Source organism: Phacochoerus africanus, chromosome 8 (genome assembly GCF_016906955.1).
Source record: "Phacochoerus africanus isolate WHEZ1 chromosome 8, ROS_Pafr_v1, whole genome shotgun sequence".
Classification (NCBI taxonomy): Eukaryota; Metazoa; Chordata; class Mammalia; order Artiodactyla; family Suidae; genus Phacochoerus; species Phacochoerus africanus.
In genome coordinates, this window is record NC_062551.1 from 59,662,462 (window position 1) to 59,734,211 (window position 71,750).

At 42.6% G+C, this 71,750-nt stretch overlaps 3 protein-coding genes across 3 annotated transcripts in view; all 3 read left to right on the forward strand.

Moving 5' to 3' along the window:
• HELZ2 (helicase with zinc finger 2) overlaps positions 1 to 753 on the forward strand; it is an 11,699-nt gene extending 10,946 nt beyond the window's left edge. The window contains exons 17-19 of the mRNA XM_047791386.1: positions 1 to 94; positions 219 to 386; positions 473 to 753. The exon at positions 1 to 94 is cut by the window's left edge and continues 60 nt beyond it. Coding sequence (XP_047647342.1) covers positions 1 to 94; positions 219 to 386; positions 473 to 753 — 543 coding nt within the window. The remainder of the gene's footprint in view (positions 95 to 218; positions 387 to 472) is intronic.
• A 17,227-nt stretch (positions 754 to 17,980) lies between these two features.
• On the forward strand, positions 17,981 to 42,062 carry NLRP9 (NLR family pyrin domain containing 9). Its single transcript, XM_047791891.1, has 9 exons — positions 17,981 to 18,277; positions 20,794 to 22,357; positions 24,996 to 25,157; positions 29,294 to 29,461; positions 32,135 to 32,305; positions 37,054 to 37,224; positions 39,776 to 39,946; positions 40,391 to 40,561; positions 41,694 to 42,062. The coding sequence occupies exons 1-9, from the start codon at positions 17,998 to 18,000 to the stop codon at positions 41,824 to 41,826; spliced, it is 2,991 nt and encodes a 996-aa protein (XP_047647847.1). The 5' UTR covers positions 17,981 to 17,997; the 3' UTR covers positions 41,827 to 42,062.
• A 14,875-nt stretch (positions 42,063 to 56,937) lies between these two features.
• LOC125132439 (vomeronasal type-1 receptor 4-like) lies at positions 56,938 to 57,804 on the forward strand. Its single transcript, XM_047789671.1, has one exon. It carries the CDS (start codon positions 56,965 to 56,967, stop codon positions 57,802 to 57,804), a length of 840 nt encoding a protein of 279 aa, XP_047645627.1. The 5' UTR covers positions 56,938 to 56,964.
• The last annotated feature ends 13,946 nt before the right edge of the window (positions 57,805 to 71,750 follow it).

Sequence of the window (71,750 nt, forward strand, 5' to 3'; positions counted from 1 at the left end):
ACGCCCTACCATGCCCAGGTGCTGGAGATCAGCAAGAGGCTTGAGGAGGCACGCGTCGCCGGGGTGACCGTGTGCTCCATCACCAAGAGCCAGGGTGAGGTTTTGCGCTGGGGCAGGGGGCAGGGGGCAGGGGGCATCTGGCGGGGGCGGATGGGCGGGTGGCGCGTGCGTGAGTGCGTAGCTGGGGCCTCACCACGCGCCCCCCCTCCCCCCCCCAGGGAGCCAGTGGCGCTACGTGCTGGTGAGCACCGTCCGCAGCTGCCAGGAGAACGACCTGGATCTGCGGCCGACGAAGAGCTGGCTGCAAAAATCCCTGGGCTTCCTCGTGGACCCCAACCAAGTGAACATGGCCCTCACCCGGGCGCAGAATGGGCTCTGGGTCGTCGGTGAGGGCCGCTGGGTCTGGGAGGCCTGGGACCACGCCCCTGGCGGGTGGGAGGGGCTACCACTGACTCCTCCCCTCCCCTTGCAGGAGACCGACTGCTCCTACGCTGCTGCCCTCTCTGGAGCCGGTTCCTGGATTTCTGTGAGGCCCAGAAGAGCGTCGTACCCGCCTGCCATGTGCAGGTCCAGAGGGAGGTCGTGGCTTCTTCAACCCTCACGCACGCACCGCTCTCAAGGTGCCAGGACGACGAGGAAGAGCCCTTCCAGACGCCGCCTTGGCGGTCGCCCCCTGAGTGGGATTCCACGTGCCTTCAGAGGTCACTGCGGGCCACCACCTCCCAGCAACCCCCATCCCCTGCGCCTGCCTGAGTGAGCTGGGGTCGCGGGCTGGCCGGCGCCACGCCCAGGGACTACCTTGCTGAATCTAAGCTTTGCGGAGGGGGTGGAGCAGGCCAGGCCTCACCCACTGTGCAAATCTGGGAGAAGAGAGGAATGGTCTAGATCCCCACCCTCATACTGTGCTGCTGTGCTGGGACATTTGGTGACAGAGAGCATCTTGGGGGTGGAGGCGACCTGGACCAGCAGGACACCTGGCCTCACTGAGAAGGGGATCCTGTAGGGCTACTCTGTGGTCTCTTGGCCCGCCCTGCTCTTACTGCGTGTTGTCTGTGGGCTTCCTTTCATTTATTTATCTATTTATTCATGTTTGGTTGCACCAGTGGCACATGGACGTTCCTGGGCCAGGGATGGAACCTCAGCCACAGCAGTCACAACATAGGATCCTTAACCTGCTGAGCCCCCAGGGAACTCCCATTTAAAAACTTAAAAAAAAAATTAAAAAGTTTAAATACACCAGATGCCAGTGTCTTTTACCGAAACACTTTCCTCAGCTCCAACTCAAGGCAAGGAGGCCTCCCTGTAAGAGAGGGCTGTTTCTCTGCCACCACTGCCCCAGGAGGCTGTCCTGTGGTCCACCCTGAGCTCTGCAGCCGCCTTGCAAACTCAGGCCATCTGGATGAATGTGCACTTGTTTGCGGGTTTGAGGGCCTTCACCTGCCCCTCAGGGTGCATTTGTGTCTTGTCTTTTCCGGAAACCTCTGTCCTGACCCCTGCCTCTCCTTTGAGGCAGCTCTGACCCTGGAAAACTGCTCTAAGGGCAACTCCACTGTGCCTGAGTGTGTGGCGGCGGAGGGGGGGTGGTTGCTGTGAACAAGCCTGGGTGGGTGGCCTGGCGATAGACCTCTCTGGGTGGGTGGGGAGGGATGTGTCTATGTCTGCCCGATTCTGGTGTTTTTTCCTACAAATGTACATTCCAGTTTTTGTCTTGGAATGTGATATGATTGAGTATTAATTTTATGATAAAGACCGTTCTGCATGATTTGGCACTTGTGGATGTTTTGAGATCTGACTGGGGGGCAAGAGGGACTAGCCCTTCTTTTTTTTTTTTTTTTCTCTTTTTTCTTTTTTCTTTTTAGGGCGGCACCTGTGGCATATGGAGGTTCCCAGGCTAGGGGTCCAATCAGAGCTACAGCTGCCAGCCTATGCCAGAGCTGAGCCGTGTCTGCGACCTACACCACAGGTCATGGCAACACTGGATCCTTAGCCCACTGAGTGAGGCCAGGGATTGAACCCTCAACCTCATGGTTCCTAGTCAGATTTGTTTCCGCTGCGCCACAACAGGAACTCTGGACTAGCCCTTCTGGCTTTGGATTGTGAAGTTGTTGGCTGGGCTGTCGGGAGCCAAGAGTCCATTGAAGCTACCAGATGCTGGATGGGCTGGGGTGGGGTGGGCGGGGGGAGTGTAGGTAAAGGCAGCGGCTTCAGGCTTTTTATGGCTCAGGGCCTCATTTTACAGCTGAGGGTGTCACCTGGAGGCTGAGGGCAATAGCAGAACACATCTTTGTTGAGTAAACGTTAGGAATAGCTTGCAGATACACTTGTATGCTTTAATGACAGTGATAAAGCAAATGGGTAAATTTTTTTTTTTGTTGGAGGGACACAATGTAGTCACTTGGACAAGAATGTAGCAGTTGTGTTATAGCCACACTGGTTTACTAAGTTGAAGGGCAATGCATCTGTTCTGTGGGAGGCAGTCTTTGTGAGAACATCACGCTAGAGAATGTAGGGATGGGATGAAGTTTGTCAGGCAATTGCTCTCTCAGGTGGGTCAGGAAAAAATTGAGTGATGATGAGATAAAATATAGAAAGTGGTTGATAAAACCACATGTGGTCAGGTGTAAACGGTTGAGGATACCTGGGTAAGTGATAAAAGTTATTGGTATTTGAAGTCAATTCATATCAATTAAAAAATAACTTTCAGGAGTTCTTGTGGCCCAGTGGGTTAAGGATCTGGCATTGTCACTGCAGCAGCTTGGGTTACTGTTGTGTTGTGGGTTCAATCCCTGGCCCGGAAACTGGGTGTGGCCAAAAAAGAAAAAAAAATTTCATTCAATGCAATCCACATCAAAATTCCAAAGTTATTTTCCACAGAAGGATACATAAACCTCAAATTTGTAAGGAACCAGAAAAGACCCAAAATAGCCAAAGAATCCTTGAGAAATTAAGAGCAAGCTGGAGGCATTACCTTTTCTGATTTCCAACTGTATTAGAAAGCTACAGTATTTACTAAGTTTTAATTATGATTGATTTACAACATTCTGTCAATTTCTGCTGTACAGCAAAGTGACCCAGTCATACACACACACACACATATATATACATTCTACATACATAATGTATAGAATATAATTATATATGATACGAATATATATATATACACATATAAATGTACATATATATATTTCTTTTTCTCATATTATCCTCCATCACGTTCCATCACAAGTGGTTAGATGTATAGTTCCCTGTGCTGTACAGCAGGATCTCATTACCTGTGCACTCCAAATGCAATGGTTTGCATCTACTAACCCCAGATTCCCACTCCATCCCACTCCCTCCCCTTCACCCCTGGCGAACACAAGTCTGTCCTCCAGGTCCATGATCTTTCCTATTTTGTAGGAAGATCATTTGTGCCATATTTTAGACTCCACATAGAAGTGATACCATATGGTGTCTGTCTTTCTCTTTCTGACTTCACTCAGTATGAGAGTCTCTAGTTTCATCAATGTTGCTGCAAATGGCATTATTTGGTCCATTTTTATGGCTGAGTAGTATTCCATTGTATATATGTACCACATCCTCCTAATCCATTCATCCATTGATGGACATTTAGGTTGTTTCCATGTCTTGGCCATTGTGAATAGTGCTGTGATGAACATAGGGGTGCATGTATCTTTTTCAATGAAAATTTTGTCCAGATATATGCCCAGGAGTGGGATGGCTGGGTCATATGATAGTTCTATATTTAGTTTTCAGAGGAACCTTAATAACGTTTTCCACAGTGGTTGTACTAATTTACATTCCCACCAACAGTGTAGGAGGGTTCCCTTTTCTCCACATCTTCTCCAGCCTTTGTTATTTGTTGACTTTTAATGATGGCCACTCTAACTGGTGTGAGGTGGTAACTCATTGTAGTTTTGATTTTCACTTCTCTAATAATTATGATGTTGAGCATTTTTTCATGTGCCTCCTGGCCATCTGTTTGTCTTCTTGGAGAAATGTGTATTTAGGTATTTTGCCTATTTTTCAATTGGGTTGTTTCTTTTTTTGTTGTTGAGTTGTATGAGTTGTTTGTATATTTTGGAGATTAAACCTTTGTCAGTTGAATCATTTGCAAAATTTTCTCCCATTCTGTGGGTTGTCTTTTCATTTTTTTAATGGTTTCCTTTGCTGTGCATAAGCATTTGAGTTTAATTAGTTCCCATTGGTTTATTTGTATCTTTATTGTCTTTATTCTAGGAGGTGGGCCAAACAAGATGTTGCTGTGATTTATGTCAAAGAGTGTTCTGCCTATGTTTTCCTTAGGATTTTTATTGTGTCTGGCCTTACATTTAGGATTTTAATCCATTTTGAGTTTATTTTTGTGTATGGTGTTAGACAAGGTTGTAATTTCATTCTCTAATATGCAGTTAGTTGTCCAGTTTTCCCAGGACCATTTATTGAAGAGACTATCTTTCCTCCATTGTATGTTCTTGCCTCCTTTGTCATAGATTAACTGACCATAGGTGTTGGGTTTATTTCTGGGCTTTCTATCCTATTCTATTGAGCTATATTTCTGTTTTTGTGTCAGTACCATACTGTTTTGATGACAGTAGCTTTGTAGTAGAGTCTGAAGTCAGGGAGCCTGGTTCCTCCAGTTCTGTTTTTTTCTTTTCAATATTGCTTTGGCTATTCAGGGTTCCATACCCATTTTAAAATATTTTGTTCTAGTTCTGCAGAGAATGTCATTGGTAATTTGATAGGGATGCATTGAATCTGTAGATTGCCTTAGGTAGCATTGTCATTTTGACAATATTGATTCCTCCAGTCAAAGAGTATATTTTCCATCTATTTGTGTCTTCTTTGATTTTTTTTTATCAGTGTCTTATAGTTTTCAGAGTACAGGTCTTTTGTCTCTTTAGGTGGGTTTATTCCTGGTCTTTTATTCTTTTTGATACAATGGTAAATGGGATTGTTTCCCTAATTTCTCTTCCTATACTAATCTTTCATTGTTAGTATATAGCAATGCAGTTGATTTCTGTGTATTAATTTTGTATCCTGTAACTTTACCAAATTCGTTGATGAGATCTACTAGTTTTCTGGTAATGTCTTTAGGATTTTCTAGGTAGAGAATCATGTCAGCTACAAACAGTGATAGATTTACTTCTTCTTTTCCAATTTGGATTCCTTTTATTTCTTTTTATTTTCTGATTGCCATGACTAGGACTTCCAAGACTGTGTGGAATAACACTGGCAAAAGAGGACATCCTTGTCTTGTTCCTGAACTTAGTGGAAATGCTCTCACATTTTCACCATTGAGAATGATATTAGCTGTGGTTTGTCATAAATGACTTTTATTATATCCAGGTAGTTCCCCTCTATGCCAAGTCAAACATGGTAAGCAAATTGCAAGAAAAGACAACAAAATGAGGAAGGGGGGAAAAAAGACCCAAAACAGAAATCCCTCAAAATAGTTTTAAGTAAATGACAATAAATACATATCCATAATTACATTGAATGTAAATGGATTAAATGCTCCAACTAAAAGAAGAAGACTAGCTGAATGGATTCAAAAGCAAGACCCAGGAGTTTCCGCTGTGGTGCAGTGGTTAACGACTCCGACTAGGAACCATGAGGTTGCGGGTTCAATCCCTGGCCTTGCTCAGTGGGTTGAGGATCTGGTGTTGCCATGAGCTGTGGTGTAGGTCGCAGATGCAGCTCTGATCCGTGTTGCTGTGGCTCTGGCATAGGCCAGTGGCTACAGCTCCAATTGGACCCCTAGCCTGCGAACCTCCATATGCTGCAGGAGCGGCCCTAGAAAAGACAAAAAGACCAAAAAAAAAAAAAAAAAGCACAAGACCCATATATATGCTGTCTACAGGAGACCCAATTCAGATATAAGGATACATACAGACTTAAAGTGAGGGGACGGAATAAAATATTACATGCAAATGGAAATTATAGAAAAGCAGGAGTAGCAATACTCATAGCAGATAAAACAGATTTTAAAATAAAGAAGGTCACAAGACATTACATAATGATCAAATGATCCATACAAGAAGAAATAACAATTTTAAATATATATGCATCCAACATGGGAGCACAATATATTAGACAACTACTAACAGCCATAAAAGTGGAAATTGACAGTAACACAATAATAGTGGGGGACTTTAACACTTCACTTACAGCAATGGACAGATCATCCGACAGAAAATCAGCAAGGAAACACAGGCCTTAAATGATACACTAGACCAAACAAACCTGATATCTATAGAACTTTTCACCCCAAAGCAGCAGAATACACTTTCCCCTTAACTACATATGGAACATTGTCCAGGAGAGATCACTTCTTGGGCCATAGATCAAGCCTTGATAAATTAAAAAAATTGAAATTATTTCAAGTATTTTCTCCAATCATAATGCTATGAGACTAGGAGTTCCAGTCGTGGCATAGTGGAAACAAATCTGTCTAGGAACTATGAGGTTGTGGGTTTGATCCCTGGCCTCGCTCAGTGGGTTAAGGATCCGGTGTTGCCTTGAGCTGTGGTGTAGGTCTCAGACATGGCTTGAATCTGGTGTTGCTGTGGCTGATTTGATCCCAGGCTGCAGCGCCGATTCGACCTCTAGCCTGGGAATCTCTGTATGCTGTGGGTGTGGCCCTAAAAAGACAAAAGACAAGAAAAAAGGCTATGGGACTAGAAATAAACTACAAGAAAAGAAATAGCAAAAAACTACAAACTCTTGGAAGCTAAACAATATGCTACTAAACAACCAATGGATCATTGAAGAAATCAAAGAGGAAATTAAAAGAGACATAGAGACAAATGACAATAAAGATAAAACAATCCAAAATCTATGGGACACAGTAAAAGCAGTTCTGAGAGGGAAGTTTATCCTATCTCAGGAAAGAAGAAAAAATGCAAAGAAACAAGCTAAGCTTACACCTTAAACATCTAGAGAAGGAAGAACAGACAAAGCCCAAAATTAGTAGAAGGAAATAAATCATAAAGATTAGAGCAGAAATTAATAACATTGAGACAAAGAAAACAATTGCGAAGATCACTGAAACCGAAAGTTAGTCCTTTGAAAGCCGCAGTATTTAGAAGAATGTAATATTAACATAAAAACAGAAACATAGATTAGTGGAATAGAATAGGCAGCCAAGAAATAAACTTACAAGTATATCAATACATTTGCAATGAATGAGCCAAGGATACATAATGGGAAAAGGATGGTGCCATCAATAAGTTGTGCTGGATAAACTGGATAGCCACATGCAAGAGAATGAGACTCCATCACTATTACACCAACACACAAACTAATTCAAAATGGACTAAAGAAACTCCTAGAAGAAAACATAGGTGGCTATCTCCTTGACATAGAGATTCAAACCCAGTTGCGAAGACCTGACCAAAAGCAAAAGCAACAGAAGAAAAACTGAACAGGTGGGACCCCACCAAACTGAAAATCTTGTGCAAAGTGAAGGAAACTACCAATGAAAGGGAAAGGCAGCCTCCAGAGTGGGAGAAAATAATCACCAATCGTGTATCTGACAAGGGGCTAAGAGCCAACATATATAAAGAACTCACAGAACTGCATAACAACAAAAACAACAACACAAAACAAGACAGTTAAAACAGGGGAGGAGGAACTGAAGACATTTTTACAAAGAAGACTATCAATTGGCCAAATGGGTGTATAAATATCTCACACTTAGAATTGTTATCATCAGGAAGAAAGAGGTAAGCGTTGGTGAGAATGTGAAGAAAGTGGAACGCTCGCACACTGCTGCTGGGAATGTGAACTGGAAAACCGTACGGAGGTTCCTCAGAAAATTAAAAATAGAACTGCCGTCGGATCCAGAAACTTCCACATCTGGTTATGTACCTAAAGGAAATGAAAACAGAATCTTGAAGGGACATCTTCCCTCCCATGTGTCCTGCAGCATCATTAACAAGAGTCAAAATACGGAAACAATCTAAGTGTCTATTGATGGATAAAAACGTCGTGGAATACAAGCTGGAATAGTATTCAGCCTTGAGAAGGGAGGGAATCCTGCCTTTTGGGACCAAATACACAAACCTGGAGAACATTCAGCGAAGTGAAATAAATCAGACGGATCAGACAAGTTTGTGTGCTATCAACTCATAAAAGCAGAGAGGAGAATGGTGGTTCCCGGAGGCTGGGACGTGGTGAGATGTGGGTGATGTGTCTTAAGCGTATAAACTGGGAATGAGTAGGTACATCATGATGATACTCAACAGCACTCTGGGGTGCATTTCAAAGTGGCTAGGGCCTTGTTCCCACCACACGCACCCAAGCAGTACATGGGGAGAGAGAGGTGGTAGCTAATGCTCTAGCGGCAAACCTATTGGGACAAATAAATGTGTCAAATCAACACGCTGTCTGCCTGAAATGTGCCCATTATTTTATTTCCCTCAAAAAGGTGAAAAAGATAATTGTGGGGTTCCTATAAAAAGCTGGTGTTCGGAGAAGGTCTGTTGGTCCGTGGAGTCACAACTACCACGGAAGCTGATCCTCTCTATGCTTTTAGATTCTCAACCGTCCTCTCCACCACTGTCATCATCACCACCATTTCCGTTTTGAAGAGGAGGGAAATACACAGAGAGCCTGGGAGAAAGCCTGGATGAATTTCTGTTGGAGTTCAAGTACTTTACTTTTGAACTTTAATTTTTTTTTTCTGGGCTAGGGGTCAACTTGGAGCTGCAGCTGCTGGCCTACACCACAGCCACAGCCACATCAGATCCGAGCTGCGTCTGTGACCTACTCCTCAGCTCATGGCAACCCCGGATCCTTGACCCACTGAGTGAGGTCAGGGATCGAAACTGCAACCTTGCGGTTCCTAGTCAGATTTGTTTCTGCTGAGCCATAACGGGAACTCCTACTTTTATCCTTCAAATGAGAGTTCCTGAAAAGGGAGTAATAGCCAAGATATACAAAGACAACCATCAGGGAACTTAAAAAAAAATTAAGGAAATTGAGATACAGTTCTCTAATGTGTGAGCTGTGGCTCAGCTGAAGATAGTTTAGAAAGTCTGTGTGAAGATGTCACATCAGAATTTTTGTGGAGGGCCTCTGGGTTAACCAAATTTAGGATGTTGGAGAGAAAATATGCAGAGAGCCTCTTAGCCTGGTCTCACAAGGCAGCACTCAGCCACATCTGCCCACGGATCCAACCTAGATCTCTCCCAACCCCAGTGAGATCAGGGCTCCCTGGGAGGCAGCACAGAAGTGTTAAAATCAGGGCCGACCAAGTAGGACTGTTCTCTGCTCTGGTGACCTCCAGTATCCTTGGAAAGGGGATACTAGTACCTCCTAGGTCAGAGGGCTGAAGTCAATCAGATCTTGAATGACATGCCCTTACCTGTAGGGCTATTTGATCATTAGCCTCTAATTAATATTAGGGACGGTGGAGACAATTATGACGGTCAAGGTGGGTGATGGCGATTAGGGTGGTGGCGGGGCAGGGTTCTCGCAGAGTTCAATGAGGAGAGTGATGGGGCGATAAGAGACACCTGTGGTGAACATGAGCCTTTGAAAAGAAGAAAATCCTGCCTTGTGCAACAATGGGGATGAGCCAGAGGACAGGCTGTTCAGTGAACTAGATCAGCCAGAGGATTCCACTCCTCGAAAGTATCAAAGATGTCACATTCATAGAACCAGCGTTGAGCGGTGGCTTCCAAGGGCTATGGTCGGGGGAAGCCAGGGGTGATTGCTCAGTGCATCAACTTTTGATTAGGCACGATGATTAAGTCCTAGGGTTCCGTGCAATATCATGCCTATAATTAATAATACTGTGCTGAACACCTAGGAATTTGAGAGTAGAGCTCGCATGGGCAGTATTCTCATCACAATGAAAAACAGACATTTGCAACTTCCATTGCTCTTTCTATCTGGATCCAGTTATTCAGGAATATTCATTGGTTTGCCAGGACGTGAATGTTGCATTTTAGGGGCTGCTGTGAAAGTCGAGAAGACACACAAGGTTGCCTCCCTTAGGAAGCTTATACTATTGAAGTCAGATATTCAGAGTATGAGCAGAAGGTTCCCGCTACCAGTCTCCAAATTATCCCTTAGTGGCAGAGGGAGGGACTGCATTGTATGGGGAGGGCTTTGCAGTCCCCTCTGTAATACAATCACCATGGAATTATCCAGGAGCCAGCAACTCCTGAAGGAAGTCATCCCTGATGCCTGAAGGAAGATCATTCACACCTGAGGTGGGAGAACAAGCCTAAACAGCTTCACATCACCTGCTGAGTCTGGCAAGCAAGGGTCATGCCAGCCAATGGGAAGAGAGAGTCCATGGCCAATCAAGGGGCAGGCATAGCCTTTTAGGCTCCGTTTCTACAGCTGTGCTTTGATGGGTACCAGCCAGGATGATCAGGGACCCGCTTGGGTGAGGAAGTCATGTCGCTGACCTGTCTTTGTCTTCCTTTGCCTTTCTCTCTCAGGGCTTCCTACAGGTTGGAATGCATAAGCGGCAAGGTAGAGGGGTCCCAGAAAAGATCAGGTTTCCTCTTTGTTTTGGCCAAGCTGGGGTCAAGGGAAAAGGCTTTACACTCACAGAGGTGGTGGATCCAGCACTTTCTCTCCTTGGGGTTCGGGTTTCTCTGCGTTAAGAGAGAGAACGGGGTTTTTGCAGGCTGTCTTGAGGCTACCTATTTTTATGACATTGAATTGGAGGTGTATAGAATTGGGAGACCTTGGATATGGGAGACCTCAGGAGAAATAATGAGAATACCCAGCACCAAAGAGCTGTTTCTGACTTGGCTGTCTGTGGGTTCTGATTGTGAGATTCACGTAACCTGGGGAGACAAGTGAAAAACAGAACTTTGGCAAGGGGCAACCATGAACCCAAGAAGGCAAAGAGCAGGCAGACGGAAGACTTTGGTTTGGGACCTGTTGCCATGGTAATTAGATGGATGAGTTTTGAGCGATTACCATCTTAATTTTACGCTAACTTGTATGTAAATTCTTTGCCCCTCATGATTGTTTCATACGACCACAGAAGTTCTGTGAGGGTGGGAGTGAGCCACGTGATACAGTGTGTGAGGCAGAAGGCAGGTCATGCCAGGGACCACGAGTAACTGCGCCATGAAAACAGAATGCGTGATGTGAGCCTAAAGTCTGCCTGACTGAAGTCTCTGAGGTGTTAGTGAGTGTCCACGAGGCTACCAACCTCACACCTGGCCCCTGTCGATAGGGAGAAGGGGCAATTAAGCAGCCAGTGTTTCAAACGGCTTTAGGAATTGCCAGCTTCAGGAGGTTTCAGCTGGAAAGGAATGAGGACGGAAAGTTGAGAGAAAAAGTTGAGAACACAGGGGAGTTTTAAAAAACCGTAAAATAGCCAGAAAACAAAATTTGACGCATTTCCCCACTTCTAAGAGAACAGTTTTGGAGTTCCCACAGTGGAGCCGTGGGTTAAGAATCCGACTGCAGTGGCTCAGGTTGCTGTGGAGGCGTGTGTTCGGGCATTGCCGCAGCTGCAGCTCAGAGGCCATCCCTGGCCCAGGAATTTCCATATGCCCTGGGTGTGGCCATAAAAACACAACTAAACAAAAAAGAGTACAGTTTCAGGGCACTGAGTCCTTCACACTGTTACACAACCACCCTCTGCAGAACTTTTTAATCCTCCACCAACTGAAATTCTATACCCACTAAGGAACTCCCTCTTTCCCCTCCCCCAGCACTCCTGAGTCTTTCTGTCTCTATGAACTTGACTGTTCGAGGATCTCATATGTGTGGAATCACACAATGCTGGTGCTTCTGTGTCTTCTTTCACTTGGCACAATGTTTTCAAAGCTCCTTTGTGTTGTCACCTGTGTTAGAATTGCGTTGCTTTTAGGGCCGAATGATATTCCGTGGCATGTGCGGACTGTCTTTATCCCTTGGTGAATTTTGGGGTTATTTCTACCTTTTGGATGTTGAGAATAATACTGCTGTGATCATTTTAAAGATTTAAGAAAATGTTGACAAGTGGTGGTGGTTGTTTGCAAGAGGGTGCAGTGGAAGGGCCGCAGGTGATGGGGAAAGGGGAGCTGTGGAGACAAAATGGGGTGCTCAGTGTTGACCATGAACTTGGGGGTCCACGCGGAGGAGGGACTTGGGTCTGGACTACAGTGGCTGAGTCAGAGAGATGGGCAAAGTGCACCTGGCAGTGGACTCAAGGCAAAGTGAGGGATGGTGGAAGGAAGGGAGATGGGTCTTGGGTGCCCTCATTATTCCTGCTTAGGGAAACGTGGGTCTCCGAAGGGATGCCTGTTGGAGTATACATGGCTTCCTCTGCTTCCTACCAGGAGAAGGGTGAGCTGTCTCCCAGCAGGCGGAACTTCCTGCAGATTCCACTCACTATGGACTCTATGGCGATCCGTATAATCGATTTACCAAATAATTGGACCATTACTTAACTCTCCCCTGATTTACTCCTATTTAGGTTTTTGCCTTTAAAAGGGATTGAAAATAGTGCAGTGTTCATATGTATACACGAGACCTTGGAATATATGGGCAGATGCTAATTTGGAGTGAACACCAGGAAATAAAATTGCAGAGTTGAGAGGAAGATGCATTTTCCATCTTTATTTATTTTTATTTTATTTTATTTTTTGTCTTTTTAGGGCTGCACCCACAGCATATGGAGGTTCCCAGGCTGTAGCCACTGGCTTACACCACAGCCACAGCAACGCCAGATCTAAGCCGTGTCTGAGACTTACACGGCAGCTCACAGCAACGCTGGATCCTTAACCCACTGAGTGAGGCCAGCAATCGAACCTGCATCCTCATGGATGCTAGTCAGATTTGCTTCCGCTGAGCCACCATGGGAACTCCTCTATTTTTATTATTTCTTAAATTGAAGTACAGTTGATTTACAATGTTGTGTTAGTTTCATGTGTATAGCAAAATGATTCATATCTCTGTCTCTGTATATACTTTTTTAGATTCTTTTACCTTATAGGCTATTACAAAATATTGAGTGTAATTCCCTGTGGTCTACCGCAGGTACTTGTCGGTTGTCTATTTTTATATAAGAAGTTTGTATCTGTTAATGCTAGACTCCTAACTTAGCCTTCCCCACTTTCCCCTTTGGAAACCAGAAGTTTGTTTTCTATGTCTGTAGTTTTATTTACGTTTTATAAATAAATTCGTGTGTATTGTTTAAAAAAGATTCCACATATAAGCAATATTGTATGTATCTCTTTCTCTGACTTATTCACTTAGTCTGGTCATCTCTAGGTCTATCCATGTTGCCCCAAATGGTGTGATTTCATTTTTTATGGCTGGGTGAAATACCAGTGTGTATTTAGATCACACCATTGTCCAGTCATCTGCTGATGGACACTGAGATTGCCTCCATGTCTTGGCTATTGTAGATAATGCTGCAGTGAACAGTGACGTCCATGCATCTTTTTGAATTAAGATTTTCTCTGGATTCATGCCCAGGAGTGGGATTGCAGGATCACATCATAGCTTTAATTACGGTTTTTTGAAAAATCTGCATACTGTTTTCCACAGTGGTTGTACCAATTTACATTCCCACTGACAGTGTAGGAGGGTTCCGTTTTCTCCATACTCTATCCAGCATTTGTTCACAGATTTTTTTTTTTTGGTGGTTGTTGATGTCCATTCTGTCTGGTGTGAGGTGAAACCTCATTGTAGTTTTGATTTGCATTTCTCTCATGATTATTTATGTGGAGCATCTTTTCATATGCCTTTTTTAGGGTGTATTTTATTACTTTTTTTAAAATTTATTTTTATTGTTTTGCTTTTTAGGGCTGCATTTTTTTTTCTCATAGCATGTGTAAGTTCCCAGGCTAGGAGTTAAATCAGAGCTACAGCTGCTGGCTTATGCCACAGCTATAGAAATACAGGATCTGAGCCATGTCTGTGACCTGTGCCACAGCTCATGGCAACTGGATCCCTAACCCACTGATTGAGGCCAGGGATCAAACCCACATTCTCATGGGTACTAGTCATGTTCATTTCCCCTGTACCACAATGGGAGTTCCCAAGAGTACATTTTTTTTGTCTTTTTGCCTTTTCTAGGATTGCTCCCAGGGCATATGGAGGTTCCCAGGCTAGGGGTCTAATCGGAGCTGTAGCCATTGGCCTACACCAGAGACACAGCAACACCATATCTGAGCTGCATCTGCGACCTACACCACAGCTCACGGCAACGCTGGATCCTTAACCCACTGAGCAAGGCCAGGGATCAAACCTGCAACCTCATGGTTCCTAGTCGGATTCGTTAACCACTGCACCACAACAGGAGCTCCCCACGAGTACATTTTAATATCTGGCTGGACTACCCCTTTGCACTTCCCAGTTTGTCAGTTTTCTTCAGAACTATGGGTGTTAGAAAGTTTTTCTCATATGGATTTGTACATCTCCTGTTGAATTTAGTCATAAGCACTTGATTTTCTTGATATAATAAATGTTTTCCTCTAACTTCAAATCCTCTAAGTGGGTATTGTTTGTATCTCTAAGACTAATAATTGCTTTATGCTAATTTCATGTCCTGAAACCTTAGTGAGTTAAAAACATTTTTACTGAAATGTCATTAACGTATAACACTGTATCAGTTTTAGGTATATAATCTAACAATTATGTATATACACACATGTGTGTATCTGTATCTATGCATACATATGTGTATACACTGTCAAATGATCAGCACAGTGAGTTTAGTTTCCATCTATCACCATATACAGCTTCGATTTTTTTCTCGTGATGGAAACTTTTAAGATCTACTCTTCTTAGAACCTTACTACTTTGTAAAAAATAATACGAATTTTATCATTGAATATTTGGCATTTTCCAGGATTTTACTGCAGACTAAAGATTTAAGGAATATTCATGACCTCTGTTCAGCAGAAAAAAAATTTACGCTCTTAGGTCGTCAGCAAAGAAAGATAATTTAACCTCTTTTCTAAGATTCATGCCTCCAATTGATGTCTGTTTTCTAATTTTTTCCTGATATCACCAGGACACAAGTCGAATAGTAGTAGAAAGGCGTGGTCATCCTGGCCATTCTCACCTTGTTCCTGATCACAGCAGGAATGTCCCAAGTGTGTTACCACCTTTTTGATTAGCTTTTTATTTTCTCTGAGTCTATTGTTTGCTGATGGAGATTTTTGGATGATAAATTGTGAATCTGTTCATGTCTGAAATGGCTTACTTTTCTCTCACGCTTGAATGGAAGGTACCACCCAGCAGGGACGCCTCAGTCAACGACAGTCTGCTCTAAATTATCGACAGACTTTCCCCTGGTATGACGTTCAGGGTTGTCACAAATTGACTTTACACAAATGGATTCTTACCTTCTCGAAGACTGAAAAATGATAATCTGTGCATTGATGGGGAATGTGTATGGGGTGATGATTAAATATTAAATTATCAAAAAAGTGCATATCATCCCTTCTTGGTAGTAAACGGCTTAATTTCTGAGAGTCTAAGACCTACCCTCTCTAAAATAAAAGCCACTAGTTACCTGTGGGGATTGAGCTCCTCAGTGGGTCCAGTGAGACTGATGAACTGAATTTTTCATTTTAATTAATGAAAATTTTAACTTTAAAACTGATACTCAATTCCATTTTTGGAAGTAAATAACTTGAGAATTTAATTTTCCCAATTGTGTATTTTGTAAAATCTAAGTGGCGATCAGGTGTTTCCAATGATAATTTAGCATCTGAATTAAGGGATTCCATAAGTGTAAAATACACACTGGATTTTGAAGACAGTATAAAAAAGAAAATAATTAAAATATTATTTCCATGTCGAATTGCTATTTTGGACAAAGTTAAATAATGTTAAAGTTAATTTTATATTTGCTTAAATGCTTTAAAGCGGTTACTCAAAAATTCAAAATTACCAACACGGCTCTCAGTGTATTGGACGGTACTATAGACTCTGGACTTATCTTTATCTTTTGGAGTTATGAAAAATTAAATATCACGTTCTTTCCTCTTTGATTTTCCTTACCACTTGGAAAGGTCTTTTTATTCATTTTTTAATTCAATTTATTTTTTATTAGGGCATATATTTAATTTACAGTGCTGAGTCAATTTCTGCTGTACAGCATAGTGACCCAGTCATTTATATATAGAAGATACATATATATATGTATATATATGTCTTCAGATCTGGAAAGCTTTCTTCCATGAATTCTTTCTTTCCCTCTATTTCCTGTTTTTTTTTTTTTTTTGTATGCATATATACACACCCATTCTTTTCCTCCTTATCTTCCTTTATGGTCTATCCCAAGAGACTGGATGTAGTTCCCTGTGTAATTCAGGACAGGATCTCATTACTTATCCATCCTAAATGTAGTAGGTTGCATCTACCAGCCCCAAACTCCTCATTCTTTTCACTTCCTCCCCCTCCCCCTTGGCAACCACAAGTCTGTTTTCTGTATCCATTGGTTTGTTTTGTAGATAGCATCATTTGTGCTGTATATCAGATTCCACATATAAGTGATATCATAGGGTATTGGTCTTTGTCTTTATGGCTTACTTCACTTAGTATGAGAATCTTTGTGTGTGTGTGTGTGTGTGTGTTTATGTATTTTTATTTTTTAAAATATTTTTAATTTTTACATTGTTATTTCCCCAGTACAATTTTTTCTTACTGTACAGCATAGTGACCCAGTTACACGTACATGTATACATTCTTTTTTTCTCACATTATCATGCTCCATCATAAGTGACTAGACATAGTTCCCAGGGCTACACAGCAGGATCTCATTGCTAATCCATTCTAAAGGCAATAGTTTGCATCTGTTAACCCCAAGCTCCCCACTCCCTCCCCCTCTCCCCTGGCAACTGCAAGTCTATTCTCCAAGTCCATGATTTTCTTTTCTGTGGAAAGGTTCATTTGTGCCCTATATTAGATTCCAGATATAAGTGATATCATATGGTATTTGTCTTTCTCTTCCTGACTTACTTCACTCAGTATGAGAGTCTCTAATTCCATCCATGTTGCTGCAAATGGCATTATTTTATTCTTTTTATGGCTGAGTAGTAGTCCATTGTGTATATATACCACATCTTCTTAATCCATTGTGAGGTCTTTTATTCTGAAGATAAAAATCTTTTCTTCAGATCTGGAAAGCTTTCATCCATGAATTCTTTCTTTCCCTCTGTTTCTTTTTTGTTTTGTTTGCTTGGAACTTCAGTGATACAGGTGTTGACATTTCTGCAACTATTAACACTTTTCCTCATTTCTCTTTGCAGTGAGTTCTCAGTGGCCGTGCTTTTGAGAAATGTAATTCCTTAACGCATCATCAAGATGGCTGTTCATAGTTCCTTATTTCTGTCCAGGACCACAGTATATAAGCTGTAGTGCCCTTGGATTAGTCTTTTCCTGCCCTCATTTTGAAATTCCAAATTAATTTTTCTAGCCATGGTCCTGCTTTTGATCTTTCAGGGTCATCCAAACTTTCCTGCACCAAAGACAGAGGTTTAACTTCTTGATTCTTCAAAGTCTTTAAAACGTAGTCTACCTAGAGCAAAAGCTGTTATCCTTCAAGGAATGTTCAGCATCACATGGTCTTTTGAACTTGAGATAGAAGCTCCTGTGACAACACAAGGTCAATATTCAACGCTTTTCAAAAGTGTCTGAAATACACAGTGGAGGGCACAAGGATAAAGATATCCTAATTTTTCCTTCCCTGGCCATACTGATAAACCCCAGCTTTGTTATGATTTTAGGTAGTTAAAATTCTCCCTGACATCTGGCTTAGTATCAACCCCATTTGTAGTTGCTAGCACTGTGTGAATTCGCATGCATGATTTTGGATCATTGAAGGATGGGGCACATTCCCCAAAGGAAGCTGGGAAGATAGGTTTTAAGCAAGAAAGGCACCATAGCAATCATTTTAAACTACTTGAAACTGCTGAGACTTAACTCCATCATGGCCTCATTCTCTCTAGGTATCAGTTCTTCCTTGCCTTTTCCCGCCTCCACTGGAGAAATCCACGCTCTGCAATCCCGTGAGACAAGATGGCTGAATCTTTTTTTTCTGACTTTGGCTTGCTGTGGTACCTGAAAGAGCTCAAAAAGGAAGAATTCTGGAAGTTTAAGGAGCTCCTCAAGGAAGCGCCTCAGAAATTTGAACTCAAGCCCATCCCATGGACGGAGCTCAAGAAGGCTTCAAGAGAGAACCTATCAAGCTTACTGGGCAAGCATTACCCGGAAAAACTGGTGTGGGAAGTGACGCTGAGCCTGTTTCTGCAGATCAGCCGGAAGGATCTCTGGACGAAGGCTCAGGAAGAGATCAGACGTAAGTGTAGTGAAAGGGGTGTGGGGCCGAGACCCACGGGGGAAGGTTGGCTTACTGGGAGCTTCTAACAACGAAGGTCAGGTGGTTCCTGAGTGAGTGGCTACACCTCCATCCACACCGAGACTCTGTCATGGGTTAATAGAGCCTCAGAAATAGCAGAAGAGCAAGAGAACTCTGGCCTGAGATGGAGGGTGGGCGAGTGTTGTCCTGAGACAGACCATTCACCTATGTGTCATCCCCTCACTCCTGGGTCCAAGCCGAGTCAGAGCTATTGTAGGAGATGATCTGAGATTCGGTGTCAGTGCAACCAGGACTGCAGAGGTGCAATTCCATTAGGGTAGCTGCCTATCCTTTTGACCAGACCTGCACAAGAGACTAGGAAGGATCCTAACATGAGAAAATAATTACAGAAAGCATATATGTCTGCTACTTCAGAAAGCACTTTTTTTGGGGGGGAGCATGCTGGCAGCATGTGGAACTTCCTGGGCCAGGGAATGGACCTGAGCCACAGCATTGACAACGCTGCATCCTCAACCCACTGAGCCACAAGGGAACTCCTGGAAGACGGTATGTATAACGTCTTTTCAATATCACCACAACTCTGAGGTTTACCAATAAGAAAAATGCAGGCCAACCATGTCCTCTCATTTTAGGTGAATTTGCTAAAGGGGACAGATGTGACCCCAAATCAGTTATTTGTGGTTCATTATATCCTCCTCTGGTAGGAGAGGTTTTTTTTTTTTTCCCCTCAGAAAATAAGATCAGTTGAGTTAGAAATCCTGGAAAACAAAGGGACAAAAGATCAGACCCATTGCCCATTAATTTTTTCTCTCTTTATGCCCTCTTATTTTACATGTTTTCTTATTTTTGAGTGTTTGAACCTAACTTGGAGCTCAGGAACATAGAAACTCTTCCAGTAGCTTTATACATTTAATTTTTCTGCTCTCAAGATTCTCTCCTCTATTTTCATGGCTTTATCATTATTTTAAAAATTTAAGTGTATATACATATTCTTTTTTTTGTACTATCTTCCATGATGTTCTAACCCAAGAAATTGGACTTGGTTTCCTGTGCTGAACAGGAGGGCCTCATTGCTAACCCATTCTACATGTAAGAGTTGCATCCTACTAGCCCCAAACTCCCTGTTCATCCCTCTCCCTCCCGCCTTCCTCCTTGGAAACCACAAGTCTGCTCTCTATGTTGGTGAGTCTTTCTGTTTTGTAAGTAGGTTCATTTGTGCCATAGTTTAGACAGCACATGTAAGTGATATCACCTGGTATTTGTCTTTCTCTCCCTGACTTAATTCACTTAGTATGAGACTCTCTCGTTGTATCCATGTGTGTACATGTTAACCCCAAACTCCTAATTTATCCCTCCCCTTCTCCCTGACATTACTCATTCTCTTTTCTTTCCTTCTCTTTTTGCTTTTTAGGGCCATACCCACAGTACATGGAAATTCCCAAGCCAGAGGTCAAATCGGAGCTGCACTAGCCACCCTACACAGCAGCCACAGCAATGCCAAATCCGAGCCACATCTGTAAACTACACCATATCTCGTGGCAATGCCAGATCCTTAACCCACCAAATGAACCCAGGGATTGAACCCGCATCCTCATGGGTGCTGGTCGGGTTCATTTCTGCTGAGCTGCAAGGGGAACTCCTAAAATTACATATTCTTAGAGACAATTATTCCTCTGCCCCCGAGAGAGAAAAGCTGTCTTCTTCCTCAAGCTCTGTTCTGAGCCGAGCTGCACATCCTGAAATGGAGCTGGCCATGACCTTGGCCTGGGAGACATGCAGAAATGCCTCACCCACTGTAGTTCATATTCTTGAATGCAGGGTATGGCCCTTGTCTACATTGTGTGATTTTGTTTACTTCTCCTCATGTGTAGCCTTGGACATGGACAGTTCATAGAGAGGGGTGGGTTGAACGAGTGATGGCTCAAGGGTGCATTTCTGAAATTAACCTGCCATCAGGAGGGTCTCAAGAGAAATGGGCTAGACTTGACAGCAAGTCGGACAACGAAGGGGCAGGTGCCTAACGGAAAATCACGAGCCTGATGAGTCGAATAACACAAGTTCTGAACACCTTCCCCCGCCCTGTAAACAGGGCATAGAATGAATTTGAATGGGTTGCTGAGGAGGTGGAAGGTACAGTGGCAGTAACAGCCTTCTTGGCCCTGATTCCTGGCTGGCCCCCCAGTAAATGAAGAGCAGTGCTTATGAAGTCTTGGCCAGAGAGCTCCCCACTTCTGGCCGAAAGTGCCACTTCTAAGTATTCACGCTTTGTGTGGGCTGTAACTCTGAGCTGGGCTTCCTTGCATTAGATCAGCATTTCCATGGACATGAATTGGGATGGATGACGGCCCTGACAAAGCTAAGTGCGTTAGCCCGGGCACCTGTGGGCATACATCAGTCTTTGCACGTGTGGTCGAGGAAATCTGTAGGGTGGTTCTGAGTATCAAAGATGGCGTGTCTTTTTTTAATGGTCTTGTATTCTGTCCTTGTTAACGCAGACAAGCTAAACCCATATAGAAATCACATGAAGAAAAAATTCCAACTCATATGGGAAAAGCAAACGTGCCTTCACGTTCCTGAGGATTTCTACAAAGAAACGATACTGAACGAGTATGAACAACTCATGGCTGTCTACCTTACTGCAGATGAGGCTGGAGAGTGCTCACCCACTGTGGTCTTGCAAGGTCCTGAAGGGATTGGAAAAACGACGCTTTTGAGAAGAGTGATGCTGGACTGGGCAGAGGGACTTCTATGGAAGGACAGATTCTCCTTTGTCTTCTTCCTCAATGGCAGTGAAATGAACAAAATAACAGAGACCAGCCTCGTGGAACTTCTCTCCAAGGACTGGCCTGATGCTTCAGAGCCGATCGAGGACATTTTTTCACAGCCAAGGAAAATCCTGCTCATCATAGATGGCTTGGAGGAAATGGAATGTGTGCTGACGCTTGGAGACAGCCTGGCCAGTGACTGGGAGCAGCGGCAGGCGATACACTGTATCCTGAGCAGTTTGCTGCAGAAGAAGATGCTCCCAGAGTTTTCTCTGCTTATCGCACTAGGAAAGATGGGGATGAGAAAATACAGCATGTTTTTGGAGCAGACAAGATGTATCTTTCTCACAGGATTCTCTGAACGCCAAAAGAAGCTGTATTTCTCCTATTACTTCCACGAGGACAATAAATCCCTTCGAGCCTTCAGTCTTGTGAGAGAGAAGATACCGCTGTTGGCCTTGTGCCAAAGTCCCTTCGTGTGTTGGCTGGTCTGCACTTGTTTGAAGTGGCAGATGGAGCGAGGAGAAGACCTTGAGATTGCCTGTGAGAGCATCACCTCCTTGTATGTATCCTTTCTGATAAGCGCCTTCAAATCGGCGGGTGACAACTGTCCATCCAAGCAGCACAGAGCCCGTCTGAAGAGCTTGTGTACTTTGGCTGCAGAGGGAATGTGGACTTGCGTGTTTCTGTTTGGTCCCGAGGATCTCAGAAGGAATAAGGTGTCAGAATCCGACACCTTGATATGGGTCAACCTGAGACTTCTTCAGAGGAGTGGAGACTACCTTACCTTCAGCCATCCGTGCATCCAGGAATTTTGTGCTGCCCTGTTCTATCTGTTCAGACGGCCCAAGGACATGCCTCACCCAGCCATTGGAAGTGTGACCCAGCTTGTTGCAGCAGCCGTGAATGAAGCCCGGACCCTCTTGTCCTGGATGGGGATATTCTTGTTTGGATTTTCAACTGAGAAAACAGTCAACATGCTGGAGGCATCCTTTGGTTTCCCACTGTCCAGAGAGATCAGGCAGGAAATAACCCAAAGCCTTGAAACCTTAAGTCAATGTGAACCTATTGAGGATGTGGTGGCTTTTGAAGAACTGTTCAATTGTTTGTTTGAGGCCCGGGAACAAGATTTTGTGGCCCAAGTGATGAATTTATTTGACGATGTTAACATTTATATTGGGAGCTTAGAACAATTGGTAGTCTCTTCCTTCTGTCTAAAACATAGCAGCAACTTGAAGAAATTTCACCTGTGTGTAGAAAACATTTTTTCAGAGGAATCTGGATCCATCTCAATGTAAGTCCATCTACACACTGGTCACCTGGTCACCCTAACTGCATGGGGAGGGGAAGGTGGGCACTGATGCCTTTGGATACATCAAATAGACCTCATGCTTGATGAGAAATACTTGTGTCCCTTCTGTGCCCTTCCCTGTAGTCTCCACTGTGTGCAGAAACCAAGTGCTTTCCCACCTAAGAACAAATAAAAACCTTTTTAATTAAAAATAACAACAAAAGACGCCCAAAACAAAGTGAGTCCATCTGCTAATGCCCTCTCTCCTGCCTACTCACACACTATGCTTGTAGCTTCTTCCAGTCCCTGATGGGTATTTCATAAATCATTGTACTTGTCCTTAAAATCATGGCTTTTGTAATCAGAGACGGTGATTTGAGTTCTTGCTTTGCCACTTGCTTGCTGTACCACTGTGAACTGTGATGAAAATTTTCTGTTGGTATTAATAGGGGCAAAATCTGACTTACTTCATAGGGCCAACGCAAACTTGAAAGGTAAGCAAGGTAAGCAGTCTTTTTTTTTTTTTAATTGAAGTATAGTTGGTTTACAATGCGGTGTGAGTTTCAGGTGTGTAGCAAAGTGATTCAGTTGCATGTGTATATGTACATGTATTCTTTTTTCAGAATCTTTTCCCTTAGAAGTTACCGCAAAATACCGTGTGGAGTTCCCTGTGCTGTGCAGTAGGTCCTTGATAGTTATCAATTTTATATGTAGTAGTGCATGGATGTTAATCCCCAAACTCCTCATTTGTCCCACTCCCTCATCTTTCCCCTTCGGTAACCATGAATGTGTCTTCAAAGTCTGTAGGTCTGTTTCTGTTTTGTAAGTAAGTGCATTTGTATCTTTTTTAGATTCCATGTATGAGTGATATATGATATTTTGTCTTTCTCTAACTTCACTTAGTATGGTAATCTCTAGGTCCATACGTGTGGCTGCAAATGGCATTATCTCATTCATTCTTATGGCTGAGTAGTATTCTGTTAAATATATATAGAAAGGTAAGCAGTTTTTAAAATTTTTAATTTTTTTATTACTCAATGAGTTTATTGCATTTATGGTTGTACGATGATCATCACAACCCAATTTTATAGGATTTCCATCCAAACCCCTAGCGCATCTCCCCAGCCCCCAACGTGTCTCATTTGGAAACCATAAGTTTTTCAAAGTCTGTGAGTCAGTACATGTTCTGCAAAGAAGTTCATTCTGTTCTTTTTTCAGATTCCACATGTAAGTGATAACGTTTGATGTTGGTGTCTCATTGTCTGACTGACTTCACTTAGCATGATAATTGCTAGGTCCACCCATGTTGCTAAAAATGCCAGTATTTCATTCCTTTTCATGGATGAGTAATATTCCATTGTATATGTACCACATCTTCTTGATCCACTCCTCTGCTGATGGACATTTAGGTTGTTTCCATGTCTTGGCTATTGCAAAGAGTGCTGCAATGAACATCAGAGTACATGTGTCTTTGCGAGTCCTGGTTTTCTCTGGCTAGATGCCCAGGAGTGGGCTTGCTGGATCAAATGGTCGTTCTCTGTTTAGTTTTCTGAGGCATCTCCATACTGTGTTCCACAGTGGTTGCACCAGTTTACATTCTCACCAACAGTGTAATAGGGTTCCCTTTTTCTCCACACCCTCTCCAGCACTTACTGTTTGTAGACTTTTTGATGATGGCCATTCTGGCTGGGGTAAGGTGGTACCTCATCGTGGTTTTGATTTGCATTTCTCTAATAATGAGTGATGTTGAACATCTTTTCATGTGTTTTGTGGCCATATGTATGTTTTCTTTGGAGAATTGTCTGTTCAGATCTTCTGCCCATTTTTTGATGGGATTGTTTGTTTTTTTGGTGTTGAGCTGTAGGAGGTATTTATAAATTTTGGAGATTAATCTGTTGTCAGTCAATTCATTTGCAAAGATTTTCTCGCATTCTGTGGGTCATCTTTTCATTTTGTTTAGGGTTTCCTTTGCTGTGCAGAAACTTTTATGTTTAATTAAGTTCCATTTGCTTATTTTTGTTTTTACTGTCATTACTTAAGAGGTGGATCTGAGAAGATGTTGCTGTCGTTTATGTCAGAGAGTGTTTGGTTTATGTTTTCCTCTAAGAGTTTTGTAGTGTCTTGACATATCTAGGTCTTTAATCCATTTTGAGTTTATTTTTGTGTATGGTTTTAGGGAGTGTTCTACTTTCATTCTTTTCCATGTGGCTGTCCAGTTTTCCCAGCATCACTTGTTGAACAAGCTGTCCTTTCTCCATTGTATATTCTTGCCTCCTTTGTCATAGATGAGTTGACTGTGGATGTGTTGGTTTACTTCTTGGTTCACCTAACACTCAAGTATTATCACCCCCAGGGAGGAGGAAACGGAGGCAGAATGAGGTTGAAGAACTTGCCTAGGATCTTAAAACTCAAGATGTTTCAGATGGGGGCCCGTCACTCTGGCTTTGGGGTCCTCTTCCTTGTCTTCTTCCCTGGCCTTATTCCTATGCCAGGTTGACTCGGTGTACCTGGCTGCTGCTCTCTTGGTTCAGGCCTGACCAGCGGTTGGCGTTGAGGGCCCCTGGGGAGGGTGTTGTCTTGTGTGGAGAGTGTCTTGAGTTGCATTGAGTCACTGGAGAGTCACGGTGTTTGTCCTCCACAGCGACGTCGAGAAGCTCTCCTTCTGGCGAGATTTCTGCTCGGCGCTCACCACCAGCGAGAACTTCGAGTTGCTCGATTTGGACTCCTGTCAGTTCAACAAGGCCTCCCTGGGGATTCTCTGTAAGATGCTGGCACAGCCCACTTGTAAACTCCAGAAGTTTGTGTAAGTTGGACGTTAACCTGGACTCATTTAAAAACCTGAGCTCCAATCCATCGTGTCGAAAGAAAGTTCCCAGCACTTTCCTGGATGGAGATAACTGACTGAGTGAGACGTAAGGGGTTGGGGAGACAGGGAGACTTGGGAACTGAATGTGGTCAAAAGCTCACTTCCCAGGAGCTTAGGCTCCGTTCCCAAAGCCTGGTTGAGGAAGGCCACTTTGTCTAACGTGAGTGGTTCCTAGAACCATGCCTTCCTTGCCATGGCGTGAGCCCATGTGTATGGTGCCAGTTAGCTAGGATGCTGACCTGGAGTAAGCTCGGGTTTTGTTTTAGAAGTCACATTGGCATTTAGGGAAGTCAGTTTGGGCTGTACAACTAGAGTGTTAGAATCCAGGGGTGTGTGTGTGAACTGTGGCCCCCATTTTGGCTCTTCTTAAACAGATGTTTTAACCATGGTGATGGGTACCTTAACCAACGTGCTTGGAGAGTCCAGGAGATGATGGTTCTGGTGGTGGGTGATGTTCTCCTGGCTGCTGATGGATTGAGAATAGATGTTTCCTACAGAACAGGAGAGGAGAGGGTGCTGAGGGCAGGTGGGAAAAGAGCCCTGCATTCAGAAAAGAGACAAACAATGACGAGCACAGAGACCAGTGAGCAGGTGTAGAACAAAGCTTCGGCACAGAGCTGGCAACTTTACATGCGTGATCTCCTTTATCTGTTAATCCACACCGCCGTCTTGGTAACTGTATGAAGCACCAGAAGCAGAGAGAGGCTCACACTCCTTCTCTGATACTTTGATTACTTTGGTTTGCTCGTCAACCAAAGCTTACTGCTCTCAGGTTAAGTGAAGCTCCTCCTTCGGCCTAACTGGAACTTCTTGCTATAGATACCAGGTCTTGAGAGCCAAGGAATTTGGCAAAGCTGGGAGTGGTCTCTGCCTAAGCCTCCACAGGGGGAGACGTGACATGTCTGCTTACGCTCATACCTGCAGCAGCCAGCAAATACTGAGCTTTGCAGGGGCTCATTAAGCGTAGGTTGAATGAATGAATGGATCCTTGCATTTTGAAAGTGGTTTATTCATGTCACATAAAGAGACTGACTCATAAATGAACGGCTCTAGATCCTGCATGAATAGTGAAAAAGTGGACCTCATTTCTCTCTGAAAAAAAAAAAAAAAATCTGGGTGTGCCCTCTGTGGTGCAGTGGGTTAAAGATCTGGTGTTCTCCGTAGGGGCTCAGGTTGCTGCTGGAGTGAGGGTTTGATCCCTGGTCTGGGAACTTCCGTAGGCTGCGGGTGTGGCCAAAAAGAAAAGAAAAGATTTCTGGAAACTCTGGAAGATAAAGTAGGGGGCTGGCTTTCTCCTAAATGTGTTTTCAGTATATGTGTTTTAGTGAAAACTATGAGGGCTGGTGGTCTCACAGTTGAAAGATTTGTCATTGATTTTAGATGAGGTTGAAGACAGCATTAAGCTAAAAGATAAACAAGATTTTTATAGAGTTTGGACACAAAACTTGAAAACAAGATGAGCGAGCTTGTAAAGTATCCATGGTTATTAATTGTGTTTAGGTTATTTTTACAGTAATCATTGTTTGATTCACTTATTCCATCAAAGCACATGCATCACAGGCAAGAGATTGTGAATTCTAATTTTTTATACTAGTATTAATAGAAAATCTATTAATATAATTTATCCTATTCAAAGACCAAACTTTGTTTTTATTTTTATTTTTTGTCTTTTGTCTTTTTAGGGCCACACCGGCAGCATATGGAGGTTCCCAAAGCTAGGGGCCTAATCGGAGCTGTAGCTGCCAGCCTACGCCACAGCCACAGCAACATGGGATCCGAGCCGTGTCTGCAACCTACACCACAGCTCATGGCAATGCCGGATCCTTAACCCACGGAGCGAGTCCAGGGATCGAACCTGCAACCTCATGCTTCCTAGTCAGATTCGTTTCTGCTGTGCCACGACGGGAACTCCCAAAGACCAGACTTTAAAATCCATGTGATCAGAGAGAGATACGTGCCAGCAGATATTTCTTGTGAAAACACTTAGTGGAACAGGAATACAATATACTTACTAAACATGCTGCAAACATTCTATTTCAAGCCATCATTACACCTCACAGTGAAACAGGGGAGGCTTTAATTTTCACGCAGAGGGATAAAGTTGACATAGCTTACGTGCCATGTCCAGCAACACTCTAGGTATTTCTCAGGGTTAACTCCTTCTATGCCTAGAATCGCTTAAGGAAGCAGCCTGCTTGGTACCTCCTGGAGGACCCAGAAACATGCCCAAGGTCGCACAGATTGCTAAGGGGAGGAGCCAGACTTTGAAGCCATCAGCGGGGCTCCAGGGACGTATGGCCCTTAGTCCACCAACAGTATACTTGGCTGGTGACTAAGATCCTGTCCTTTCTGCTCTCACCTTTCCCTTGACCCAGAGGAAAGCCAGAAATCAACGAAAGCGTTACTGTCAACACTGGGTTTTAATCTGTCTGCTTTGCTTGAACTTGAGGCTCCCCCGTTGATGGTGATGCCGACACCTATGGACTAGACGTTCATCCTTGTCATTGTTTTCTGCTGACTCAACACTTACTGCTGGCCAGAGGTTGGCGTCCGCTGCAGCCATGTGGTTTGTGAATCGCCGTACGTTCAGTGATGAGGTGGCTTAGAGGCTGACCTTGCTGTCTGCTGACGCCCCTACTGCTCCCAGGTGTCACCTGGTGTCAGGGCAGCCCTTCTCCTTGTGAGCTGGGCCAGCCTGTCTTATTCTGATGCCCCCAGAACCCTTTAAGCCCCATCCTGCTGTCCTCGGCTCCCCTGCCTCCGTCTCTGGTCACGAACTGCCTTGGGCGTTGCTGATACACAGAAGGCTTTGTTCTGCCAGGAGCTGCCGCAGTTCCAGGCTCACATACCCCTCTCCTCTGTCTTTGGTTTCTGGCCAATTTGTAATTGACACTCTAGTGTTTGAACACGGCGGCGGTCGTATTCTCCATGACTAAACCTGATGAGGAGCGGAAAAGTCAGGGTATGCGCAAGTCATGACACCAGGAGTCTCCTCGTGTGGCGTGTCTTTATAAATCATGTATAAATAAATAAAGTACACATATCCTATGCATAGAATATGCATTATTTAAAAAAGCCAAAGCCAGCCTCCATTGATCACGTTCCAGGCACTACAATACACTGGGATTTCTTAACCATCACAACCCTATCTATTTTTTTCATTATATAGTTTCATGGACGTATACTTGGCTTATGACATGTTAATTTCTGCCGTACAGCAAAGCAATTACGTTATGCATATATAAACATCCAGTCTTTTTCGGGTTCTTTTCCCATGTAGGAATGCACAGAACACGACCTCGTGTACTTGTTTCAGGATGAAATGCCACCGTGAAGTTAATTTGCCCAACCTTGCCAAACAGCCAGGAGAAAAGCAAATACTAGAATCCGGTTTTCTCTCACGAACCTGAGTCTTTAACCATGACGTATATTGTCTCCCCCCCACCCCCCCTGCCTTTTTGTTTTTTATTTGGTTTATACCTGTAGCACGTACAAATTCCAGGGCCAGGGACTGAAGCCAGGTCACAGTAGTGACAATGCTGGATCCTCAACCCACTGAGCCACCAGGGAACTCCTGTATCCTTTTTATTTATCTTAGTTTTGATTTGAACTTTTTAACATTATTGCCTCTTCAAAAAAAAATCTTAGCTTTTAAACAGACCTGGATACTTTCCTTGGGGAATACGTTTTACTTGGCGCATCAACTCAAGCATGTGTGTCTCTGCTATATGCGAGGCACTGGGCCAGATGCAAGTTGACAAGGAGGCATGCACAGGGTGTCTGTCTCTCTCCGCAGGGTGCTTAGAATTTAATGTGGGGTGCGTGTGGGTCCTTTTCTTAAATCTGTGGTGGTATGTAGAAGTGGAAGGGCTAGGCAGGAAATAGCAGGCATCCAAGCCTTGGAGTTACTGGTGCCTGCAGTTCCTAGAGAGAGAGAATTGGTAGTCAGGGTAACCAGAGCAGAACCAGTACTGGGAGCCTAAGTGTGGAAAGCAGGAAGAATTGTGTAGGTGGATCTTGCTTGGTGCTGGGACCTCGCTGCATGAGTTGCTCTAACTCCCCCTCTCTTGCAGGTATAATTTTGCATCGGACATTGCAAGTAGCCTCGACTTCTTTAAGGTCGTCCTGCATAATCCTCACATGAAATACCTGAACCTGTACGGCACCAGCCTCTCCAGTATGGATGTCAGACGGCTGTGTGAGGCGCTGAGACACCCGATGTGCAGCATAGAATCACTGGTGTAAGTCTCTGGGTTGTCCGCCCCAAGGTGGACTTTGCAGTTGGAATATGCCCTTCTTCTTTCCTGTCTTTGTCTCTTACGTATTCAGTCACTTTCTCTCAGTGTCAGAACTCCTAGGAAGATGGGAATGCATGGATTCGAAAGGGAAACGCCTCTTCTCAGAGGATTGGACTGTTTTCCCCCTCTTTGGTACTCACTTCAGTTCTCTCTCATGGATACCTCATCTGATTCTCCTTGGTTCTGCTCTCCATCAACCGCCCCAAAACTGTATCTCGAAATTTCTTTTCCCTGAAGGTGATAGAAACTTAGGATGAGAATGCATGTGCGTGATCCCAGGTATGAGCTTGGCATCTAGCAGGTGACCGCGTTGAGGCTGGAGGGAAAGTAATGTGCCCCGCGAAGTTTCTTCCTCTTGAAAATTATCTGGATGCCCCTCCCATCATGGGGTGATGGCTAAACAGGCTCAATCCATTTTTCAGCAGGAAGAACAAAGTAGAAACACACAAAAATAGCACTCAACCAAAACGACTTCTGAAACCCACTAGGAGAATGTGTCCTTCTCTGCCTCAGTTCACTGTCGTCTTTGCAGCAGTCACTGCAGATGTGATTGATGGGTGTCATCCCCATCAAGATGCATCAGGAGGGAGAAGCAGGGTCCATGCATGAGAATGTTTGAGGATACAGGCTTGCTCTTTGCCGTCTTTATTGTTGGAGTTGTTTCTGTATCATAACAATGCTTTCCTTCCATTCAGGGGGAGCTGACACAATTCCTTAGGATTTGCCCCATTTCAGAGTATGCCATTTGCATAGAGTTTTCTATATGACATGTTAGCATAAGGCTGGGGGAGCAGATGCAGGCAACCAGGAGTCATTTGTGGATATTTCACAGGTGGGCACTTGCTTCTTTGGGGCGGACCAGCTGTGCTCGTCTCTTGACTTTGGTATCATTGGGAGTGGGAGGAACAAAGAGTCGGGTTCTCTCCAGCCCAGGGCTCTCGACGGGGGACAGCATGGTTCTCTGTTAGGAGCTGTCCATGTCTGGAGACATTTCTTTTTTTTATATATTTTCTTTTTTTGTCTTTTTTTTTTTTTTTTTTTTTTTGCTATTTCTTGGGCCGCTCCCACGGCATATGGAGGTTCCCAGGCTAGGGGTCTAATCGGAGCTGTAGCCACCGGCCTACTCCAGAGCCACAGCAATGTGGGATCCGAGCCGTGTCTGCAACCCACACCGCAGCTCACGGCAATGCCGGATCCTTCACCCACTGAGCAAGGCCAGGGATCGAACCTGCAACCTCATGGTTCCCAGTCGGACTCGTTAACCACTGAGCCACGACAGGAACTCCAATCTATTCATCTATTGACAGACATTTAGGTAGTTTCCAAATCCTGGCTATTGTGAATAGCGCTGCAGTGAACATAGGAGTGCATGTATCTTTTTCAGTGAAAGTTTTGTCTGGATATATACTCAAAAGTGGGATAGCTGGGTCATATGGTAGTTCTCTATTGAGTTTTATGAGGACCTGCCTTTCTGTTTTCCATTGTGGTTGTACCAATTTACATTCCTGCTATCAGTATAGGAGGGTTCCCTTTTCTCCACACCCTCTGCAGCATTTGTTATTTGCAGACTTATTAATAATGGCCGTTCTGACTGGTGTGAGGTGGTACCTTATTGAAGTTTTGATTTGCATTTCCCTAATAATTAGTGATGTTGAGCATTTTTTCACATGCCTGTTGGCCGTCTGTATGTCTTCTTTGGAGAAATGTCTCTGTAGCTCTTCTGCCCATTTTTCGATTGGGTTGTTTGTTTTTGTGTTGTTGAGTTTTATGTATATTTTGGAGATTAAGCCCTTGTTGGTTGCATCATCTGCAAAGATTTCCTCCCATTCTGTGGTTTGCCTTTTCATTTTTTAAAAATGGCTTCCTGGAGTTCCCGTCATGGCGCAGTAGTTAACGAATCCAACTAGGAACCATGAGGTTGTAGGTTTGATCCCTGGCCTCGCTCAGTGGGTTAAGGATCTGGCGTTGCCATGAGCTGTGGTGTAGGTTGCAGACGTGGCTCGGATCTGATGTTGCTGTTGTTGTGGCATAGGCCAGCGGCTACAGCTCCGATTCGACCCCTAGCCTGGGAAGCTCCATGTGCCGCAGGTGCAGCCCTAAAAATACAAAAAAAAAAAAAAAGCTTCCTTTGCTATGCCCCATGAAATGGTCTTGAAGCTGTATCAAGTCTCAGACCAGTGTTTCTCCACCTCCGAATTACTGATAATCTAATGACTGGATTCATTGAGTCCCAAACTTTCTTTGCTGTGGAAGATCATCCACAGCATCATAGGCTGTTGAGCAGCATCCCTGACTTCCACCCACTAGGTACCAGTAGCACCCGTCTCCCAGGCGACAGCCTGCAGTGTCTCTAAATTCTGACAAAGGTACCCTCGAGGTTAAAAATTTGCCCCCTGTTGAGATGCACCAGCTCGGAGGTCTTCCTCATTTCAGTGAAAAGCAATAAGGGATTGAGGAGGATAGTCAGATAACCACATCTGTGCCTTTAAGAAGCCCAGGATATAGATGCTGAATTGGCAGGTGCAGGATTAGAAGCTGTGATGTGGTCCAGGGCTGGGTGTGCCTACACCACCCAGAGCATTGGGTCACGTCCCACCCCATGTGTCTCCTGAGTAGGCTGGGAAAGTGTGACATCACAGAGGACTCTTGCGAAGACCTCGCCTCTGTCCTCGTCCACAACAAGAAGCTGAGGCTTGTCTCCTTGGTAGACAATGCCCTGAAAGACCAAGGAGTGATGGTGCTGTGTGAGGCCCTGAAGAACCCGGACTGCGCGCTGGAGACACTGCTGTGAGTCGGTCTGGGGGAGGCGCGCTCTGGGGGAGGCGGCAGGAGGGTGCCTGTGGGGCCCCTCCACAGACAGGGCCATTGAATGCTCACTGGGAGAGGCTGCAGAACCTGGAAACTATGGGCAGACCTGAGCTGCCCCTTCATTAGTTGTTGCTCCGTTAGTTGTTGTTTGAGCAAAACAGAGCAAATGCCAATGGTTGCCCCACAAGGGGAGCTGTGAGGTTGAACTCAAGAGATGCGAGTCTAGCCCTCGGGTGCCTGGCATTAATTTGGAGCCCGATACGTCTTGGTTGTTGGGAAGAAGGGTGATATCTCTGCAGGTATAGTGGGGGCTGGGGAGGAGGAGAGTATAAATACTTGAGAAAAACGTCTTCATTGATTACTTAGAGGTGCAGGGCTTCTCATGTTCTGGGTCATCTCTGGAACGCCCCCACCTCCCCCAATGTCCGCATCTCTTTCTTGGTGCTAATATATGAGGTGAAATGCTTCCTCTATTGGGGGCAACAGAAGGGAATCTCTTTTTGTCCAATGAGGCCACAGGAGAAACAGTGTTAAATTAAAAAAAAATGGTTTAAGGCAGGGGACAGGTGCAAGGACCCCCAGGTCTATGGAAGTGAATAAGTAGTTCAGACACAAAGTTTTGGTGTATGTGCATGCACAGGTGTGTATGAGTATATAGATATATGTATCACACACACATACAAGTGGAAATTGTAATAGAAGAAGGCTAGACTATTATTACAAGATGAATTTTTAGACGGTAAAAGAAAATCAACACAAAAATAAATTGCAGAGGAGTTTTCTTGTGGCTCAGCAGGTTAAGGATCTGGTGCTATCGCCACTGTGGCATGGATTCCACACTCGGCCCAGGAACTTCTGCATACCACAGGTGCTGCCAAAAAGAAAAAGTAAACAAAGAAATTGCAGGAACATTCAACATGAAAACCAAACTATTAAAAGTAAGGAAAAAACTCTAAACTAATAAAGGTTAGACCAGAAAATCTTTGGAGGTACAAAAGAGATGACACGTGGGAAGATGGAAGGATTTGGCTATTAAACAATTGCCAATAATACACAAGAAATAGAATTAAGGTTTATTCGATAAGTGGTCACTTAAATGAGCTATATTTATCTAAGAGCTCTTTAAATTACAACATTTAACTTTGTTTTAAAACTTGAATCTTTATTCCTTGAAAATGAAAGACTTCTTGTGGTTGCCAGTGGGGAGAGGGGAGGGAGTGGGGTGGACAGGGAGTTTGGGGTTGGTAGCTGCAAACTATTACATTTAGAATGGATAAGTAATGAGGTCCTACTATATAGCACAGGGAACTATATCCAATCTCTTGGGATATAATGTGATGGATGATGGCATGATAAAAATAGGACTTCCCATCATGGCTCAGCGGGAACAAAGCTTACTGCATCCATGAAGACACAGTTCAATCCCTGGCCTTTCTCAGTGGGTTAAGGATCTGGTGTTGCTGTGAGCCATGGTGTAGGTCACAGATGTGGCTCGGATCCTGCGTTGCTGTGTCTGTGGCATAGGCTGGCAGCTGTAGCTCTGATTGGACCCTTAGCCTGGGAGCCTCCACATGCTGTGGGTGTGGCCCTAAAAAGACAAAAAAAAATGTGTGTATGTGACTGGATTACTATACTGTAGAGCAGAAATGGACACAACACTGCAAATAACTATACTCTAATAAAAAATAAAAAATAAAAAGCACATGCATCTTGGTAAAGCATAAAAAATGCAAGAAAGTCACTAGTAATTTTAAAAGAAAAAATGTTCAACCCATTTTTTAACTTTTTATTTTGAATTAAAGTTGCAGAAAAGTTGCAAAAGTTCACCAAACTGTCTTATATTCCTTACATTGAAAAAATGTTCAACCCATTTTTATTTTTTTCTTTTTAGGCCCACACTGGCAGCGTATGGAAGTTCCTGGCCTAGGAGTTGAATCAGAGCTGTAGTTGTGGGCCCATGACACAGCTGTATCTGAGCCACGTCTGTGACCTACAGCACAGCTCATGGCAACGCTGGATCCTTAACCCACAGAGCAAGGCCAGGGGTCGAACCTGCATTCTCATTGGTACTAGTTGGGTTTGTTACTGCTGAGCTGCATCAGAGACACCTCACCCTATTTTTTTTTTTTTAAGGGCCGTACCTGTGGTGTATGGAAGTTCCCAAGCTAGGGGTTGAATTGGAGCTATAGCTGCCAGCCTACACCATGGCCACAGGAATGCTGGATCCTTAACCCACTGAACAAGGCTAGGGATCAAACCTGCAACCTCATGAATAGTAGTTGGGTTTGTTACTGCTGAGCCACAGTGGGAACTCCCCCCAGCCCATCGTTAATAGTTAATATCTTTAGTATTAAATGTTTAACACCCTTTGAAATAAATGGGTAAATTTAAAAAATATATTCCATATATTCCACCTAGCCATGGTTCTGCAAAATGGGCAATTTTTTTAAAAATTTTATTTTTATTTTTTATTTTTTTTTGTCTTTCTGCTATTTCTTGGACCGCTCCCGCGGCATATGGAGGTTCCCAGGCTAGGGGTCGAATCGGAGCTGTAGCCATAGGCCTACACCAGGGCCACAGCACGTGGGATCTGAGCCACGTCTGCAACCTACACCACAGCTCACGGCAACGCCGGATCGTTAACCCACTGAGCAAGGGCAGGGACCGAACCCGCAACCTCATGGTTCCTAGTCGGATTCGTTAACCACTGCGCCACGACAGAAACTCCAAATGGGCAAATTTATAGTGTGATTGAAAGCATTAAATTTTTTTGCAAAGTGAGTTGGCTAAGAAGTGAAGAAACAAATGAAAGTCTTAATAATAAACCTCAGAACTTCAATTTTTTTATGGCCACACCCATGGTGTGCAGAAGTTCCTGAGCCAGGGATCGAATCCAGGCCACAGCTGCAGCACCACTAGATCCTTAACCCACTTCCCTGGGCCGGGGATTGAACTTGCACTGCCACAGAGATAATGCCAGATCCTTAACCTGCTGTGTCACAGAAGGAACTCCAGAACTTCAAAAAAAATTTTTTTTTGTCTTTTTCCATTTCTTACGCCACTCCTGCAGCATATGGGAGGTTCCCAGGCTAGGGGTTGAATTGGAGCCGTAGCCGCCAGCCTACGCCAGAGCCACAGCAACGTGGGATCCGAGCCGCGTCTGCGACCCACACCACAGCTCACGGCAACGCCGGATCAGTAACCCACTGAGCAAGGCCAGGGATCGAACCCTCAACCTCATGGTTCCTAGTCGGATTCGTTAACCACCGCGCCACGATGGGAACTCCCTCAAAAAAATTTTGATGCAAGGTATTGATTCCATATTATGAAAATGGCAGAAGGTACAAAAATACAAAGAGAAATACTCAGGGAATGTATAATTGTAGAGTCGTGGAACCACTGGAGATTGTATTATGCAACTGTTAAATTCATGATTTTTTTTAAATATTGGAAAAACTTATTTCCTCAAAAAAAAAAGTATGACTTGGTGGCCTACTGTCTGATTTCAAAAATGCCAAAACTGGAATGGAAGACCCATCAACGCGGGTAGTGTTGCTAATGAAACATGTGGGCATCTCTCCTCATCCGATGCCCAGAAGGGACAAAGCAGGTCAGGGCGGGGGCGGGGGAGCTGCGCGGTGATGGCGACTGGACAGTGTCTGCCCCACCCAGGCTGGATTTCAGATTCCATCCGCCTGTTATTTTCCATGTGACCACCTGCTGTGCAATTCTGATTCTTGCCTTGTCTGTGCCAAACGTTTGGATTCCATGTGAAACGTCAGCGAAACCAGCTACAGACAGGTGTCATACTGAGACACCTGTGCAACTTGTATCTTCAGCGTCCCCTTCATTCCAGACAGGTGTCATACTGAGACACCTTTGCAACTTGTATCTTCAGCGTCCCCTTCATTCCAAACTTCCCAGCAGTAAACAGACAAGAATGCTTAACCACAAAATTAAAAAAATTTTTTTTGGTCTTTTTTTGTCTTTTTAGGGCGACACCTGTGACATATGGAGGTTCCCAGGCTAGGGGTCCAATCGGAGCTGTACCTGCTGGCCTACGCCAGAGCCACAGCAAGGAGGGATCCGAGCCATGTTTGCAACCTATACCAGAGCTCACAGCAACACTGGATCCTTAACCCACTGAGCAAGGCCAGGGATTGAACTCATGTACTCATGGATGCCAGTCGGGTTTGCTAACCACTGGGCTACGATGGGAAATCAAAAAAAAAGTTTTTTTATTAGAGTTGATATACAATGTTGTGCAAATTTCTGCTGGATAGCAAAGCGACCCAGTCATACGTGTGTGTGTGTGTGTATGTATATGTATGTATATACATATTATTTTCCTCACGATCTTCCATCCTGTTTTATCTCTACAAAATTTTTAAAATAACATTTTAAAAGAAAAGTGAAGGAAAATGCAGTGCAATCAGGTGTGGTCCAGCTATGACAGAGGATAAGCACCCACTGTCATGGAGAGGGCGTGGTTTTTCCAAGGTCATCCAGCTGGTGGGGATCCTCCTTGGAAATGGAGCCCAAGATTCCTCTCTCCAGCTGGAGACCCTCCCATCCACTTCCTTCTGTGTCTACACACCTGCTACAGTTTCATCCTCGTGTTTTTCTAAGTGAGTCCAGGGTATGAGCACATTTGTACCTGTAGTTGCACGCTTCTGTGACGCTCTAGGGAGGATGCACAGATGGGGCGCGTGTGTGTGTCTTTGCAGGTTGATGCATTCTTGCCTCACCTCTGTGGCTTGTGACCACATCTCCCAAGCCCTCCTGTGCAACAGCTCCCTGGTTCTTCTTGATTTGGGGTTAACGTACCTAGAAGACGATGGTGTGAAATCCCTGTGTCAAGTATTGAAACACCCAGACTGCAGCTTACAGCACTTGTGGTAGGTCTGGCTATGATTGGCTTGAAGGTTGGGGTTTCTTTGTTGGTTTTGGGCATTCTGAGAAAGATGCAAGAAGGAGGAGAAAAGCATGGCATCCTCTGGAAAAAAGCAAGGCTAATTGTTTGACTGCCCCACCCCCCCCCCCAATACTTCTGGGCATGTCCAGGGGCTTGCTGACAGGTGTGTGTCCTGACTCTAGGGCTTGTCAGGACCTGGTAGGATGTGCTACTCTGGAGGGGGTCTCTGTCCTTGGAAAGACCAGACATGGAGCCCTGGATGTCCTGGACTAGCTGTGTGACCTCAGGCGGGTTCCTCACCTCTCCCCTCAAAGGAGAGGTGGAGCACAAGGATAATTTTATTTCCCACCTCAAAGGGTGGGGGCAACCAGTGCAAATAAGGCACATGAAGTCCTGTTATCGATGGCGGGTCCCTGAGAGGCACACGGGAACGACAGACATAGCATGAGGGTCCTTCATTCCTCCTGCTGGGTAGATAGGTGAAATGGCAAATGAAACACTCCATTGCCTGTTTCCATGGGGTGTCAGGTACACCCAGGTATATGTTATCCAAAGTGGGGTCTGGCTGCTCACCACTCAAGTCAGTACTCGAGAGGCAAGGTTGGCGGAAAGGAAAGTTTACTTTATTCAGGCAGCTGGCAAGCAGGGGGAAGGTGGACTCATGTCCAAAGGCCGATTTCTCTTGTCAGTCTGGGGGGCAAGAGCTTCTTAAGAGGGGAGTTTCAGGGGCTTACAGGGGAAGGGGAGGGGCCTACAGGTAGAAACAGCACAGTCAGCTTGAAATTGGTCATGTGGTGACCTGGCCTGTGTTGTCTCGATTGTTTTAAGCACAGGTAGTTTTCAGTTCCAGGGTTGGCTTTTTTCCCCCTTTTCCTCGAGGCTTGTTCTTGGAATTGTGGCAGCTGATGTCACAGCTACGGTCTGGTCACCACGTAGTTGACTTCTTTCACCTGGTGGGGTTTAAGTAATCAGAAAACAGCTCAAAAGAGAGGGCTCAGAGTAGAATCTTAGCCCTTGAAGAGGAACTGGAGGTCCTTGACTTTGCTTAATGACTAAAGGATGACTATTTGCCCTGTTTCACTGTTGACTTTGCTTCTGCATTTTCTCACTTCTCTGGTTAGATTTATTCCTTCCCCCGCCCTTTTTTAGGGCCACATCTGCAGCATATGGAAGTTCCCAGGCTAGGGGTTGAATTGGAGCTGCAGCTGCTGGCCTACACCACAGCCACAGCAACACTGGATCTGACATCTGTGACCTATACCACAGCTTGTGGCAACACCAGATCCTTCACCCACTGAGGGAGGCCAGGGATTGAATCCGCATTCTCATGGATACTGGTCGGGTTCTTAACTTGCTGAGCTACACTGGGAACCCCCAAATTTGTTCTTAGACTAAAGTTCTTCTGCAGACAAAAGGCAGGTGGAGGACGGGGGCAGGGGAAGGACCATAGGTCCTGGTCTGTTTCACACACACAGGAACACAGGTGCAGGTGTACACATGTGCGTGCAAGGCCAAGTACGTGTGCATATGTGTATCTATCATGGTCTCTCCATCGGCACTCTTGAGGTTTTGTCCTAGATTGTTTTTTCTGTGGAGGGGGGCTGTCCCGTGCCTTGTAGGATGTTCAGCAGCATCCTTGGCTTCTACCCTAGATGGTGGTAGCACCCTCTCCCCCAGGGTAGCAAACCAAAATATGTCTCTGGGCATGGCCCAGTGTCTTCTCAGGATAGGGAGCAAAAATATTCCCACTGGATGACACAGATAGCCATCTATACACTATATACCTGTTACACGTATGTATCATACGTGTATGTGTGGATATAAGCGTGCAGATATACACGTCAGGCCTAGGCATACATGCATATATATGTACATACATATATATATATACACACATACATACATGGATACAGGCATGTGTATCCATACATGCATATGATAGTGAATGACAAGTATGATGGGGAATCATGACCTTGGAGGCAGGAGATAGATAGGACATACATGAAATATTCAGGGATGTCCTCACTGAAAGGTGACATTTGTGCAGAGACTTGGAGGAAGGAAGGGGACGGCCCCGCTGATACTCGGACAAGGGGCATTACAACCAGCAAGAGCAGAGGCCCTGGGGGGAGGGCCCACGCAGGGCAGGTGAACTGCAGGGAGCCCGGGATGCTGACGTGGAGGCCCTGAGGCCACTTCCATCCCCACCACCACCATCCTCTCAGGAGCCCTTGGGTGTTCCCCCCTCCCCGCCTCCACACACACCTCTTTTTCATTTTGAAAAGTTTTATCAAAGTATAGTTGATGACAATGTTAGGATAATTTCTGCTGCACCGCAAAGTGATTCAGTCATACCTGTACGCGTAGCAATTCTCTTTCAGATTCTTTTCCCACGTCGGTCACAGATGATGGGTTGGAGGTCCCTGTGCTGTACCCCAGCAGGTCTCCCTTTGCAGGCATAAGTCAAAGTCAGCTCAGCCATGAAAGACTGGACCTCTTGATCGTACCTTCTGTTAATGTGCATTTTTCTCCAGGTTGATGGGTTGTTACCTCACTTCCGTTTGCTGTGCAGACTTGGCTGCTGTTCTCACTCAAAATGAAAAACTGAAGACCCTGAAGCTCGGCAGCAATAAACTCTATGATGCTGGTGCCAAACAGTTGTGTGAGGCTTTGAAGCATCCTCACTGTAAACTCGAGAATCTTGGGTGAGTGTCCCCTGATGATGGGAAAGCTCATCCCTGTCAAGAATGGGAAAATCCGGAGGGTTAGAGGGATGACGGGAAGCAAGTGTAAAAGCAAGCGGAATAATCAGACAGGTAAAATGCCGTCCGTGGAGCCAGGGTTTGCTCACGCTTGGCCGGCTGACACCTGGGATGGGGGCGTTTTTTGCTGTTGTGGGAAAGTGGGCTGTCCTGTGTGCGGTAGGATGTTTAGCTCTATCTCTGGCCTCTCTCCACCCACGGGATGCTGGTAGCACACCCCCCATGCATCAAAGATCCCCAGACATTGTTGCCCGCTCCTCAGGGGACGCAGTGGCATCAGTTGAGACCCACTCGTCCAGACTGTAAAGTGGCCTCGCAGAGGTATGGGATTGGAGTCTCGTGGGGTGTCTCCCAGCCCACCTAAGGCAGGTGCATTTCCTGTTGCAGGTTGGAAATGTGTGATCTCACCAGTGCCTGCTGTGAGGACCTGGCCTCGGCGCTCACCATCTGCAGGTCGCTGAGAACCTTGAACCTGGAATGGATTAAATTGGACGTTGATGGGGCAGTGCTGCTGTGTGATGCTTTAACCCACCCGGAATGTGGTCTGCAGAGACTGGGGTGAGTGAATGCAATGATCGGGTGAATGACCTCAGAGTGAGGTTAGTCTGCCGTTGGTTTGCCCAACCTCGGCACAGACAGCGTTTGGGCTGTGGAGTTCTTTGGGGGGGCTGTGGGGGGCTGTCCCGTGCATTGCATGATGGTGGGCAGCCTCTCTGCACTCGACTCACATGCTCCATTCCTGAACCACCTTCTTCCTGTCATGATGATCAAGAGGGAAACTTCAGAGGTGCTGAGGCTCTAGATTTTCATTGTTCTCACCACTAAAAGAGAAATTTTGTGATCCAATAGAGGTGTTAGCGAACACTTTGCAGTACGTAAATGTATCAAATCAATGCACTGAACACCTTAAAATTATTCAAAGTTGTATGTCAATTATATCTCAATAAAATTTTAATTGGCTTTTGAAAAGAATGCCTGTCATATCTAGTCCCTGAAATTTTTAAAAGGCTCCTGACCTTGTCAAATGTTCCTGGAGAGGCAAACATGACTGCTTTCCTAGAAAACTATTTTCACAACACTATCAAGCTGTTTACATGCAACTATTTAAAAGAGTTGCATGAAGCTCTTTAAGCTATTTTCATGAAACTAGCTACAGTAGCAACATGAAACTACTTAAAATATTTACACAAAACTATTTAAACTCTTGATATGAAACTAAACTATTCACCCCAAACTAACTACACTGTGACACAAAAGTATCACTTACAGGAAGGTATCATTTACCTGAAACTATTTACTAAAGACGCAATCCCGGTTTATAGCTGGGAGGGTTCCATGAAAGACGGAGCACCGTCTTGACCCAGAAGTAATTTCCTGAAGCGTGGCCGCAGCTAATATTGTTTGGAATGTTATGTATGCATTTCGAGCACATGCGGTTGACATCCATAGAGTGAATATTTGAATGCCTTCCATGTGCCAGAACCCCGATGACGTGCAGAGGACGAGCAGAGTGATCCTCTCCCCTCTGCCGCACGTTCCTGGTCTAGAGGACCGATGTGTGTGTTCTCCACCCCGACGACACGATGCTCCCTGTTAGTTCTAGAAGCGCGTGCAGGGGGAGTAGCCCCTGGGGTGTAGAGAGGCCAACAATTGTGTAGTCAAGGAACCTTTCTTCCTCCCGTTTTTACAGCCTGAACAAATGTTCCTATGATGAGGAAATTCAGGTGCTGCTGACAGAGGCGGGAAAAAACAACCCCCACCTGACCGTGTCACACAACCTGTGGACTGATGAGCATGGGAAGATCCGTGGGATTACTATCTAAGGGGGACACCCTGAAGGAATCTCCTCCCAAAGACTGCGGCTCAGTTGCCATGGGCATCTCTCCCGACACACCCTGGCCTGCAAATTCCACGGCATGGCCATGGGGGCGGTGGCTTCTGAGCCGTTCCTTCACCGTAAGCCACAGGATGAGGAGGGAATGTGCCTCGCCACATACGGTCTGTAGCTGCCTAACTCCTCTACCCCCACCTTTAAAGTCCCTATCCTGCCTTGCAGTGTTGAGAACACATATATTAAATGGATAAACACTGTGGCAAGTATGACTTTATTTTGCTAATGGATGTCTTGGAATTTAGGAGGTTGGGTTTGAAGGAACCAAGAACCTCTGCCGCTTCTGGCACACGACCACTGCTCGATAGTGTCCACAGGTTTTACTATGTATTTACGACATCTAAGAGCCCATCCAGACCTTTCATTTTCAGTTTTTCCAAATTTAATTTGGATCAGTTTTCTCATGTAGTAAAAACAAAACAAAACAAAACTATTTCTAGATCTTTCCTTAGGCTTCATATATGCCACTCCAGTGCTTTTTTTTTTTTTTTAATTTAGTATTTTTTTCAAATGTATCTACACAGTTTGAATTCAATGTTTTCTTTTTCAAATATACATAAATACCTCACTGTCATAATTAAAACACTGCTTGGTTCTCTATTACCTTCACAATAAGTTATTAATGCCTTACTGCACTAACATAGATCGATTTTTTTTAAAATTGGAGTATAGTTGACTAAAAATATTGTGTTAGTTTCAGGTGTACAGCAAAGTGAATCACTTATACATACACACATATCCATTCCTGTGCAGAGTCTCTTCCCACATAGGCTATTATGGAATATTGAGTGGATTTCCCTGTGCTGTACAGATTCTTGCTGGTTATCTGTTTTATATGCAGCAGTGCATATGTGTTAATCCCAACCATTTTATTTATACCTCTCCTCAGTGTTTCCCATTTAGTAAGTGTAAGTTTTTTTTTCCTTCAAAATCTGAATTTGTTTCTGTCTTGTAAGTTCTTTTGTATCACTTTTATTAGATTCCACATATGAGAGATCTCATGATGCTTGTCTTTCTCTGACCTGCTTTACCTAGTATGATAATCTCTAGGTCCATCCATGGTGCTGCAATGGCATTGTTTCAGTTTTTATGGCTGAGTAGTATTCCATTGTATATATATGTACCACATCTTCTTTAAACCATTTAGGTGGCTTCTATGTTTTCGCTATTGTAAATAGTGCTGCTATGAGTATCTTTTCGACTTAGCTTTCTCTGGATATATGCCCATTAGTAGGACTGCTGGATCATATGCTAGATCTGTTTGTAGTTTTCTGAGGAACCTCCATACTGTTATCCATAGTGGTTGTACCAATTTACATTCCTACCAACAGTGTAAGAGAGTTGTCTTTGCTCCACACCCTTTCCAGCATTTGTTATTTGTAGATTTTTTTTTGACAGCTGCTCTGACTGGTGTGAGGCGATACTTCATTGTAGTTTTGATTTGCATTGCTCTAATAATTAGTGATGTAGAGCATCTTTTCATATGCTTCTTGGTCGTCTCTTTGTCTCCTTTGTAGAAATGTCTGTTTAGGTCTCCTGACCATTTTTTGATTGGGTTGTCTCATTTTTTTTTCTTTTTGTCTTTTTTGGGACACACCCATGGCATATGGAAGTTCCTAGGCTAGGGGTGCAATTGGAGCTGTAGCTGCTGGCTTACACCACAGCCACAGCAATGTGGGATCTGAGCTACATCTGTGACCTACACCACAGCTCACGACACCACTGGATCCTTAACCCAGTGAGTGAGGCCAGGGGTTGAACCTGCGTCCTTATGAATGCTAGTTGGGTTTCTTAACCACTGAGCTGTGATGGGAACTCTGAGTTTTTTTTTTTTTTGATATAAAGCTGCATGAGATGTTTGCATATTTTTTAGATGGATCTCTTTTTGATCACATCACTTGCAAAGATTTCCTCCCATCCTGTGGGGTATGTTTTCATTTTATCAATGGTTTCTTTGCTGTGAAAAGCTTTTAAGTTTAATTAGGTTCCATTGGTTTACTTTATTTTTAAAAATTTTTCATTATTCTAGGAGGTAGATCTGAAAAGATGTTGCTGTGATTTATGTCAGAGTGTTCCACCCATGTTTTCCTCTAAGAGTTTTGTAGTATCCGGTCTTACATTTAGGTCTTTAATCACACTTTGGGTTTATTTTTGTGTACGGTGTTAGATTTCATTTTTTTAGAAGTAAGCTTTATTATTTTATTTTATTTTTAGTGATTTTTATTTTTTCCATTACAGTTGGTTTACAGTGTCCTGTCAGTTTTCTACTGTACAGCAAAGTGACCCAGTCCGTTTCTCTCTCTCACATACACACACATTATATATCCTTTTTCTCACATCCTCCATCGTGTTCCATCATAAGTGACTAGATAGAGTTCCCAGTGCTGCACAGCAGGATCTTATTGCTTATCCATTCCAAATGCAATAGTTTGCATCGATTAACCTTGGACTCCCAGTCATTCTGTGTATCTATCACATCTTAATCCAATCATCTGTCAATGGACATTTAGGTTGTTTCCATGTCTTGGCTATCGTGAATAGTGCTGCATGTGAATATGCGGGTGCATGTGCCTTTTTCAAGGAAAGTTTTGTCTGGGTATATGCCCAATAGCGGGATTGCTGGGTCATGTGAGAGTTCTATGTATAGTTTACCAAGGTACCTCCATACTGTTCTCCACAGTGGTTGTACCAGTTTACATTCCCACCAGCAGTGCAGGAGGGTACCCTTTTCTCCACACGCCCTCCAGCATTTGTTATTTGCGGATTTATTAATGATGGCCATTCTAACTGGCATGAGGTAGTATCTCGTGGTAGTTTTGATTTGCATTTCTCTTATAATCAGGGATGTTGAGCATTTTTTCATGTGCTTGTTGGCCACGTGTATGTCTCCCTTGGAGAACTGTCTATGTAGGTCTTTTGCCCATTTTTCCATTGATTGATTGGCTTTTTTGCTGTTGAGTTGTAGAAGTTTTTTTGTATGTTTTAGAGATTAAGCCCTTGTCCGTTGCATCATTTGAAACTATTTTCTCCCATTCTGTAAGTTGTCTTTTTGTTTTCTTTTTGGTTTCCTTTGCTGTGCAAAAGCTTTTCAGTTTGATTAGGTCCCATGGGTTTATTTTTGCTCTTATTTCTATTGCTTTGGGAGACTGACCTGAGAAAATATTCATGAGGTTGATGTCAAGAGAGTGTTTTGCCTATGTTCTCTTCTAGGAGTTTGATGGTGTCTTGTCTTATGTTTAAGTCTTTCAGCCATTTTGAGTTTATTTTTGTGCATGGTGTGAGAGTATGTTCTAGATTCACTGATTTGCATGCAGCTGTCCAGGTTTCCCAGCAATACTTGCTGAAAAGACTGTCTTTTTCCCATTTTATGTTCTTGCCTCCTTTGTCAAAGATTAATTGACCATAAGTGTCTGGGTTTTTGTCTGGGTTCTCTATTCTGTTCCATTGGTCTGTCTGTCTGTTTTGGTACCGGTACCACATTGTCTTGATGACTGCAGCTTTGTAATATTGCCTGAAGTCTGGGAGAGTTATGCCTCCTGCTTGGTTTTTGTTTCTCAGGATTGCTTTGGCAATTCTGGGTCTTTTGTGGTTCCATATACATTTTTGGATTGTTTGCTCTAGTTCTGTGAAAAATGTCATAGGCAATTTGATAGGGTTTGCATTGAATCTGTAGATTGCTTTTGGTAGTATGGTCATTTTGACAATATTAATTTTTCCAGCCCATGATCATGGGATATCTTTCCATTTCTTTGTATCCCCTTTAATTTCCTTGATTAGTGTTTTCTACTTCTCAGCATGTAAGTCTTTCACCTCCTTGGTCAGATTTATTCCCAGGTATTTGATTTTTGGGGGTGCAATTTTAAAGGATATTGCATTTTTGTATTCCTCTTCTAAAGTTTCATTGTTAGTATATGGAAATGTGACTGATTTCTGAATGTTAATCTTATATCCTGCTACTTTGCTGAATTTGTCAATCATTTCAAGTAGTTTTTGGGTTGAGTCCTTAGGGTTTTCTATGTGTAGTATCATGTCATCTGCATACAGTCACAGTTTTACCTCTTCTCTTCCTGTTTGGATGCCTTTTATTTCTTTTGTTTGTCTAATTGCTGTGGCTAGGACTTCCAATACTATGTTGAAGAGCAGTGGTGAGAGTGGGCATCCCTGTCTTGTTCCAGATTTGAGTGGGAAGGCTTTCAGCTTTTCTCCATTGAGTATTATATTTGCTGTGGGTTTGTCATCAGTGGATTTTATTATGTTAATTAATGATCCCTCTATACCCACTTTAGTGAGAATTTTGATCATGAATGGATGTTGGACTTTGTCAAATGCTTTTTCTGCATCTATTGAGATGATCATGTGGTTATTGACTTTTGTTAATGTGGTGTATGACACTGACTGATTTCTGTGTGTTGAACCATCCTCGTAAACCTGGGATGAATCCCACGTGGTTGTGGCATATGATCTTTTCTACATATTGTTGGATTTGGTTGGCTAACATTTTGTTGAGAATTTTGCGTCTATATTCATCAAAGATATTGGCTGATAGTTTTCTTTTTTGGTGGTATCTTTCTGGTTTTGGAATTAGCGTGATGATGGCTTTATAGAATGTCTTGTGGAGTGTTCCTTCTTCTTCACCCTTTTGGAAAAGTTTAAGAAGGATGGGCATAATCTTTGTATGTTTGGTAGAAGTCGCCTGTGGAGCCCTCTGGTCCTTTGATTGTTCTGCTCACTGGATCTACGTTTTCCTTCTTCAGTTTTGGCAGGTGTAAATCTCTAGGTGTAAGTTTCTTCTAGGTTGTCAAATTTGTTAGCACACAATTGTTATAGTATTCTCATGGCTTTTTGTATTCCTGCAGTATCCATTGTGAATTCTACTTTTTCATTTCTTTTTTTTTTATTTGGGTTTTTTTCTCTCCTCTTCTTAGTGAGTCTGGCCAGAGGTTTGTCAATTTTGTTTACTTTTTCAAAGAACCACATCTTGGTTTTATTGATTTTTGTCTGTTTTTTTTTTTTTTTGTCTTTTCTAGGGCTGCACCCACAGCATACGGAGATTCCCAGGCTAGGGGTCTAATCAGAGCTGTAGCTGCCGGCCTACACCACAGCCACAGCAACGCAAGATCTGAGCTGCATCTGCGACTTACACCACAGATTATGGCAATGTTGGGTCCTTAACCCACTGGGTGAGGCCATGGATTGAACCCACAACCTCATGGTTCCTAGTCAGATTCGTTAGCCACTGTGCCACGATGGGAACTCCTGTTTATTGTTTTTTGAATCTCTATTTTATTTTATTTATTTTTATTTATTTTATTTTATTTTCCCACTGTACAGCAAGGGGGTCAAGTTATCCTTACATGTATACATTACAATTACTTTTTTTCCCCACCCTTGTTCTGTTACAACATGAGTATCTAGACAAAGTTCTCAATGCTATTCAGCAGGATCTCCTTGTAAATCTATTCTAAGTTGTGTCTGATAAGCCCAAGCTCCCAATCCCTCCCACTCCCTCCCCCTCCCATCAGGCAGCCACAAGTCTCTTCTCCAAGTCCATGATTTTCTTTTCTGAGGAGATGTTCATTTGCGCTGGATATTAGATTCCAGTTATAAGTGATATCATATGGTATTTGTCTTTGTCTTTCTGGCTCATTTCACTCAGGATGAGAGTCTCTAGTTCCATCCATGTTGCTGCAAATGGCATTATGTCATTCTTTTTTATGGCTGAGTAGTATTCCATTGTGTATATAGACCACATCTTCCAAATCCAATCCTCTGTCAATGGACATTTGGGTTGTTTCCATGTCCTGGCTATTGTGAATAGTGCTGCAATGAACATGCGGGTGCATGTGTCTCTTTTAAGTAGAGTTTTGTCCGGATAGATGCCCAAGAGTGGGATTGTGGGGTCATATGGAAGTTCTATGTATAGATTTCTAAGGTATCTCCAAACTGTTCTCCATAATGGCTGTACCAGTTTACATTCGCACCAACAGTGCAGGAGGGTTCCCTTTTCTCCACACCCCCTCCAGTGCTTGTTATTTGTGGATTTATTAATGATGGCCATTCTGACTGGTGTGAGGTGGTATCTCATGGTAGTTTTGTGAATCTCTATTTTATTGATTTCCTCTTTGTTCTTTATGATTTTCTTCCTTCTGCTAACTTTAGGTTTTGATTGTCCTTTTTCTAATTCATTTAGGTGGTGGGTCAAATTGCGGATTTGATATTTTTCTTTTTTTAAGAAGGCCTGTATTGCTATGAATTTCCCTCTGAGCACTGCTTTTGTAGCATCCCATAGATTTTGAGTGGTTGTGTCTTCATTATCATTTGTCTCAAGGCATTTTTTAAATTTCCTTCTTCATATCCTCAATGACTCATTGGTTTTTTAGTAGCATGTATTTTAGTCTCCATGTAGTAGGTTTTTTTCTCATTTCTTTCCTGTGGTTGATTTCTAGTTTTCATGCCATTGTAGTCAGAGAAGATACTTGAAATAATTTCTATACTCTTAAATCTTTGTGCCCGAGTATGTGATCATTCCTTGAGAAGGTTCTATGTGCACTTGAGAGGAATGTATATTCTGATTTTTTTGGATGTAATGTCCTGAAAATGTCGATTAGGTCTAACTTATCTATTGTGTCCTTTAGGATCTCTGTTGCCTTACTGATTTTCTGTGTAGAGGATCTGTCCATGGATGTGAGTGGGATGTTAAAGTCTCCTACTATGATTGTATTCCCATCAATTTCTCCTTTTATGTATGTTAGTATTTGTTGTAGGTATCTGGGTGCTCGTATATGAGGAGCATATACATTGATGATTCTAATGTCCTCTTCTTGAATGGATCCTTTTACCATTAAATAGTGTCCTTCTTTGACTTTCTTTATGGCCTTCGTTTTAAAGTCTATTTTGTCTGATATGAGTATTGTGACTTTTGCTTTCCTGTCTTATCCATTGGCATGAAATATCTTTTCCCATCTCCTCACTTTCAATTTATATGTGTCCTTTGCCCTAAGGTGAGTCTCTTATAGACAGCATATTGTAGGCTCTTGGTTTTTAATCCAATCTGCTACTGTGTTTTGATTAGAGCACTCAGTCCATTGACCTTTAAGGTAATTATTGACAGATATGTATTTATTGCCTTTTAAACCTTGTTTTCTAGTTGATTTTTTATTTCTCTTTTCTTGCTTTCTTTGTTTTGGTTGGGTGATTTCCATTTATTTTATGCTTGAGTACTTTTCAGTTTTTATGAATATAATGTTTGGTTTTGATTTGTGATTGCCCTGTTTTTTTAAATATGTTATCTCCTGTATCTGCATGCTTTAGCCTGACAGTCATATTGGCTTAAAGATGTTACTAAAATATAAAAAGAATCCCTATTTTCTTACTTTTCTTCCCCATATTCTATGATTTTAAAGTCTTTTTTTTTTTTTAACATCTTCATGTTTAGATCTGTATGCTGGCTCCTTTAAGTGATTGCTTTCCAATTATGATTTCCTCCATCCTTCTTCTTCTTCTTTTTTTATTTAGTGAAGCCTTTTCAGTATTTCTTTTACAATGTATTTATTACTGCTGTACTCTTTTTAGCTTTTGTTTGTTGGAGAATATTTCTTTATTTCACCTTCTATTTTAAAGGATATTCTTGCTGGATAGCATATTCTAGGTTGCAGTTTTTTTTCCTTTCAGAACTTTGAATATATCTTGCCACTCCCTTCTGACCTGTAGTGTTTCTGTAGAAAAATCAGCTGATAGCCCTATTTGGCATTCCCTTATAATTAATGCTTTGCTTTTCTCTTGCTGCCTTTAGAATCCTCTCTTTAACTTTTGCCATTTTTTATTATAATATGTCTTGGTGTGGTCCTATTTGGGTTCAACTTGTTCAGGGGCCTCTGAGCTTCTTGTGTGTTGATATCTATTTCCTTTAGATTTAGAAAGTTTTCAGACATAATTTCTTCAAATATATTTTCAATCTCCTTTTCTTTTTCTTCTTCTTGTAGAATTCCTAGTAGTGTAGATTGGTCTGCTTTATATTATCCCACAGGTCTCTTACGTTGCTTTCATGTTGTTTTCATTTGGTTTTCTGTCTGGGGTCCTGATTGGGTGATTTGAATTATTCTATCTTCCAAGTCACTAATTCATTCCTCTGCATTATTCATTCTGCTCTTTAGTGCCTTAAACTCAGTTTGCATCTCTGCAAGTGAATTTTATAGTTTTTCTAGCTCCTCTCTGAGGGAATCTGTATTACTGTTCATATCCTCTCTTAATTCCTTCAGTCTTTTCACTATCCCTTTTGATCTCAGTGTCTGTCAGACTGCAGAGGTCTGTTTGATTGTTGAATGCTTCAGGTGAATTCTCCTGTTCTTTTAACTGGGAATGGTCCCTGACCTTCTTCATCTTGCTTATGTTTTTCTTTTTCTGTGAGTTTAGGGAAACCAAAGTATAGTCTTCTAGGGCTACTTCTATGCAAGAATACTCCTTTGTATTTTGTGGGGGTTTACTATTTCTTTTTGACATGGGAGTTTGGATATTTGCTGTCTCTTTCTTTGGTGTGAGCAGGCTGTTACACCAGGGTGCTGAGTGTGTTTCCAGGGAGAAGGAGGCAATGGGTAGGGCCAGTAGCCAGTGCCTGGTCACTGGGCTCTTAACAGCAGCAAGGACCTGCAGGAAGGAGGCTATGGATACTCCTAGTTGCAGGGCCCTGGGAAGTGGGAATGAGCCTTAGGCGGATTTACAAGGTGCCCAGAGCATTTGGCAGTGGCAGCAGCAGGGTGTGTGAGTTCCCAGGGGAGTGAGAGCCACAACAGGTAGTGTTCGATTGCAATGCCTTCCTCTGAGGTGATTGGAGCTGCAAGTGGTGCCTGTTCATGCCCACCTCTGGAGTCAGAGAAACTGCAGTGGTTTGCCCCCACCACCTGCAGACCATGCAAGAACCACCCCGTCCTGCCTAACCCACACGGGAGGTGCTGCTCAGGCTGATCCTGGTTGCAGGATGCTGGGAAGTGACAGAGATCAAGCATATGGGCACTGCCTGAAGCATTTGGCTGTTTGCTGCCACTGTTTAAATTGGCAAGCTTATTCTAAAAATAACATGAAAATGCAAACAACAACAACAACAAAAAACAAAAAACAAACCTACTCTCCAAACCAATCTTCAAACATTGAATGTTATAATTAACACAGGGGTCATCTGTTCATCTGTACTGTCAAGTTTCTCTTTATTTTGCCCAATTTGCTATTTGGTTTTTTAGTCCTTTTCTCACTTTCAAAGAATTCTCATGCTATCCCTCTATCTATCCTGTACATTACTTTTCCCTGAATCCTGTCTGAATATCCTGGAATACGCCTCCTCAAGATAAATCCTCAAAATAAAGAAGGACAGCTGACTGTCCAATGAGGGACAGAGGAGGAGATCTCTGGCTGGTTTATGTAGCACGTAGTCTCCATGGAGTCATGTGGACATTGGGATGGTCACAGATGCTGAGAATTGGATGGACCAGCTCTAAGTGGAATATCCTCCAGGCTTAAAAGACCTGGGGGGTGTCCATGTGGTGTGAACTGTGGTTCTGAAGTCCAGGGAGAGGCCAGATTCCAGGTCCGATGGAAATGCTCAGGCGGAGCCAGTCACAGGTGTCAGCTCGATTTTGGAAACACAAGAGCATTGAGGAAAATGCCCTGTGGGAAGTACCGTATGACTGCATATTAGTGGAAGAGGAACGCTGGCCCCACCTCCAGTTCCAACTCTACCACAAATGACAGCTTTGAACTTTCACAGGGAACACAGAAAACTTTCCCTGCCCTCTGCTCAGCTGCTCACATAGACCCTCCCAGTAATTGCCAGGAGGTGTCACTAATCACCAGATGTGAATGAGGGGGATGAGCCCTGGGGATGAGAGTTGCTCCTCACTGGAGACGCGCCAGCCTCTCCATGCAGACAGTGTCACCGACACTACAGATGACATGATAATAACGGCACCTCTGTGGGGAGAGCAGGTCCAGGGACCCAGTCCCTATAACTGTGGCTCATCCTGATGGACAGGTCCCTGAGCAGAGCTCTGGAGCCATGTCCAGGCAGGTGAGCGCATCCTTGTGTTCAATCTCAGGGCAGAAACAGGAGAGAAGGGCTGTCCAGCAGGAGAGGGACTCAGAGCTGTGCTGTTAGTACCACTGGGTGGGAGAGGTGCTGACCCTGCCTTGTCCTGAGTGCCCATCCATGTCCTGGCTGGACATGTAGAAGGTGAGAATGTGTGGGGTGTGTTTCTGAGGGGGGCCAGAGTCATGAGGTTCACTGCGAATCCCTGTGCCCTGGAGTCCCTGAGAATGATGAAAAGAGGAATGGAGTCACTGGGAATCTGTGCCAATCTTGGGTGACCAGATTCCCTGAGCTTCTCAGCCATGTACAAAAGTGCTGATTTTCTCAAATCTGCCAGATGCTTAGGCTTGGGTGTGACTACATGTGGACAACTGCTTGCAGATTCTGGATTATAACTTCAAACTCCTGATACATCAAATGAGATCCACTGACATAGCCTTACACGTACAAACAGATATTCACAGAGAAAAATAGTCTGCGGCATAAGGACACTATGATGACCTGTTTTTTTTCTTTTCTGAAATATTTTGGTACAATTCAGTAATCTCAAAGATTTGGGGAGGGGGTGTCAAATTTCTCTTATGTTCTGTATTTCTTATGTCTGTGTGAGAGAAGGGATATTGCTTAGTGTGTGTATTAGGCATTAAGGGGAGAAAGAAAAAAAAATCAGTGAGAATTCTTTTAAACTTTCAGGTCTTAGGAATAGTTTAACGGTGGAATATATCTGACCTACCCTTCCCATTTTGCATTTAATATCCTTCTGTTTTATCACTGATAGTGATGGATAATCAAGTAATATTTACTATAATTTTTAGCACACTTCTAGTATAGTAGCAGTGGTATTGCTACTTCTACTAGATGCAAGAAGCACATTGTGTAGTCACACGAGCCCCATTCCTCCCCAAATCAAACAATTAAAAAAATCTCATTGAACTCTGAGTTTCTCTACAGAAGTAGCATCTTCTTTCTTTCTTTCTTCATTGTTCCTCCACTATGGTATCTGGAACATAGTAGGCACTGAGTTATATTTGTTTCAGTAATTTTTTAAACTTTTTTTTTAATCTAAAAAAGAACTTTTAAAACAATTTAATCTTTTTTCAAATCGTGGTTGGTTTATAATGTTGTGCCAGTTTCTGCTTACGGCAAAGTGACTCAGTCATACATTCTTTTTTTCACACTATCTTCCATCAGGTTTTACCCCCAAGAGATTGGCTATAGATCCCTGTGCTGTACGGTAGGACATTGCTTATCCATTATAAAGGTAATAGTTTGCAACTACTAAAGGCCCCATGTTGTGACAAGAGTCAGTCATTTCTTACCCTGTTTTAACCCTTCATGTCACTCCCATGTCTGGAAAAGGAAAGAGGGTGACCCAGCATTGAGTCAGCCAAGTCCCTCCCCTCTGGCTGCAGAGAAGTTGCAAAGAAGTTATCTAGTGATGCAAAAATTACGCACGCCCTGTCGACAGGAGCTTGTTTGTTTGTTTTTTAGGCTGTACCCATGGCATGTGGAAATTCCCAGGTCAGAATGAAACCCGTGCTGCAACAGCAACCTGAGCCACTGCAGTGACAATGCTGGGCCCTTAACCCACTGCACCACAAGGGAACTCCTGGACAGGAGTTTTGAATTCTATTTTCAGTTCACTATCATGCCAGCCTTTTGATATCTGTTCTGTATTAATTCCTACTCTGCATTTTTTATGAGTAAATAGAGACACAGAGTGATAGTCCAACCTGAGGAGTTTTGCCTAAGCTAATGAGTATGTGATCTTAACGCAAAATAAGAACTGCCTGGTACAGAGGCTGATATTTTAACAACCTATGCATGGCTTCTACTGTCCTGTTAATATCCCGTATTATAATTGAGGGAACAAGGTTTTGAATCTTCAAAGAGGTGTTATAATGTCCCAGCACTGGTGAGGGGGGAGTTAAAAAGACCTCGTGAATCCCACCCTGATGGTTCTAAGCTAGTCACCATGCCACTTCCTGCATTATCTGCATAGGAATCATGCAATAAATGGGATTTTCCTGAAGACGGAATTTCGGTAACTCAGGGGTTTTGTTTCGAATTTTTATCTCCTTTCCTCTATCTGACAATGGCTTCCGAATCCTACAGGAATAATGCAGATTACTGCCTCTGGGGCATATTACTCCTTTAAATTAGAATATGTCAATCTCAAATACCAGATGGTACCCCCTCTATGTGGAATCTGAAATATGGCACAAACAAACCGACCTACAGAACAGGAACAGACTCACAGACGTAGAGAACAGACTTGTGGTTGCCGAGGGAGGAGGGAGAGGGAGTGGGATGGACTGGGAGTTTGGGGCTAGCAGATGCAAAGTACTGCATTTAGAAGCAATGAGGTCCTGCTGTACAGCACAGGGAACTATATCAAGTCCCTTGGGGTAGACCATGACAAAAATTATGTAAGACAGGGAATGTTATATATTATGACTGGGTCACTTGGCTGTACAGCAGAAATTGGCACAACATTGTAAATCAGCTACATTTGAATAAAAAGGTTTAAAAATTGCAAACCCATTAAAAAAGGGGTATGTCAGTCGTTGGGTTCTGATGGAAATTTGTGATTCATTCAGAAGGACTCAGGTGAAACATTTCTTGAACGTAACCCTGGATGTGCTGTGTGTGAGGTGGAGGTCACGGAGCTTGGTTCTTATTTGTAAAAATCCAGAACAAAGTAAAAAGTCAGACAAACTATAGGAGAACAAAAGCTAATGAAGGATAAAAAACAATCTGCTGTGTGGATTGTGTTTAATGTTTACAGTGTTTACTTTTTGGTGTGGTCTTAGAGATATGTCAACTTAAAAATATGCGCCACCTAAAAAAATGTGCACAACCTAAGAGTTGAGAGTTAAGTTTTATTTGGTGCAAAATGAGGACTATAGCCTGGGAAGCAGCATTTCAGAGAGCTCTGAAAAACTGCTCCATAGAGTTTGGGTGGGGGGATGTCCGCATATAGGTGATTTTGGTGAAGGGGGAGGTCCATGCAACCCAGCAGGTATTTTACAGAAGGTTGCTGCTCATCCCGTGAAGGTCACTGCTAGTCACGAGGAGCAGATGTTACCATGAAAGATTTTAGTGCTTTTTTAGATATGAGGAAATGCAAGAATTGGGCTCATGGAATCTTCGCCTGAAGATAGCGATCTAAAAACTGTCCTGCCAGTTTTCCCTGAGCACAGAGTGCCTCCCTCCTGGTCTCCATCCTGAGCTCCCCTCAGGGGGTGTTTAGGATTGGGTGCTGTGGTGGCTCATCATTCAGTCCAGAGGCAGATGGCAAGTGCCCATCTCCCATTCACAGATAACCCAGAAAAGCTCTCCAGGACCTGACTCCTCAGCAAGTTCAGATCTGTGGAATTATTTGTAATTAAAAATCTTTGGCCGATGCAAAGCTTTTTTTTTTTTTTTTTTTGTACTGCAAAGAATATCTGAGGGCATTTTGGGGTCATATGAAATATTCAGAAAGCTACTGATTTTTTGGAAGGTATATTCTCACCCGTCACTGTGAGGAAAAACTAATAATTCTCCAAAGCTGACCGTGGATGCTCTTGCAATTTTAATGAGTCAGAGAGCATTGTAATTTGAACTTTATTAGCTTGTATGTTTCTGTTTCATTATCCTAGGTTGATGCATTAGCGGTATGTTAGGAATGAAGACTGAATTCTAAGAGAGGCCACAGTATCCCTGTCTCCTTTCACTTATTTGTTTACTAAGTATGTATCACTTATTTTTTATTAAAGTATAGTTGAGCTACAGTGTTGTGCCAATTTCTGCTTTACAGCATAGTGACCCAGTCATGTGTGTATATATATATACACACGTTCTTTTTCTCATACTATTTTCCATCGTGGTCCACCCCAAGAGGCAGTATATTTCCCTGCGCTGTACAGTAGGACTTCATTGCTTATCCATTCTAAATGGAATAGTATCTGGAATCCGATAATACAGCACAAATGAACCTTTCCACCGAAAAGAAAATCATGGACTTGGAGAACAGACTTCTGATTGCCGAGGGGGAGGGAGTGGGATGGACTGGGAATTTGGGGTTCACAGATGCAGACTATTGCCTTTGGAATGGATTAGCAATGAGATCCTGCTGTGTAGCACTGGAAGCTATGTCTAGTCACTTAGGATAGAGCATGATCATGTGAGAAAAAAGAATGGATGCACACATGTGTAACTGGGTCACCATGCTGTACAGTAGGAAAAAATATATTGGGGAAATAACAATTGATTACAATTAAAAAAATGTAATAGTTGGCATCTACCAACTCCCCACCCATCCCACTTCCTTCCCCTCCTCCTTGGCAATCACAAATCTGTTCTGCCTGCTCGGGGTCTGTTTCTGTTTTGTAGGTAGGATCATTTGTGCCCTATTTTAGACTCCACATATAAGTGGTATCCTAAGTACATGTCATTTATCATTTTCAAAATTTAACTTTATTGGAGTATAGTTGATTTACCAGGTTGTGTTAGTTTCAGGTGTACAGCAATATAAATCAGTCATACACATAAATATATCATTTTCCCCCATGTTTCAAACTATTAAGTATTATAAAGTGTTGAGTAGAGTTTCCTGTGCTCTACAGGAGTTTCTTGATAATCATGTAAGTACCTATAATTGAACACTTCTGGTGGGTCAACAGACTTGTTTCCTAAGTTCATGCTGCCTTGCATTCTAGTGAGGAGTCAGACTATAAAAGAAGCAGCGAATACAAAATAATGGAAAATGTGATTTGTGTCATGTGTGTGTTCTCCAGGTTAAGTCCCTCCTGTGGAAAATGACAGTGTCTCCCTTTTCAGGTGAAGAAAATGTCCAGACTCCATGTACCAGGTTCTATAAGATTCTCCATGCCCGTCCTGCCAGAACCTGCTCTTCCCTCCAGGCCCCCTGAAACCCTCTCCATATCTGCTAAGAACGTCACCCTGAGAGCCCCATGGGAAATGGCTCTGAAAACCATCTTTCTGTTACAGATGGGGTTTGGGTCTCTGGCCAATGTCCTTCTCTTCTTCCACAGCATATCTCCACTTTTGTTTGGACACAAACAGAGACCCACAGACAAGATTCTCACCCACATTGTCACGGCCAATCTCCTCGTTCTTCTTTCCTCTGGGATGCCCCACACAATGGCAGCTTTTGTTTGGAGGAAACCCCTGTCCAGTCTTGGGTGTAAGTGTGTCTATTACCTACAGAGAGTGGCTCGCAGCACCACCCTGTGCTCCACCTGTGTCCTGAGCACCTGTCAGTTCTTCACTCTCATCCCCAGGAAAGTAGAGTGGATGATGCTCAGAAGAAGAGGCTCCAAGTTCATTGGTCCTTCCTGTTGCACCTGCTGGGTATTCGGGCTCTTATTGAATATCTATGTTCCTGTGAAGCTAACTGGACCGCAGGATGTAGGAAATGATACGAGCATCGAGGGGAAATGGTTCTGTTCATCCTCAAGTTCCTTTGCAGGCATTGTCATCCTATGGTCATTTCCTGATGTCGTGTTTCTTGGCGTCATGGTCTGGTCCAGTGGCTCCATGCTGCTTCTCCTGCACAGACACCACCAGAGGGTGCAGTATATTCATACTCCCACTGGCCACCAGCAATGCCCCCCAGAGACCAGAGCTGCCCACACCATCCTGATGCTGGTGGTCACCTTTATCATCTTCTACGTGCTGGATTCCACTTTCACGTTTTATATCACTGCCTTTTTAGATTCTCGTCTATGGTTAATGCAGAGCTGTAATGTGTTGACTTCATGTTTTCCCAGTGTTTGCCCCTTCCTGCTGCTCCTTAGGAATTCTAGAAGTCCTAGGATTTGCTCTTGAATTGTCATAAGTCAAGGGTGAAATGCTAAATATGTAGAAGTGCGCTTCAGTAATAATCAACATTACCCTATTCGGTAACTATTTTCTCTCTGTTTTACCTATTTGTTACATAAAATCCATGATGGTCTTAGAAGCTCAGTTTTATAATGGTGCTGTATTGGGAGAGCTGACAGTCTGTAGATGAAATCGCGAGGTGAGAAAAGATTCATAACATTATTGATGAAATCAACTTCCCCTTCGAGTGGTACAGTTGTCTGAAAGAATTCTCCTTTCTTCAGGAATAGTTGAAGTGTGGGCATGGCTGATACCTAACATGTATTGGCAATAATCTAATGTTGGCTCAGATAAGTATTACTCCCTGTTGGCAAGAATTTTATTTCCTAAATGAAGACAACACATGTGGAAAGTCAAGAAGGTATTTTTCTACATTATCGCGTATACTTATTTCTGTATTTCTCTAATACGTTGTAGTGTTACATAGAAAATCAGTGTTGTTCAGTGAGTTTCTTACTATTTCAACTTTGCAGATTTTTAAAAATGTAATTGAACTTCAGTGGAGTTTATTGATTGGATGAAGAAGTATGAAGGAGGGAGAAGAAGCTGCCCTCTTTATAGTTTTCACTTGAATATTAAGTTTTCATCTTTGAATAACAGCAACTTGAGACTAAGTTTTTTCCTTGCCCTATTTGCTTTTTTCTCTTTATTTGACATTTTCCTTCCTTTGGGACAGTGTGGTATTTATTCATCTATTTATTTGTTATTAAAATACAGTTGATTTACAATATTATATTAGTTTCCGTGTCCACTGCAGTGATTTACTATTTTTGGAGATCATACCCCATTTAACATTATTATTTTTGTTTGCTTGTTTGTTTTTGTTGTTGTTGTTGTTGTTATTGTTGTTGCTGTTGTAGTTGCTATTTCTTGGGCCGCTCCCGCGGCATATGGAGGTTCCCAGGCTAGGGGTTGAATCGGAGCTGTAGCCACCGGCCTACGCCAGAGCCACAGCAACGTGGGATCCGAGCCGCGTCTGCAACCTACACCACAGCTCACGGCAACGCTGGATCGTCAACCCACCGAGCAAGGGCAGGGACCGAACCCGCAACCTCATGGTTCCTAGTCGGATTCGTTAACCACTGCGCCACGACGGGAACTCCCATTTAACATTATTTTAAAATATTGATTATGTGCTTTACATTATATCTTTGATTCTTATTTTATTTTGTTTTTTCTTTTTACCTTTTATTATAATTTTTTAATACATGTATACATTCTTTTTTCTCACATTATCATGCTCCATCCTAAGTGACTAGACAGAGTTCCCAGTGCTACACAGCAGGACCTCATTGCTAATCCATTCCAAAGGCGATAGTTTGTATCTATTAACCCCAAGCTCCCCAACCACCCCACTCCCTCCCCCTCCTCCTTGGCAACCACGAGTCTATTCTCCAAGTCCATGATTTTCTTTTCTGTGGAAAGGTTCATTTGTGCCCTATATTAGATTCCAGATATGAGTGATAGCATATGCTGTTTGTCTTTCTGACTTGCTTCACTCAGTATGAGAGTTTCTAGTTCCATCCATGTTGCTCAAATGGCATTATTTTGTTCTTTTTTATGGCTGAGTAGTATTCCATTGTGTATGTATACCACATATGCCTAATCCAATCATCTGTCCATGGACATTTGGGTTGTTTCCATGTCTTGGCTATTGGGAATAGTGCTGCAATGAACATGCAGGTGCATGTGTCTGTTTTAAGGAAAGTTTTGTCTGGATATATGCCCAAGAGTGGGACTGCTGGGTCATATGATAGTTCTATGTATGGTTTTCTAAGGTGCCTCCATACTGTTCTCCATAGTGGTTGTACCAGCTTACATTCCCACCAACAGTGCTGGAGGCTTCCCTTTTCTCCACACCCCCTCCAGCATTTGTTATTTGTGGACTCATTCATGATGGCCATTCTGACTGGTGTGAGGTGGTACCTCAAAGTTTTGATTTGCATTTTTCTAATAACCAGGGATGTTGAGCATTGTTTCGAGTGCTTGTTGGCCACCTGCATATCTTCCTTGGAGAAATGTCTATTCAGCTCTTTTGCCCATTTTTCCATTGGGTTGTCGGCTTTTTTGCTGTTGAGTTGTATAAGTTGTTTGTATATTTTAGAGATGAAGCCCTTGTCAGTTGCATCATTTGAAACTGTTTTCTCCCATTCTGTAAATTGTCTTTTTGGTTTCCTTTGCTGAGCGAAAGTTTGTCAGTTTGATTAGGTCCCATTGGTTTATTTTTGCTTTTATTTCTGTTGCTTCGGGAGACTGACCTGAGAACACATTTGTAATGTTGATGTCAGAGAATGTTTTGCCTATGTTCTCTTCTAGGAGTTTGATGGTGTCTTGTCTTATGTTTATGTCCTTAAGCCATTTTGAGTTTATTTTCGTGCATGGTGTGAGGGAGTATTCTAGTTTCATTGACTTACATACAGCCGTCCAGGTTTCCCAGCAATTCTTGCTGAAAAGACTGTCATTTTCCCATTTTATATTCTTGCCTCCTTTGTCAAAGATTAATTGACCATAGGTGTCTGGGTTTATTCTGGGTTATTTATTCTGTTCCATTTGTCTGTATGTCTTTTGGTATCAGTACCACACTGGCCTGTAGTGTTTCTGTAGAGAAATCAGCTGATAGCTGATAGCCTTATTTGGCGTTCCCTTATAATTAATGCTTTGCTTTTCTCTTGCTGCCTTTAGAATCCTCTCTTTAACTTTTGCCATTTTTTATTATAACATGTCTTGGTGTGCTCCTATTTGGGTTCAACTTGTTCAGGGGCCTCGGTGCTTCCTGTGTGTTGATGTCAGTATCCTTTAGATTTGGAAATTTTTCAGCATAATTCCTTCAAGTGTATTTTCAATCCCCTTTTGTTTTTCTTCTCCTTCTGGAGTTCCTATTATGTGTAGACTGGCCCATAGGTCTCATATTGCTTTCGTGTTTTTTCATTTGATTTTGTGTCTGCTGTCCTGTTTGGGTGATTTCCATTATTCTGTCTCCCATGTCACTAATTCGTTCCTCTGCATTATTCATTCTGGTCTTTATTGCCTTTAGCTCGGTTTGCATCTCTGCAAATGAATGTTCTAGTTTTTCTTGGATCCTTCTTATATTTTCTACTTCTTTTCTGAGGGAATCTGCATTACTGTTCATATCCTCTCTTAATTCCTTCAGATTTGCACCATCTTCCTTTTGAACTCAAAGTCTGTCAGACTGCAGAGGTCTGTTTCATTGTTGACTGCTTTAAGTGAATCTTCCTGGTGTTTTAACTGGGACTGGTTTCTGAGCTTTTTCATCTTGCTTGTGTTTTTCTTTTTCTGTGAGTTTGGGAGAGCCAACCTCTCGTTTGGCACAGTCCACAGTGGCTGGCAAGCAGCTTCCTGCAGGTGGGTTAGCCCAGAGCATGGTAGGCCTACGAAGGGCTTCCTGTGGGCGGAGGGAGGGGGGTGCTGGTCCGCGGGGGGATGGCAGGTGGCTTCTGGCCATGGGGAGGGGGAGGCCATGGAGGGCTGCCTGGCGGATGCTCCGCGCTCTGCAAGCAGGTAGGGAAGTGTGCTCGCTGGGGCGCAAGGACTTTTCTATGGCGGCCCGCCCCTCCTCCTCTCCCCCCCACCCCCAACAGTGGTGCCTTGTCTCTCCTGCAGGTCAGGACCTTCTCCCGGGTTCCCTCTGCCGTGGCTTTCTACTCCCCAGCCCTTAGCCTACCGCTCCCACGCCCATGGCACACTGCTCCTTAGCCCCTTAGGCTGTCTCCACTCTGCCAACCCCAGCCCTCTCCCAGGGACTGACCTCCAGAGCCTAAGTCTCAGCACCCAGCCCCCACTCGAGTGTCTCAGGCTGTGGTGTCTGCGCCAGTGGTTCAGATGATGTGCGCATCTCTCACTCTGCTTTTCAGTTCTCAGACCTGCTGCCTCACTTTTCTCTGCAACTTGGAGGTCCCTCTGACCAGGCTGATCTTTCCGCTGGTTTGGTGGCTTTCCAGGGTGTGGGTTCCCTTTCTCCTTCACAGCTCCCTCTCTGGAGGGCTAGTCCCATCCTGCTTCATTTTCTCTCTCGCTCTGTTTCCTTTTGTTCTACCCCATTATGCCAAGAGTTTCTTGCCCTTTTTGGAGGTTTAAGTTCTTCTGCCAGCATCCCGTTGATGTCCTGTGCCAGTTGTTTTACACGGAGATGTGTTTTTGGGAGGAGGTGAGCACGACCTCTTTGTCTTCCGCCCTCTTACCTCCTCCCCTGTTGTGAGTTTTATCTGTACCTTATTTTATACCTAATAGTTTGTACCTGCCTCTTAATCTCCTTCCATTATTTTGTGCCCCCCCTCACTGGTAACCACTGGTTTGTTATCTGTATCTATGAGTTTTTAATGTTTTATTACATTCATTTTAAAGATCCCACGTATAAATGATAACATACGGTATTTGTCTTTCTCTGTTTGACTTACTTTACTGAGTGTAATACACTCTGGGCCCACGTGTGTTGTTGCAAATGGCAAAATTCCATTCTTTCGTCAGATGAGTGATCGTCCATGTTTTTATATTTACACCTATATCCATTCATCCGTTGATGGACACATGGGTTGTTTCCTTGTCTGGGCTGTTGTAAATAGTGCTGCAGTAACCACTGGGGTGCATGTATCTTTTTGAGTTAGAGGTTTCCTTTTTCCTAGATGGATACCCAGGAATAGAATTCCTTGATCATAATGTCAACTCTGATTTTAGTTTTTGGAGAACACTGCACACTGGTTTTCACAGTGGCTACACCAAGTTTCACCCCATTAATAGTGTGCACATGTTCTCTTTTCTCCCCATCCTCACCACCTTTTGCTGCATGCAGACTTTTTGATGACGGCCCTTGTGACAGGTGTGGGGCAATGGCTTTGATTCGCACTTCCCCAATGATTGGTGATGTTGGCATCTTTTCATGTTTCTGTTGGCAGATTGTGCGTCTTCTTTGGAAAAAAGTCTATTCAGTTCCTCTGCCTATTTTTTAATCAGATTGGTTTTGTGATTGTATGTATGACATATTTATTTATATATGTTTTTCTTTTTAGGGCAGCAGTTGGAGCACATGGAAGTTCCCAGGCTGGGGTCGAATTGCAGCTACAGCTACTGGCCTACGCCACAGCCACAGCAGTGTGGGATCCGAGCTGCGTCTGCAACCTACATCACAGCTCATGGCAACGCTGGATCCGTAATCCACTGAGAGGGGCCAGGAATTGAACTCACATCCTCATGGATACCAGTCAGGTTCATTACCCCTGAGCTACGGCGGGAACTCCTTTTGGTTGTTTTTGTTTTGCTATTGAAGTATATCTGTTTTCGTATATTTTGGCTGTTTACTCTTTATCAGATATATAAGTTGCAAATATTTTCTCCCATTTCCTCTGTTGTCTTTTTTGTTTTGCTGCTTGTTTCTTTTGCTTTGGTGAAGCCTTTTGTTTGAGAGAGTCCCACCTGTTGATTTTTGCTTCTGTTGCTTTTGCTTTTGGTGTGAGATTCAAAAATTCGGGCCAAGACCCGTGTCAAAGAGATTACCACCTATGTTTTCTTCTAGAGGCTTTTTGGTTATAAGTCTTACATTCAAGTCTTTTATCCATTTTGAGTTTGTTTTTGTGTACACTGTAAAATAGAGGTAAGGTTTCAGTCTTTTTCATGTAGCCATCCAGTTTTCTCAGCACCATTTATTGAAGATAATGCCATTTCCCCATTGTATATTCCTGACACTTTGTCATAAATTAATTGACAATATATGAGTGGGTTTATTTATGACCTGCCTCTTCTATTCTGTTGATCTATATGTCTGTTTTTATGCCAATACGATACTGTTTTAATTACTTTTACTTCGTGGGATAGTGTGAAATAGGGATGGGGGAGTGACTCCAGTTTGTTTTTCTTTCACAAGACTGCTTTGGCTACTGGAGGTATCTGGGGGTTCCAAATAAATGTTAGGATTATTTGTTTTGTAACTGTAAAAATGCCATTGGAATTTTGATAGGAATTGCACTGAATCTGAATTATTTTCATTTTTTTCAGTAATTAATGTTTCACTATTTTATCTTATTTGGAGATGCTCTAGATATTCAATGAATAGCCATAATTTAACTTATCTTGTACAACTTTAAAATTTTAAGTCACCAAAAAGATTTTAGAAAGCATTCTTAAATAAACATACCACAGAGTATGATTATTGCTGAAAAGTGCATTTATAAATTTTTATTTTACATATCTTTAATTTTCTTTTCCTTTTTTTTTTTTTTGCTTTTTTCACCTGGAATTTCCCAGGCTAGGGGGCCAAATCAGAGCCACAGCTGCCAGCCTATACCACAGCCACAGATATGTGGCATATGAGCCATGCCTGTGACCTACACTACAGCTCACCAGCAATGCCAGATCTTTGAGCCACTGAGAGAGGCCAGAGATTGAACTCGTGTCCTCATGGATACCAGTTGGGTTTGTAACCTGCTGAGCCACAATGGGGACTCCTAATTTGCTTGTTCTAAACAATGTTTAGATTACTCACGACAATTTCATGACACCAGACAACTAGCCATCATCTTAAATTACCTTTCTTGCTGACAAATTATGTAGCAGAGACTACATAAGCATATTTGACTTTAATTAACCTTGGCAGAAGAAAAGTATCCTAGTTAATCCTGATCACTTTAAAGACATGCCTGTTTTAATGAAATGTGAATTTGAAAAACATTTGGGTTGGTTTCTATACTTGTGAGCATATACTTGATTTGTATAGATGTTTTTTAACTTACCTGTTTTTTTCTTTTTCTTTTTTTATTAAAGTATAGTGGATTTAGAATGTTGTGCCAATTTCTGCTGTAGAGAAAAGTCACCCTGTCATGCATATGTACATTCCCCTTCTTATATTATTTTCCATCATGGTCTGTCCCAAGAGATCGGATAGAGTCCCCTGTGCTGTACAGTAGGCCCTCATTGCTTATCCACTCTAAATGTAGTAGTTGGCATCTCCTAACCCCAAACCCTCCATCCATCCTACTCCCTCCCTACTCCCCCTTGGAAACCATAAGTTTGTCCTCTGTATCTGTGAGTCTCTTTCTGCATTGTACATAGGTTCATTTCTGCCATATTTTATTTTTCATTTTTTTCTCATTGTTCATCTTTGTTATTGTTGATAAATATTTAAAAATTTTTAATTAAAATTTAAAAAATAATTTTAATTAAAATTTAAAAAATAATTTTAATTATAGTTGATTTATCATGTTTATTATGTTCTGTCAATTTCTGCTGTAAAGAAAAGTGACCCAGAAAGTGAATGTGTGTATATATATATATATATATATATATATATATATACACACGTTTTTCTTTTTTTCTCATATTGTCTTCCATCATGTTCTATCAGAAGTCATTAGATATAGCTCCCTGTGCCATACAGCAAGACCTCATTTTTTATCCACTCTAAATGTATAGTTTGCATCTACCAACCCTGGACTCCCAGTCCAACCCACTCCCTCCCCCACCTCCTTGGCAACCACAAGTCTATCCTCTATGTCTCTGAGTCTGAGTCTGTTTCTGATTTGTAGATAGGTTCATTTGTGCCATATTTTAGACTACACATATAAGTGATATTATATGGTATTATTCTTTCTCTTTCTGACTTCAATTAGTATTAGACTATCTAGTTGCATCCATGTTGCTGCCAATGCCCTTACTTCATTCTTTTTTATGGCTGAGTAATAGTCCATTGCATATATGTTCCTCATCTTCTTAATCCATTCATCTGTTGTTGGACATTTAGTCTGTGTTCATGTCTTGGCTATTGTGAATAGTGCTACTATGAACATACAGGTGCATGCATGTTTGTTTTTACAATTTTTGTTTTTAAATTTTTAATCTTTTTAAGATTAAAGTATAGGTGGTTTATAATGTTCTGTCAATTTCTGCTATGGAGCAAAGTGATCCAGTCATATCTATATATGCATGTATCTTTTTGAATTGTAGTTTTGTCCAGATACATGCCCAGGAGTGGGATTGCTGGGTCATACGGTAGTTCTGTATTTAGTTTTCTAAGGAGCCTCTGTACCGTTTCCCATAGTTGTTGTACCGACTTACATTCTCATCAACGGTGCAAGAGGGTTCCCTTTTCTCCACACCCTCTCCAGTATTTGTTATTTGTGGACTTACTCATGATGGCCATTCTGACTGGTGTGAAGTGGTACTTTATTGTATTTTTAAATTCGCATTTCTCTAATAATTACTGATGTTGAGTACTTTTCCATGTGCCTACTGGCCACCCATATATCTTCTTTAGTGAAATGTGTGTTTAGGTCTCCTGCCCATTTTTCAATTGGGTTGTTTCTTTTTTTGTTGTTGAATTTTATGAGTTTTTTTTGTGTATTTTGAAGATTAAGCCTTTTTTGGTTGCATCATTTTCTATTATTTTCTCTCATTCTGTAAGTTGTCTTTTCATTTTTCAGTTGTTTCCTTTGCTGTGCAAAGTCTTGTAAGTTTGATTAGGTTCCATTTGTTTATTTTTGTTTTTGTTTCGATTGACTTGAGAGACTGACCTAAGAAAATATTTGTAAGGTTGGTGTCAGAGAATATTTTGCCTGTGTTCTCCTCCAGGAGTTTTATGGTGTCTTGTCTTATGTTTAAGTCTTTGAGCCATTTTGAATTTATTTTTGTGCATGGTGTGAGGGTGTATTCTAGTTACATTGATTTGCATGCAGTTGTGCAGTTTTCCCAGCACCACTTACCAAAGAGACTTTTCCCCCATTTTATATTCTTGCCTTCTTTGTCAGAGATTAATTGACCATAGGTGTCTGGGTTTATTTCTGGGCTCTCTATTCTGTTCCCTTTATCCAATGCCTTTTTTTTTTTATACCAGTACCATTCTGTCTTGATTACTATAGCTTTGTCGTATTGTCTGAAGTCTGGATTTCTTTTTTTCCTTAGGATTTCTTTGGCAATTCCGCATCTTTTGTGGCTCCAAGTAAATTTAAGGATTGTTCGTTCCCGTTCTATGGAAAACCTCGTGGGTAGTTTGACAGGGATCACATTGAATCTGCAGATTGCTTTGGGTAGTGTCCATGTAACAATATTAATTCTCCAATCCAGGAACATGGAATATCTTACCATTTCTTTGAGCCCTCTTTAATTTCCTTGATTAATGTTTTGTATTTCTCAATGTATATGTCTTTTACTTCCTTGGTCAGGTTTATTTATAGGTATTTAATTTTTTGGGAGCAATTTTTAAAAGTATTATTTTTTTATAATCCTTTTCTAATATTTCATTGTTAGTATATAGAAATGTAACCTATTTCTAAATGTTAAGCTTGTATCCTGCTACTTTGCTGAATTCTTTGATCAGTTCGAGTAGTTTTTGTGTGGAGTCCTTAGGGTTTTCTGTATACAGTATCATGCCATCTGCATACAGTGACAATTTTACCTCTTCTCTTCCAGTTTGGATACTTTTTATTTCTTTTGTGTGTCTTATTGATGTGACTAGGACTTCCAATACTACGTTGAATAAAAGTCGTGAGGGTGGGTATCCTTGTCTTGTTCCAGATTTTAGTGGGAAGGCTTTCAGCTTTTCTCTGTTGAGTATGATATTGTCTGTGGTTTTGTCATGAGTGGCTTTTATTTTGTTAAGATACGTTCCCTCTATACCCACTTTGGTAAGAGTTTTTATCATGAATGGATGTTGGATTTTGTTAAATTCTTTTTCCGCATTGAGATGATAACGTGGTTTTTGACTTTTCTTTTGTTAATGTGGTATATGAGGTTGATCGATTTGTGTATGTTGAACCATCCTTGTGAAATTGGGATGAATCCCACTTTGTTGTGGTGTATGATCTTTTTTATGTGTTGTTGGATTCTGTTGGGTAGAATTTTGTTGAGAATTTCTGCTTCTATATTCGTCAAAGATATTGGTCTATAATTTTCTTTTTTTTTGGTAGTATCTTTTTCTGGTTTTGTTATTAGGGTGATGGTGGCTTCATTGGGAGTGTTCCTTCTTCAACCTTTTGGAAAAGTTTAAGGATGGGTACAAGTTCCTCTTTGTATGTTTGGTAGAATTTGTCTGTGAAGTCATCTGGTCCTTGACTTTTGTTTGTAGGGAGTGTTTTTATGACATACTCAATTTCACTTCTAGTGGTTGGTCTGTTCAGTTGATCTCTTTATTCAGTTTTGGAAGGCAATAAGTCACTGGAAAGTTGTCCTTTTCTTCTAGATGATCAAATTTGATGTCATATAATTGTTTATAGTATTCTCTTATGGTTTTTTGTATTTCTGCAGATCCATTGAGATTTCTCCATTTTCATTTTTTATTATGTTTGTTTGAGATCTTTCTTTCCTCTGCCAGGTGAATCTGACCTGAGGTTAGTCAATTTTGTTTACCTTTTCAAAGAAACAGCTCTTGGTTTTATTGATTTTTTTCTATTGTTTTATGAATCTCTATTTTATTGATTTCCTCTCTGATCTTTATGATTTCCTTCCTTCTGTTGAATTTAGGTTTTGTTTGTTCTTCTTTTTCTAATTCATTTAGGTGGTGGGTTAAGTTGTCAATTTGAGATTTTTCTTATTTTTTGGGAAAGGCCTGTATTGCTTTAAACTTCCCTCTAAGAATTGCTTTTGCAGCATCCCATAGATTTTTAAATGCCTGTTTCATTTTCATTTGTCTCAAGGTATTTTTTAATATCCTTGTAATTTCCTCGTTAACCCAATTTTTTTTTAGTAGCACTTTTTTTTGTCTCCATGTAGATAGTTTTTTTTTCCTCATTTCTTTTCCTGTGGTTGATGTCTAGTTTCATGCCATTGTGGCCAGAGAAGATACTTGAAATAATTTCTAGACTGTTAAATTTGTTGAGGTTAATTTTGTGCCACACAACATGGTCAATCCTTGAGAATATTACATGTGCACTTGAAAAGAATGTATATTCTAATTTTTTTTGGATGAAATGTCCTGAAAATGTTACTTAAGTCTGACTTTTCTATCGTGTCATTTAGGATCTCTGTTGCCTTATTGATTTTCTGTCTGGAGGATCTGTCCATTGATGTGAGTGGGGTGTTAAAGTCTCCTATTATTATTGTATTCCCATCAATTTCTCCTTTTACGTCTGTTAGTATTTGTTATATGTATCCGGGTGCTCCTATATTGGGGGCATATATATTGACGGGTATAATGGTCTTTTCTTGAATGGATCCTTTCATCATTAAATGGTGTCCTTCTTTGTCTTTCTTTCTGGCCTTCGTTTTAAAGTCTATTTGGTCTGATATGAGTATTGCAACCCCTGCTTTCCTGTCTTTTCCATTCACGTGAACTATGTTTTCCCATCCCCTCACTTTCAGTTTTTATGTGCCCTTTGCCCTAAGGTGGGTCTCTTGCAGACAGCATATTGTAGGCTCTTGCTCTTTTTATCCCGTCTGCTGCTGTGTTTTGATCGGAGCATTCAGTCCATTGACATTTAAGGTGATTATTACTAGATGTTTATTTATTGCCATTTTAAACCTTGTCTTCCAGTTGATTCTATTTTTCTCCTTTGTTCTTTCTTTTCTTTTGGGTTGTTGATTTATTTTATGCTTGTGTACTTTTGTTTTTAGTTTTTGTGGTTATAATGTTTGATTTTGATTTGTGATGGTCTGTCAGTTTCAGCTGCGCAACAAAATGACCCAGTCATACACACACATGTAAGTTCTTTTTCACGCATTACTTTCCGTCACGTTCCATCACAAGTGACTCGATGTAGTTCCCTGTGCTGTACACCAGGATCTCATTGCTCATCACTCCAAATGCAATAGTTTGCATCTACTAACCTGAAAATCCGAGTCCATCAAACTCCCTCCCCCACCCCCATGGCATCCACACATCTGTTCTCTAAGTCCATGAGGTTTGTTTGTTTCTATTTGTGCCATATATTAGATTCCAGATATAAGTGATATCATATGGTGTTTGTCTTTCTCTTTCTGACTTAGTTCACCTAGTATGAGAATCTTTAGTTCCATCCACGATGCTGCAAGTGCATTATTTTGTTCTTTTTAATGGCCAACTAGTATTCCATTGTGTATATGGGCCGCATCTTCTTAGTCTGTTGATCAGTAAATGGACATTTAGGTTGTTTCCATCTCTTGGCTCTAATGAATAATGCTGTAATGAATATAGGGGTGCATGTATCTTTTCTTTGTCTTTTTGTATTTTTAGGGCCACACCCACTGCACATGGAGGTTCCCAGGCTAGGGGTCAAATTGGAGCTGTAGCTGCCAGAGTATACCAGAGCCACAGCAACACAGGATCCAAGCCATGTCTGTGACCTACACCACAGCTCACGGCAATGCCAGATCCTTAACCCACTGAGTGAGGCCAGGGATCAAACCCACAACCTCATAGTTCCTAGTTGGATTCGTCTCCGCTGTGCCAAGATGGGAATTATGCATGCATGTATCTTTTTCAATGAAAGTTTCATCCAGATATATGCTCAGGAGTGGGATTTCTGGGTGATGTTTTATTTCTCTGTTAGGTTTCCTGAGGTACCTCCATACTGCTTTCCATAGTGGTTGTACCAATTTACATTCCCACCAATGGTGAGAATGTACCCTTTTCTCCACATCCTCTCCAGCATTTGTTCTTTGTTGACTTGTGAGGTGATAACCTCATTGAAGTTTTCATTTGCATTTCTCTAATAATTAGAGATGTTGAGAATTTTTTTATGTGCCTGTTGGTCACCTGTATATATTCTTTGGAGAAATATCTATTCAGGTCTTCTGCCCATTTTTTTGGACTGGGTTGTTGGTTTTCTTGCTGTTGAGTTGTACTAGTTGTTTGTATATTTTAGAGATCAAGTCCTCGTCAGTTGTATCATTTGTAACAATTTTCTTCCATTCCATTGTTTATCTTTTTGTTTGTTTTTTACAATTTACATTACTTTGCAAAGCTTGTAATTCGATTATGTCCCATTTGTTTATTTTTGTTTTTTATTTCTATTGTCTTGGGAGACTGACCTAAGGAAACACTTGTATGATTGATGTCAGAGAATGTGTTGCCTACATTCTCTTCTAGGAGTTGGATGGTATCTTGACTTACACTTAAGTCTTTAAGCCACTTTGAGTTTATTTTTGTGCGTGGTGTGAGGATGCATTCTAGTTTCATTGATTTACATGCAGCTGTCCAGTTTTCCCAGAACTACTTGCTGAAGAGACTGTCTCTTTCCCATTTTATATTCTTGCCTCCTTTGTTGAAGACTAATTGACCATAGGTGTCTGGTTTTATTTCTGGGTTCTTCAATGTGTTCCATTGGTCTATATCTGTTTTTGTACCAGTATCATACCATCTTGATTACTATAGCTTTGTAATACTTTCTGAAGTATGGGAGAGTTGTTTTTTGTTCCTCAGCATTGCTTTGGGAATTCTGGGTCTTTTAGGGCTTTGTATAAGTTGTTGGATTGTTTATTCTATTTCTTTGGATAATGCCGTAATAATTTGATAGGTATTGCTTTGGATTTGTGGATTGCCTTGGGTAATAGTCATTTTGACTTGATTTTTTTCTCTTTTCTTTTAGGGTCTCAGCCATGGCATATGGAAGTTACCAGGATAGGGGTTGAATGGGAGCTACAGCTGTCAGCCTATGCCACAGCCACAGCAACATGGGATCCAAGCTGCCTCTGTGACCTACACCACAGCTCATGGCATTGCCAGATCCTTAACCCACTCAGAGAGGCCAGGAATCAAACCTGCACCCTCTTGGATACTAGTCAGATTAGTTTCTGCTTGGCCACAACTGGAACCCCTTGTTTAGTTTTTAGAGCTATGGAAGATGGGATTGTTTCCTTTATTTCCCTCTCTGATCTTTCTTTGTTAGGAAATAAATTTTGTTCATGAATAAGTTTTTGTGCTGTTGGCCGTGCATTCAATGTTAAGAAATAAAAATTGCCCCTTGGCAGCCACACAT

Coding starts and splice junctions, on each gene's coding strand:
- LOC125132439 (XM_047789671.1), top strand. CDS start 56,965: ATGGGGTTTGGGTCTCTGGCCAATGTCCTTCTCTTCTTCCACAGCATA.
- NLRP9 (XM_047791891.1), top strand. CDS start 17,998: ATGGCTGAATCTTTTTTTTCTGACTTTGGCTTGCTGTGGTACCTGAAA. Junction 32,306..37,053: donor TGCGCGCTGGAGACACTGCT/GTGAGTCGGTCT, acceptor GTGTCTTTGCAG/GTTGATGCATTCTTGCCTCA. Junction 39,947..40,390: donor TGTAAACTCGAGAATCTTGG/GTGAGTGTCCCC, acceptor TTCCTGTTGCAG/GTTGGAAATGTGTGATCTCA.